At 37.2% G+C, this 68,157-nt stretch overlaps 3 protein-coding genes across 5 annotated transcripts; 2 read left to right on the top strand and 1 right to left on the bottom strand.

Annotated features, from left to right (window-relative positions):
- The first annotated feature begins 3,290 nt into the window (after positions 1-3,290).
- On the top strand, positions 3,291-7,415 carry LOC142640935 (THO complex subunit 3). The gene is made up of 11 exons (XM_075815259.1): positions 3,291-3,445; positions 3,570-3,665; positions 4,303-4,432; positions 4,860-4,951; positions 5,174-5,242; positions 5,800-5,857; positions 5,944-6,043; positions 6,389-6,475; positions 6,563-6,641; positions 6,943-7,075; positions 7,163-7,415. The coding sequence occupies exons 1-11, from the start codon at positions 3,374-3,376 to the stop codon at positions 7,195-7,197; spliced, it is 951 nt and encodes a 316-aa protein (XP_075671374.1). The 5' UTR covers positions 3,291-3,373; the 3' UTR covers positions 7,198-7,415.
- A 1,366-nt stretch (positions 7,416-8,781) lies between these two features.
- On the bottom strand, positions 8,782-10,053 carry LOC142640934 (uncharacterized). 2 transcript variants are annotated; one of them, XM_075815257.1, is made up of 3 exons: positions 9,189-10,053; positions 9,024-9,104; positions 8,782-8,921 (listed from the first exon to the last, which is right to left on the bottom strand). In XM_075815257.1, exon 1 carries the CDS (start codon positions 9,903-9,905, stop codon positions 9,237-9,239), a length of 669 nt encoding a protein of 222 aa, XP_075671372.1. In that variant the 5' UTR covers positions 9,906-10,053; the 3' UTR covers positions 8,782-8,921; positions 9,024-9,104; positions 9,189-9,236. The 2 variants fall into 2 exon arrangements, with proteins under 2 accessions (XP_075671372.1, XP_075671373.1); XM_075815258.1 differs by having other exon boundaries at positions 8,799-8,934.
- Positions 10,054-17,462: 7,409 nt separating this feature from the next.
- Positions 17,463-38,287, top strand: LOC142640470 (proteasome activator subunit 4-like). 2 transcript variants are annotated; one of them, XM_075814586.1, is made up of 35 exons: positions 17,463-17,764; positions 22,322-22,424; positions 22,521-22,633; positions 22,867-22,989; positions 23,539-23,640; positions 23,728-23,893; positions 24,336-24,452; positions 24,561-24,628; positions 24,733-24,834; positions 24,928-25,144; positions 25,265-25,498; positions 25,590-25,714; positions 25,853-25,970; positions 26,070-26,288; positions 26,369-26,524; positions 26,697-26,773; positions 26,875-27,083; positions 27,402-27,618; positions 27,719-27,798; positions 27,939-28,050; positions 28,140-28,310; positions 29,251-29,419; positions 29,496-29,539; positions 29,641-29,683; positions 29,763-29,908; positions 30,131-30,225; positions 30,330-31,231; positions 31,810-32,088; positions 32,177-32,272; positions 33,010-33,188; positions 33,560-33,641; positions 33,924-34,048; positions 35,925-36,017; positions 37,591-37,744; positions 37,827-38,287. In XM_075814586.1, the coding sequence occupies exons 1-35, from the start codon at positions 17,604-17,606 to the stop codon at positions 37,866-37,868; spliced, it is 5,439 nt and encodes a 1,812-aa protein (XP_075670701.1). In that variant the 5' UTR covers positions 17,463-17,603; the 3' UTR covers positions 37,869-38,287. The 2 variants fall into 2 exon arrangements, with proteins under 2 accessions (XP_075670701.1, XP_075670702.1); XM_075814587.1 differs by having other exon boundaries at positions 24,943-25,144.
- The last annotated feature ends 29,870 nt before the right edge of the window (positions 38,288-68,157 follow it).

A 68,157-nucleotide genomic window follows, 5' to 3' on the forward strand; every position in this document is an offset into this window, starting at 1 on the left:
TTTCTCCCCTAGGTTTGTGTTTGTGCTTTTTTAGCGGGTCCAATGGGTATGGTCACGGACCACCAAGAATTGAAAAACGCAATCATAGGTTTTGTTACAGTGTTTTGCTTTTAAAAAAATATTTTGCTATGATATTTTTAAGAATAAGTTTTTAGTTTTCAACAAAATAAATGGTATCAAAAAGTATCCTAATACTCCTTTTTTATGTAAACAATTATTTATTATTTCACTATTTCTGTGACATTATGACCATACTTTTTCTCATTTGTGAATTAATATTTGCATTTTTTGTGGAAACACTCATTAACTTTGGCCAACAAATATGTACTTTCAAGTTTCAACTCTACTGTTAGAGACTTTATCAGTAGTCTCTAACAGTAAGGTTGTGATATTGAGAAGAGATTTATCACTTACTTCGTGACACTAACTGCTGCATATAGTTTTGGTGTTAGCGTGTGAGTATATTCCCTTGTCCTATCCCCCTTCCCCTATGTGTGTGTTTGTGTGTCTTAAAAAAAAAAGTTTCAACTCTACTGCTTCTTTTGGAGACTTTTGTTTTTGTTTTTGTTTTTGTTTTTGTTTTTGTTTTTGTTTTTTTGGATGAAAAGGGATAAACTTAGATTAAGATAAGACTTAGGAGGGTATTTTCAAACTCATATGCTAGATCCTAGGGTCCTAGCTATTAAATTCAGCATCAAACATGTTTTTTAAGCATTATCACATGATACACACACAACCATCATGCTTTAATTTTCCGTTCATCTAATATGATCAAATGCTAAAATTAAGGCTTCCAGTTCGCACACGCAAGCACCTATTTCAAGCAATATAATTTGTTGATTGCTTGGATTATGTGACATGACTATTGAACACCATAGTTTAGAAGACTAGTTTTATCGGGGCAAAGTCACTTCTCACCTTAAAACTTAGGGTCCGTTTAGTTGAGAGGATAGTAAATAGAGAGGGAATAGAAAAATGAATAGATAGAAAAGATTTAATTTTTCCTCCGTGTGCTTGGTTGAGGGAGTGAAAAAGTTGAGAGATGAAAAACTCGTTTTTTAGTTGAGTAGAAAAGTAGGAGGATAGAATTGTTATTTGTATAAATTTACTCTCATGCCACTAGTACATAAAAAAAAACAATTTTTAATAGTTTAATGTTTTTTTTAATTACAAAAGACTAACAAAACTAATAAAATATCTAGCAAAAAAAAAAAAAACTAGTAATACTAAAAAAAATTGTATTTGATATGAAAAAGAGGGCCAAAATGTGTGCACTAGTATGACTGGGAAAAGGACAAACAAGAAGAAAGGAATAATAGAAAAAACAAAAAACAAAGTTACAAAACAAAAATAAAGAGATGGTAGCGTAGCAATAACATTTCCAAAACCAAAAAATGAAAAAGAAAAAAAGAAGCAACAACATTAGTAAATAAAGGGGGAGAGTAGATAGATAATTTCACATCAAACCTACTCCCTCCCCACTTTTTGTCTAGTTTTCTCTCCAATTGGAAAGAAAACCTTTCCCTCTTAAAACGGTGGGTCCATAAAGAAAACTCCCCTACCCCCATTTCACCCTCTCCAATCAAACACCCTCTTCTCGCCCTCTTCATTTTACCCTAGACCAAATGGACCTTTGGAAACTTAATCGATGGTTCGTAAATTAACACCTATACATATACTTTTCAACTTTTAGAATGTACGTAGAACTAAAGCCATATAAATTTTTTCTCAGATTGTATAATGGACCAAATCCTTGTAATGCCCTAGTTATATTCAAATTGACGTAATGAAATAAGTGGAGACTCTATGGTCCCCCCCCCCCCCCCCCAAAAAAAAACACATGCACACACACACTCGTACAAGTTTGATCCAACAAATAAAAAAAGTTGGTGGGCTAGGGCTATGGTCTCTCACACTTATTACCTCTACCACCACTAACAATGGTGGTCTCCACCTCTTTAGCCTCTCTATCAAACTCAAACTCATTTCAACCAAGTTAACTTAAACCAACATCCTCACTTTCTACTATATCAATGCTTTTGGGTGCTGTCTACGGTACATGGACTCAAGATTTAAAGCTTTCACGATGATTTACTTACCATAACTTACGCCATAATGATAATGTTACAAAGTGTATTTTTTAAGTCAAGGAACCATATGAGAAAATTTTAAGTGTTACTAGCCTCATTACACGCGCTTCGCGTGTGCGACGAGGCTTTTTTTTTTAGTGGTGATAACAAAAAAAAAAATCTATGTTTTTTTATTATATATATATATATATAATTTTTATTTTAAGAACCTAATTTATAAATAGATAAAGAAATTTGAACATAAAACTTCACCATGTATTTCTTGAGTTTTGTCCTTCTGACTGCACGAATCTAGAGTCATTTCTCCATAGGCTCCTTTTTAATGATTTCCATCAATTCATCTGTTTCAAAATGGCAAAACTTTTTGTCAGGTAAAACATGTTAAAACGATCACCATAATTCATGATGAAAAATATAGCTTTTGAGAAGAAGAAGAAATAACCGCTGCATGCTCAACAAACACGAATAAAACATATAATTGCAGTAGATACAAACCATTTTGACAGTCACGCTTCTCAGAGATCGTAGGAACAGCAGAGGACTCTTGACATTGCAAATTTTTGTGCAGCGGATCAAGTTGAGAAAAAGTTCAATCGTTTTGAGGGAAAAAAATATTTGGTACCAAATAAATAGTAGTCGGCTATAAAAAAATCTAATGATTGAGAGGTACATGCAAAATAACCCTATCAACATTCCACCACGATGTTAGTGGGTGGTTAAATAAATTTGAAAATCAACTGCAGAGTGATCATATTTTGTAGGTAATATTTTAATGCAAGTTAGACATATATTTTTACCAAACTATCCTTTAGTTTTGTTTCTACTTAAATCTAAGAATGTAGGAGTATTTTAGACAAAAAAAATCATTTATCAAACTATCCTTTAGTTTTGTCTCTACTTAAACCTAGGGGTGTAGGGGTATATTAGAACAAAAAAAAATCCACTCCAAACAGTAGCCGCTTAAATAATAGTATAGATAGATACATAAGCTTTGTTATTTACAATTAATACATACGTGCGTGTAAAATTTTTATTTTCTTTAAAAGTTAAATTATAATTTGACTTAACGTCTTTTTTTTTTTTTTTAATTGTAACTATCGAATTTAATTTAATATTTTTTTAAAAAATAACTGGGTTATAACTTATGACCCGACTCATCGTATCCAGCAATATTAAAGTGACCCGACAATAATAACCCGGTGGAGCTTGAGCTTGAAATTGAAAATTGTGAGTCTCACAGTGAAGAAGAAGAAGTGGCGCAAGAGAAAGAGAAAGAGAAAGAGATGGAGGGAACAAGTACAGCAGTACCATTCAAGAACCTCCATAGCCGAGAGTATCAAGGTCACAAGAAGAAGGTTCACTCTCTCTTCATTAATATTCAATTTCCGATTTTGTATTTTTTTTTTTCACTGGGGCAACCCTAGAGAAGAAGAAGAAGAAGAAGGAATTGATGATTTGATTTGAATGATATTTTATCAGGTGCATTCGGTGGCTTGGAATTGCACCGGCACAAAGCTCGCTTCCGGTTCCGTCGATCAAACCGCTCGACTTTGGCACATTGAGCCACACGGCCATGTATGAACTCCTACTTCCCCTCTTTTAAAATCTTTTTATTTTATTTTGATTTCTTTGAATTTTATTTACCATAAATTTAAAAAAAAACATTTCCGATTGGGCATTTTTTGAAGTGTTTTGTTTTCTTTATTTCATGGTCAAGACTTTGTTTTTTGTTAGATTTATATCTATGTAGCTACTTTGTTTATAATCATATTCCGCCGAATAAGAAATGAAACTGATTTTAATATGTGAGTTACAATTAGTAAAATCTCTTATCGTTGAATAATGTACTTGAGATTGAATTCCGCTTCCATTATGGAATAGATGCTACAGGTTCAATTGTTAAAAGGTGCTACAACTTTTACTACATAAAGCTTATAAATTGACGTGACAATTAATGTGATTGGTGACACATCGGTTTGTAAGCTTAATGTAGTAAAATTTGTAGTACCTATAGGCTATAGCACTACTCCGCATCTATATATTAAAAAGAAAGGGAACAATTTTAAATGTCATGGAACCATATTCATCTTTAGAAATGTGGAAGAGGGTTTTAACTTTGAAATCGGGTTTACCTTTGGCAATACTTGCTTATTATGATTATATTAATGATAACAAAAATAATGATGGGGATGACTCCATATGGTTTTTACAGGGTAAGGTTAAGGATATTGAATTGAAGGGTCACACTGATAGTGTAGATCAGCTGTGTTGGGATCCCAAACACGGCGATCTAATCGCTACTGCATCAGGTGACAAGACTGTTCGTTTGTGGGATGCTCGAAGTAAGTTACTGCTCTATAGCATAAGCATCTCTGTTGAACTTGTCTGAAATTTAACTTCCTAGTCCTTTAAATTCTCATGATTACATTGCTGTTGTCTTCATAATTCTTAAAAGATGTCTTTTTTTTTGGGTTTTGGTTCTTATCATCTAGTCACTAGCTATTTTATCGAAAAGGATGCATTTTGAATTGTGAAAAACGTTTTTGACTTAGCAAATAGCTTATGGTTTTTAAATACTCCTTAGGAAGGATTGAAATTAGAGTTAATTGAATATCATGATATCTGAATTGCCTGAAAAATCGTTATTTTTTTTTTCCTGATGACTTTGATAATCTCGTATGGTTTACTTGAAGGAAGGCTACCTAACTTGAAAACAATGACTGTTATAGTGCTTTCAGAACAAATATTTATTTATGTTGAGTTTTACAGGTGGAAAATGCTCAATGCAGACAGAACTCAGTGGGGAGAACATTAACATCACTTACAAACCTGATGGTACACACATAGCTGTTGGTAATAGGGTATGTTCTACAGTCCTGTTTCAGGTGCTAAGACCTCTGCAGATTTGTGATTGTTCTAACAGTTAAAGTTTCTACTCGGAAAAATTTGAGTATTATTATTCTGTTGCTGTGTAACTATCAGGTCTTAAGCAGGTCTTGGATGGATATGTTAACTGCTTCCTTTAGGCATATTAGGAAAGTATCTAGCTGCTGTTTCTTACTGTATCCTCTCACTGATTGTAGGATGATGAATTAACAATACTGGATGTTCGGAAATTTAAACCAATTCATAAGCGCAAGTTCAGTTATGAGGTAATATTTATTTCAAACTTGATGTTACAATACCTTTTCTGTTGGGGACCAAGGGGGTGGGGTGAATTTTGTCTGGTGCCATGTCTAACTGAAAGCTAGGATTGTCCATATATATATGTTTTCACACTGAAATATGTTTTGCTATAAACATCGCCATCCAGATCTGGTTATGGTCATATCTCTTTTTGGCCTTGCCTCCAGTCCACATAATGCTTCAACTTGATTTATACCACTTTTCACTTTAGCAATCTCATTTCTCAGCCACATAATTAATCTGTTTACCTGACTTTACCTTGTGGAAGCCATAAAAATTATATCATTGCACAACTTTACTTTACAATGTAGAGTATATTAAAAATTAGATCTAATTTTAGGTCGCCAATTTAATATTCTGACTGGTCTATAGTTGTAAATACATTTGTCCTTATCTGGAGAGCTGTTAACTATACCGTGTATATACATGCAACTATCTAATTGCTGGGATGTCTTTGAATTCCATTTATGATAATTTTTCCCATAGATCAATTGCTACTTGAGTAGTCCACTTCTTTTTCCAGGTAAATGAGATTGCGTGGAACATGACAGGGGAGATGTTCTTCTTGACAACTGGAAATGGTAAGCTTGATATCTAAGAGAGTGGTCCCTTTTCTCTGTGCTGCAAAATGTCGAAATATTTGTTGATTATATATTCTTCTGTTCAGGTACTGTTGAAGTACTAGCATACCCATCTCTGCGACCAGTTGACACCCTCGTGGCTCATACAGCTGGTTGCTATTGTATAGCAATTGATCCGGTGGGAAGGTGTGCTTCAAAGCTCACTTATATATATATATTTTTGGGAGTTTCACTTGTTAAAATAGCTGTTTACTACCTATATATGTGGATACCCAATCATGTCCACTTATTAAACTCCTCTGTATACTTTGTTATTTCCTTTTCCTTCCTGCATTGTAGACTTTTTGGATTTGTTCCGTACGTGAGGGATCATGAGTTGATAGTTGAGTATATGGCTGGTATACTACAACTGTCCCTCTGATCCTTTTGTAACATTTGCTTTTTTTTTTTTCTTCATATATGCCTATAAAAATATCACAAAGAACATGATTAATTGCTTCTAACTCCCAATTATTCTTCTAACTGTGACAGATATTTTGCTGTTGGAAGTGCTGATTCCTTAGTAAGCCTGTGGGAGATATCGGAGATGCTGTGTGTGCGAACATTTACAAAACTTGAGTGAGTTTTCCCATGGGTTTATCCAACATTTTGGACTCGGTTGTTGCATCTGTAGGCATGGGATTGACATTTTCATACTTTTCTCAGATGGCCTGTCCGTACAATAAGCTTTAATTACACTGGAGATTATATTGCTTCTGCCAGTGAAGACTTGTTTATTGATATAGTAAGTATTCGAGTGACTTTTCAAGCTTTTCTTTTCTAAGAAGTGTCTTTTCCCTTTGCAATGAAAGAAGAATTGTCTAGTAAGCTTAGCATGGCTAAAAAGCATCTCCTTCTATCTGGCTAATACATAGGCTTTACTTTGCAACATAGACTATCCCACTGACTTTTTTAGCTGAAAAGACAGCTTGGTCATGCATAATAATAATTTCTTAAGTGGGTCATATTTGGATTCTACGTATCCAACTTTTCACCTAAAGTGGGACACACAAAAGGATTAATAATATTGCCTCCCTGTGGCACAGTCAAATGTTCATACTGGACGAACAGTGCATCAGATACCATGTCGGGCCGCTATGAACAGTGTGGAATGGAATCCTAAGTACAATTTACTCGCGTACGCTGGGGATGACAAGAACAAATATCAGGCTGATGAAGGTAATAATTGCAGTTTCTTGTTATATCAGGCTGATGCATTCAGATGCTTTTTGTTGACTTTATTTATTTTTTGTTTCATATCCGCAGGTGTTTTTAGAATATTTGGCTTTGAAAGCCCCTAACGTCTAGGCAGAGAGTTAACTGAGAGAGTTGTGTAACCCATAGATGTTCCTTGTCAAATGTACTTTTTAAGGATCTGAGAGCTGAGTTCGTCATTCAATTTGTGTTCAGTGATTTTTCCTGCATATTCAAGTCAAATGAGACGAATTCAGTTGTAAGCATCTGCAATTGAATGATAAAAACGTTTTTTTTTAATAACCAAAATCTCATCATTCAATTTTGTGCTCAGTGCTATATTTTCCTTGCATGTGTTCAAGTCAAATGAGACGAATTCAGTTGTATGGAAACCAGAGCCATATGGAAAACAAGCCCAAATAGGCGATTCAATGAATAGAGAGAACTAAATTTCATTGCAAAGGAAGAATGGGAGAGATGGCACACGGGCAGTGTGGTGTTGAAACTAAAATTGAAATGCTACAAAATTCTCAAACCCAGTTTCTCAACAAAAAAAAAAAAAAAAAAGGAAAAAAAAAAAGGAATTTTCGAAGCCAACTATAGTGCCATATGGGCTCATTAGAGAGACTGCAAGAGAATAGCGGAGCCATATTCCTACTGCAAGAGAAGAATCCCGGCGCCGAAGTCTGGAATATTATATAATTTTGCTGGCTAAAATGTGCTCAGGTTCAGGGCAAATGATGTATATTTATTTGACGTTGCTTCCCTCTTGTGATTTAGCTATCACCACTCCACTCAATCAGACACCTCTCATTATAATCAGTAGCACAATTCAGAGATGAAAATCTGATCAATATCTATATCTTCAACTTAAATATAAGTTTTCTTCCATCACCTGATTTCAGCCTGATACCATGTCGGGCCGCTATGAACAGTGTGGAATGGAATCCTAAGTACAATTTACTCGCGTATGCTGGGGATGACAAGAACAAATAACATTGCAGTTTCTTGTTATATCAGGCTGTGATGCATTTAGGTGCTGCTTTTTGTTAACTTTATTTATTTTTTGTTTCTTATCGCAGGTAACTGTATTTTTTAAGGATCTGAGAGAGTTCATCATTCAATTTGTGTTCAGTGATTTTTCATACATTTTTCATACATCTTGCAATTGAATGATTAAAACCTTTTTTTTTTTTTAATATCCAAAATCTGGCACACTAGAGCCATGTGGAAAACAAGCCCAAATAGGCAATTCAATGAATAGAGAGAGCTATTATAAAAAAAAAATTGATTGAATAGAGAACTAAATTTCATTGCAGAGGAAGATGGCACACGGGCAGTGTGGTGTTGAAACTAAAATTGAAATGCTACAAAATTCTCAAACCCAGTTTCCCAACAAAAAAAAAAGGAATTTTCAAAGCCAACTATAGTGCCTTTTCTAATGCATATGGGCTCATTAGAAAGACTGCAAGAGAATAGATGAGCCATATTCCTACTGCAAGAGAAGAATCCTGGCGCTGAAGTCTGGAATATTATATAATTTTGAAGTTGATTCTTGCACTTGCAAATCCTCTTGTGATTTAGCTATCACCACTCCACTCAATCAGGCACCTCTCATTATAATCAGTAGCACAATTCAGAGATGAAAATCTGATCAATTTCTTCAACTTTCAGCCTAAATTTAATCAGAACTTCAAACGGTTATATAGTTTGCTTGTTCTGGTGATCGGACCAAACACGCTTCATCCCCTTGAACAGATTGAGCAGAAGTAATGGAATAAGAATTCTTCCATTACCAGCCTTCAATTTCTGCCGGAATATTTCATAATTCCTGCATGAGAGGTCTGACAAATCTAAGTTAAAAAAGCATATAAAAAACCAAGCAATCTGCATTTCTAAAAGCTAAAATCTTTATCTTACACGTTTTTATTACCTTAACACGGGTAGATTAATCAGACAGCTCAAGTACAATTCTATTCTGGGTTGCATTCACCCATAACACAGTCTGCAGAAACTACACCATATGAAACCAGAAAACATCAGGACAAAGAAGAAACTACAGCTTGGGATTTAACTTTTAGCCAATGTTATTAGTTACCTTTTTCTGCTCTAATAGATATATTACCCATCTAAACAATTCCCATGATTAGAAGCCACAGATGATGAACTCGCTAGCTGGAAACACCAAACCTGTAAAGCAAACAAGAGCAATGGTTATCAGATACTGAGAACACCATGTAAGTGGCTTCCATTTGATCTCGACGCTGGAGCTTTTCATCTTCTTCCCACATTGGGGCTCCTTAGACAAATCAAAGCTAGCCCCTTTCATCCTCAGTTCCTGAATACACCTCGCAAGCGCTCGGTTATCATTCCTCTCCCTTTGCAACTGCTTCCACACCTTCCAGAACCTGAAAAGCTTCACCTGAACCAATAACACAACAACAGACGAGGTGGACAGCAATAAAAGAGCCGGTATCCACCATTTCTTGCAAGTATCATGTGTATGCTGGTCCTGATCTTGGGACTTAATGGAAGAGGTAAACAATATAGTCAAGAAAAGTCCATGAAAGATGAAAAGGAAACAGCAAAGTTGGAAAATTTCTCTCTTGAGAGAGTCCATTCTAGTTTCTTTGAGAGCAATGCGCCGGCCATAAAGATCCTCTTCTCTTTGCCAGAGCTTGAGAAGCAAGAGATGGCCGGGGCTTTGTGAGATTTCCATTAATGGGTGGTGTTGGATTGCAGATAAGAGTTGCTTTTGTTGGTGCTCTTCATCTACCGGGATTTCTACGACGTGGGTATCTTTGATCTGGGCCATTGATGATAACTCGAAAGCCAAAAAGATTCAATGCAAAAATGGAAACACAAACACAATATAGGATGAAAAATGCAGAAAATGAAATGCTATATTATATATAATAGGAAAAACAGAAAACAGAAGCAAATAGATCGCGTTGGCTAAGAAATGAGAGAGAGAGTGAGAGAGAGCTTTGAGAATTTTCAGATAGAGCGAAGTTTGATTATGATTTAGTGTGGGTTGGTCTTTGTTCTATTTAAATTGTTGCTGAACGCCTGGGATTCCCAACGGATATATTTTTTTCTGTTCGCAACGGTCAGATTATTAGTTAGTATTATTTTTTTTCTTTCCAATTTCAACGGTTACGTTTCTCTCTCTCACGGGGTGGGCCTATATGTTTTGGATCGAACTGATGATTGGCCCATTTGTCATGTAATGACCCAAATAGCCCACTCACCTAATTGATAAAGTATTAGTTGAATTATAAATTTTTTGACAAAGTAATCATGAACCTAATAATTTTGAATATCTTTTGGCGTACTTTCTTTTTCAACAATAGGGTTATGAATATTGAATACCATTTGTTAAGATAAATTATATGGTCTTCAATACTTAAAAGTCTCCTTTATGAATTGATTTTAGGTGGAAATTACTCTAATTTTCCTCTTTGACCTTTATTATATATTTTTTGTTTCTTTCCGTTGATATATACTTTCATTCCTTATATTTGGTTCGAGTTTGATTTTGGTTCCTAGAATATTAAGAAAATTTCAAACTCGTCCTATCCATATGTTGTTATAGTACATTAAACAATTTTCCGTTTACTTGCTTTGGTAACAGGGAAATTTGATACATCAACAACAAGTGTTACATTGCCATAAATGTCGTTACAGTACATAAACGATTAGAGCATTCATAGTCCGGCTTGTATATCCTATATGTTAATATATTTTATCATCACAGCCTTAAAATGATGCTCCAGTCTAACTTGCAAATTGTGCCAATTGTAAAAAATTTTACAACGTTGCTACAGTACCATCCTATAGCAAAATTGTATAATTAAAAATTATTATTATATTATCTCTGATTCTTCTTTCTTTTCCTTTTTCATTGGGTTTTGGGTTTTTGTTTTTATTTGGGTTTTAGGATATATAATTTTATTGTGTAGAAATATTATTTTAATGTGTTGTATTGTAAAATAAAAATTGAGATGTTAGAGTATTGTAAAATGGTATTGTATAATTGATAAAATAACTTTTTGAGATAGTAAAGTAAAATATGATAACGTTTTGAGATGTGGATGCTCTTACAGATTAAACCAGTAAGGTCATATAACGAAAGTAAAGACACTTCCATAAAAGGAGTGTCTAGAATAACAAATTCTTGTTGAAAGTGGACTACCATTTTGGCAAGCATATCGACACCTGCATTGGCTTTCCTAAAGCAACGGTTTAGCTTCCACTTGGGAATTTGGTTCTTTAAGTTCCCGCAATCATGAACCACCGGTGCATAGTTAGCAAGTGAGACATCATTACTGTGTAGTAATCCAACAACAGACTTAGTATCTAATTCGATTTCAACTGCCTGGATTTGGAGGTGTGTATACAAAGTTCATCTTCCAAACTATTGGATCAACCTATAGCTCTAGTGAATCCTGTACCAACCTAGAATATTTTTTTTTGTAGAAAAGTTTCTAAGAATTAAAATTTAATGGATAAAAAAAAAATATAAAATTGTAAAATTTTAAATTTAATGGACAGAAATCAACATTTGACCAAATTTTAAGGACCACAGATATATTTTATTTTATTTTTTTAAGTCTTACCATAGAATTGTGTTTAGATATTCTTAATTTATTACTTAGCAGAGAAGTGTTATGATTGATTACCTTCTCCGCGTGGAATTGGAAAATCTTTCTTTTTCAATCGGGGCATTATTTTCTTCCAATTGCAATTTGCAATTTGCAATGTCATGTCATTGTGGGGTTGTAAATATCTGCTGCAAATATTCTTTCTTGTTGGGAAAGCTCAAATCGCACTAGCATGGTTTTCACATTCATCAATTTTTTTCTTGCTTTTGGCCTTCACTACTTGCAGAAAAAGTAGCTCTTTTGGTTGCACTCACTCACTCACTTCGATTGTGACAAAAAATTAGAGAAAAGGTCTTCAATTTCGTCACATCAATTCTCAATAATTCCAGTGATACAAATGGGCAAGTCTATGTTCATAACTTTTTTTTTACAATTTATTGAAATTATAAATTGTGATCAGAAGATTAAAAAAGTAAAAATTGCAATTTGGCACATAAAAAAATTGTAAAATTTCTTGTATCTCTAGCATTGTTCATATAAAAATCTTAATAAGATTTTCGTAATCAGATGAGATGACATGCTAAGATTTTAAATTGCATGATTACTGCACCTCTTAACAAGTAAGTTGTCTTTAACATAACTCCTTTTTTTTTTTAGGTGAACACAAATCAATCTTAAATTTTAATACTCTATAAAAAAGGGTTAAAACTATTACTAATTTTTCTATAAAATAATAAAATTTGATATAACAATATATACAATTGATATCACATTAATAACATAATAATAAATTTAATGTTTTGTGTCTAAAAGCTTATACATTGATCGTTGCAGGAGTTATGTTTTGTGTTTTGATTTCATTTATGTGTGAAAAATTTTACTTTTTACTTTTGAGAAAGTCTAGAAACACAAAATATTTGACACCCACTAATAAGATAAATTGTTAATAATAAGTAATATAGTAATGTTAATGGTCAGAATAATCAAAGCTTGTCCATATAACTAGTATAAAAAAAGGTAAAAATTCAAAATTGACCCTCTTACTTTCATTCTTTGTCATTTTAATCTTCTAACTTTCAGTTTTGTTGTTTCAGTATTATAAATTTCAATTTTTGTTAATGTAGTATTCCGTTAGAAATCAGTTAAATAGTATTATTAATTGAGTCAAAACGACTTTGTTTGATTCTTTTTAAAAAAAAATTTTTTCATAATTAAAAGGAAAAAAAAAAAAAACTGTTATTAAAACAGCTAACTGAGAATGGAACCTCGGTATCACGTTGATCCTGTCTCATCTTCTGCACTAGCCCTAACTGTTCTACTTCCCATACATCACCATCTTCATTAACTCTTAGTCCACCCCTTTCAGACAAAGAAGAAAACCCCAAAACCACCGGGATCGAGTTAACACCAACACAAAGAACACAGTTAACCAACAATTACAGAAACACTCTTAAGATCTCTTGCATAGGTCAGTGGTCACCAACTATCACCAAACCAACAGCCCAACACAGAAGATACCCATTTGGGGTCTCAAGAACACCAAATTTAAAGAAAACACAACAATACCCAGAAACCAAACTTAACAAACTTTAAACAGAAAAATCGCTAATTTGAAGTCACAAAAACACAATCTTTGGCACTTACCCAACAATACCCAGAAGCCCAAACTCACCAAAATCCACAATCTTCTATCTTTATAACATTTTTTTCTTCTTCTTACAATTACGAAGTTTATAAAATAAAAAAATTAGAGTTTAAATGGAGTTTTGACTCACTTAACAGCATCACTTGACAAATATTATATTAACAAAAATTAAAACTTAGAGAATTAAAATAACAAAATTAAAAGTTAAAGAACTGAAATAACAATAGTTGGAAGTTACCGTTTTAAATTTTTGCATATAAATAAAGTTTAGATTTTTTTTAAAATTTTATTTTATTTTATTACGTTGCATTCCTCTTTACTTCTAGTTGCAGCATTCTTCTATGTCAATTTGCATGTCATTTCATTGTGGGGTTGTTCTACGTGGCAAATATACTTTCTTGTTGGGCAAGCTCAAATCACACTAGCATGGTTTTCACACTACGCGGCAAATATTTCTTGTTTGGCCTTGACTTTCATGGTCCAGTTTCTGTTTCTGAAAGCACCTTTTTTTTTTTTTTTTTTTTGAAAAGCGATGAAAGCTTATTTGTGTATTTTGTTGAAAATTTATAGAAGTATAATTGTACTAAAAAAGAGATAAGAATCTTATGAATATTCTCAATTTCACACTTTCGTGAGTTTTCAACTTATGATGAGAGTAGCATTACTTTGACAACGTGAGTACATTATTAACACTCAATTTATCATGGAACAATCACAACTTGACATATTATAGTTGATCGTGTCCCTATACTTATTGTAAAAAGCAAATATAGCAATAATTCTAATAACACACCCAAACTCACAATACATTAATGTGATTGATTGTGAGTGGTGGATACTTTTTATCTAGACTTGTTTATATAGATTCACAACTTTTTGTCGAACATTCACAATCGATCATATCAATATGTTGTAAAATTGTGTGTGAAATTATGTGTTTGTAATTAGGACCGACTTAGCACATTTAGAGACCTAAGACGATAACTTTGAATGAACCTTTTTATATTTAAATATCATTTAAATAATATTTAGTTTATGTTTTATATTACAATTTTTCTTATACTTAAAATCATTACTTTTTAATATAACTAAATCACTTGAGGCTAGTAATTGAGTTAAATTTATATTAATACATAATTTTTTTTTACAAACTAACTTTTATATATATATAAATTAACAAACTGATGTGAAAATATATGTGATTAATTTCACTTTAAGAAAGTAACAAATTAGTATGTGAATAAGTGATAAGAATAATACTACAAATTTTAGAGCTTGAGACTTACAAAGATGTGTGACCAAACACAAAAAAGTGATTCAAACAGACATATATTAGGTTGTTGAAGACATGAATAATATTTATTGTCACATTAATTTGAAAATGCTATATTGTAAAACTTATAGTATTTCTAAGATTTTTCTATTAAATTATTTATTGTGATTAGTGACACATCTATTTATAAAATATATGCACTAAAATTTGTATTATATCTAACATTACTCAAATTTCTTGGCATTCTTATAAATGAAAGAAAATAAGTACAACTAAAATATTTTGGGTAAATTCCTATTAACATGCCTTGAGGTTTGGATTAATGACAACTAGGTTCAAAATTTTTCAAAATTGAGTAATTTGATCCCTAAAACCAATTTAGCATCCAAGATACTTGAAAAAGATGACTGTGGGGGGTAAAAAGATCCTGATGGGAATGTGGGCCTTTTGGGCCGTGCTAAGGAAGACCGACCTGCTCCTGGGTTTAGAATTTGTTAGTACTATGGGTCAGCCCATACGCCGAGGATCCGAGGATCCAGCCGAGGGTGAACTTACCCTCGGATGGACACCGAAGACTCGGGATTTCATAGTAGAGATTAGGGGATGACACGGTTAAGGCCAATGGTTAAAAGGGGTGAACCCTTGAATGCTCTAGAAGCACCGATGTTGGAGAAATGTCAAAGATAAAGGCTGCTACCTCCACATTAAAGACCCTGCACCTACCACTCTGGCCGCATTAATGGGGAAGTGACACCTGAACAGTGGAAGGGAAACTTCTGGTTACTATTCAAAGGCACTGAGAAAAGAACTATCTAGGCTAAGGGAGAGATTGGACAACACGTGTACAAAGTATCAAAAAGATGAGTATTTAAGGGGCAACCTAGAACAGGAAAGGGGGGACTTTGTAATCTAAAAGGAAAAGAAAAAAGAGAAAGAGAGAATATAAGAACAACTCTTGGCTTACGTCCGAGGAGATTGATTTACAATATTCTCCATTATTTTTCGAGTGTTTGCAATCTTTGGCTTGTCATTTAATCCTCACACACTTCTAACCTGGGTTTCAAGCCCACACTTTACAAATTCATATTGTTTAAGGCTCATTGGGCCTGAGCCCGTCACTGTTCTTGGGGCCAGGTGCAATTGTGCGCTTACAATGACTAACTAGCCTAACAATGTTTAGGGATTAAATTTATTAAAAAATTAAGGCATTGTTTGGTGAGTAAGTTTTAATTCACAATGTCATATTTTAAACAACTTTACATACATTTTTACATGTTTTTCACTCACACGTATATTAAAAACACTCAAATAACATAACTCAAACTTTTCTTCAAAACACTTCCTAAATTTTATAGTTTAAAAAAGTTCTTAAATTATTATTAGCTAAAACTTCATTTTATATATATATATATATATATATATATATTTTTTTTTTTTATATTAAAAAGAATCACTTATTGTCCCCCATTTAGGGCCTTTCTCTTGTAGGTGGGGCTAGGCTATGGCCTAGCCTTAGGCCCGGCCTGTTTGCTGCAAACAAAAAAAAAAAAAACCTAAAAGATCAAAAAGCTAACAGAAACTCACACGGGGCTCACAACTAACAACTTGTTGGAAAAGCAACTTTTGATTACACTCACTTTATAGTTTGTGACAAAAAAAAGAAAAGAAAAAAGTCGCATCTTTTTCAATGGTCCCTATTAACTCAGACTCAATCAAGTACAACGAGATGTGTACAACTTTATTTTTTACTCACCCAGACTATCAGTTACGCACCAAACTGTCAAGTCACGTTTTCAATTAAAAACACAAAATAAGAATTGTTCTATTTTACATCAGAGATTTACTAACGTGTGCGGCATACATTAGTAAATTATTTTGAAAATTTTTTTATGAAAAAAGAAAAAGTAATTAACTGTTTTGATAATTTTTTTAATTTTTCATAAAATTATTTTTAAAATAGATGGTTAATGTGTGCTCTTACCTTTTACAATATGCCACAAAAAAACAAAATATGAAAAGATTGTGAAATTTCTTGTCATTATTGCCTGTCAAATGATAACTTTATGTAAAATTAATGTTACACAATTTACAACTTTTTCTTAAAAGGTTTTTAACGGAGTTTCTAGGCCAGTTTACACGCACCTTAACTAATTTGTACTCGCGGTGGAAGCCTGCTACTAGCCACAAAGTGTTGCAGTTGCTGGACTTGAACTAGGGAGCAAACCTAGTCAAATCCTAGAGCCTTACTTGGTGATGGACAAGCCACTAGGCCACATTTAGTGGTTGCACAATTTACAACTTAGCATCTTAATTAATAAATCAAAAAATTGTGTCTCTAACATAGTTCAGAGTCAGACTATGAAAAATTAATGATATATAATAAATAAATAATTTTCAATTCTCAAAAAAATATTTTTTAAAAATAATTAATTATTGTGTACCGCGCACATTAGCCAAATCTTTTATTTTATACGGTAAATTTACAACTACTTCCACGTTAGATGTAAAAAAATGCAGTAAAATTTGTTAAAAAACAAGCAAAATATACTAAGCAAATTGCAAAATTTTTGAGCCATCCAATGTAAGAGCATCCTTTTATTACAATCATTAGACTTTTATACCAATTTAAGAATATTTTTGTCTATGGGGTATATTTATTTTACCCTTAATTCCTTGTTTTGGACAGAGTTGTTAGCAGCCGCGTGAATGTGAATGTGAATGTGATTCCTCAGAAAGTGACAAAGTGGCAGGTACAAATACAATTGCGCGTAGTTGTAAGCTGACAAACATGTTTTTATCAATGTGTCAGTGTCAGTGTCAGTGTCTGTAACAAAGCCTGTTTCATCCTTCAGCACCACACATAACAACAATAAACGAACAAAGAAAGAATAATAGTCAACTCTATAGTTCCTTTACTGCAGACTCTTGCTGCTCTTGCTCTTGGCTCTTGGCTCTGGTTTTTCTCTTCTGGGGTTTTGTTTCTTTGTTCCAATGCATCTCTATAATGCTTGGCTTCCACCACATGTGGCTGAGGAAACTAAGAAAGAGAAGGAATCGTTTGCAAGGGTAGTGAGGACTGTCAACGAGTTGTATCGACCTGATGATCCTGATTCTGTTTATGCAACTCTCACATGGATACCTGTCATCAAACTGTTAGTTTTCAATTTCTCACTTCTGGGCTTCTTTTTTTTTTGTTTTTGTTTTGGGGTTTCAAGTTTCTTCCTTTCTATGTGGTGTCCATTTTGCATGTCGTCTTTTGAGTTCAACTGTTGGTTTCTGATAAATGCATTTGAGTTTCAGTTTTTATTTTGGGTTCTGAATTTAGTGTTATCTTTGTTCGTCTGGAGTTTAATTTTTAAGCTATGGATTGTTTGTGCAAACAACAACAGTCTTAACCATTGCTGCAATAAATAATTGAATGACATTTCCCCATTAGAGTGGTACTATTTGTTTGTGTGTTTTAGTATTAGAGGAGGTTAAACTTTTAATTTTTAATTTGTAATTTCTAGTTGTTGCTTTGTTGAGTAAGTGGTGTGATGTGATCAGTATTATTTGAGAATTAAGTTATTGGGAGGAAGTATTTTTAAAAGAGAAAGGGAAAGAGATAGAGCGGAATATAATTCTATTTCTATATATTTGTTTGTAATGCCGTACTAGTAGAGACATATATTTATGAGCGGTGATAGTTACACACTATGTTTATGGAACACACAATGCCATATCAATTGTGTTTTCAAAACACGATTTCAGAGGGAGTGTGTAACAAGATGTAGCCTATATTTATCGGCGCACATATGATTGATTGGCAAGAAATAGGAGTGCTATACAGGCCATAATAATGGGTGCAGGCCTCTGATGTACAGGCCTACAAACAAACAAATTAAACCAATATTCTAACATGCTCCCTCAAACCCAAGGTGGTAGTCTGGAGACCAATCTTGAGTTTGGTAACAAGAGTATGAAAACGTTTTGGAGGATGAGGCTTGGTAAATATCTCTGCCAGTTGATCAGTAGAAGTAATAGGACAAAGATGGAGCATGACCTGTTGCAAGTGATGTTGCACAAAATGGAAATCGATCTCGATGTCTGGTGTGCTCATGAAACACATCATTGTGGGCTATTTTAATAGTACTCTGTTTGTCACAATAGATGAGAGAGTAGCATGCTGAGATGCACTAAGGTCTTGTATCAACCTACATAACTAAAGAAGCTCAAAGGTGGTAATAGTAAGAGCATAGTAGTCAGCCTCAGTACTAGAGTGAGCTACAATAGACTGTTTCTTATTATGCCCAGAAGTGTGGGTTTTGTTACGAGTATTAAGTTCTTTAGATATTTCTTGCTGCTGAAGAGGGTGAGTATGAGCCTCTCAAAAGGAGTGAGGCAAATGAAGTGTAGCAAGGGTAGTATAATAATGAGAGTCACTTAGGTGTGAAGGAGATGATCTTACCAGGGTGAAAAGAAGAACCTAAGGATAGTAGGGGGAGAAAGATTAGGAGGGGGGGTGGACAGATCAATAGCCGTGTTAGCTTCAAGGGGAACAATCATTGTGGAGTCGCTTGTAGAGCTTGGAGTACCTGTCTCAACAGAAGAATCAGGATATAGGTGAAGGAAGTGTGAGTGAAAAGAGGGGTGTAGCCTAAAATGGAAGAGTGAAAACTAGACATGCTAGTAAACATTTTATGCTCCCAAAAATCAATTGGACATGAGATGCGAAGTTGCCTAGAACTAGGATCATAACATTGATAGCCTTTGTGTCCAGGGAACAAAAGAAATGAGAGCGAGGTTCTAGGTTTCTAGCTTAGTCTACTCATGGGGTTAGAGAAGGACAAAGCAGGCACACCCTAACGTTCTATTGGAGGCATAACCAGGAGGGGTCCCATAAATTAATTTGAAAGGGGACGTGTTGAGTTTAGTGGGAGAGAGTACCCACTTTATGGTGTAGATGGTAGGATGTGTTGTTTCACCCTAAAGATTGTCAAGGGCTGATGCAAACATGAAGAAAGCTCTAATTGTACTGATAATGTGTCTATGCTTGTTCACCTAGATCATTTTTGAGAGATACTAGGATAGGAACGGTGACAAAGGGTACCATTTTGTTGTAAAATTTCAAGAAAGGTGGACTCTTTGTATTCCATTGCGTTATTAGATTGGAAAGTCTTGTACAAGAGAGTTGGGCATGAACCATTTGACGAAAGTCTTGATAAATTTTGTGAAGATTCACCTTATTTTGTAATAGACCAATCCATGTGTTACAAGAAAAATTGCCAACAATTATAATGAAGTAGCGAGCACTGCCTATAGTGGGAATTTGTGCAATCTCCCAAATATCAGTGTACATGATCAAAAGGTGCACTAGAAATAGAATCAGTGTAATTAACCGATAGAGCAGTTTGTTTTCCAAGTTGGAAATGAATACGATCAAAGGACTTTAACTACACAGCCCTAACCAACCCTTAGAAAACTTAGTGACAGACTCGTGAAAGAGAAGCTTGACCCAAACACAAGTGCTAGAGGCTCTAGAAGGACGATGATACAGAGGTAGAAGCAACTAGGCTAGCTGGAATATGAAGAGAGGAGAGCTTGAATAGGCATCCACATTTACAGCCTGTCCCAAGAAGCTGGCCTATTTGTGGATCCTACACAACACAACCTTTGTTAGAAAATATGACCTCTAATCCTAATTTATAATGTTTTCCAACAGACATGCATGTTGGACAATGTGAGGCTTGTGGTAGCTTCTTTGGGTAGTGTGTTGGAACAAATGATAGTTGGGTTGGCTGAGCCAAGCGATGGTTGGTGATGGGCAAATGGCTTTGATACCATGTTAAAAGAGAGAGCGAAAGAGAATTCTATATATAAAACTGTACAAGTAGAGGCTTATACTTATAGGTGATCTACAAGAAATAGGAGTGTTGTACAAGTAATAATAATGGGGCCAAAGTCTCTGATGTACTGGCCTACAAACAGACTAAACCAATATTCTAACAGGTATTATTATGGATAAGATGGGTTAATTGATGTGGGTCTTCAAGCAATTGCTATGACTATTGAAGACAAGGCCTGCCTGAAGGCCTTATCGACGATATAAACCCTCAACCTTGGTTCCCTTGAAGCTGGTGGGGTCAATAAAGACTTCAAAATGACAGTGTGTGGTGGCTAAAATATAACCCCAAGTGGTAGCGCAATTCTCTGGGGACCATACCTCATGAAGTGTAGGTCACTATTTTGAATCTCTACTTCCTCCTCCCTTTGGAGCCAAAACTTATCAAAAAAAGCATGATGGCTAGAATATGAATTAGAGGCAATAAGTGCCTTTCCTATCTCAGGATGAATTGAGTAATGGGCTCTGCCCTTAAAAAACTAGGAGCTTACATGCGCATTTAACTTATTTCTGGGCACTGTGGCTATGACTAATGAGATGACTGCTTGGCATTGCTTCTTTATAACTAAGCATTAGAGCATTATGGTGTGCTCTGTCTTCATAGGATAGCATGAAGGTGGGACACCTAGCATTTGGTTAAGAGCAGGACCTTGCATAGTGATCAGACAGGGAATTTTGTGGCCTTCATATTTCTGGGACTCCCTACTTGATATGGTTTACTCCAAGACATCTGAGGAAATGCCATGCAGCTGATTTGAAGTTGACTCTTCATTGTCACAATTCTCACAAACTGAATTACCAAATTGACAAAATTTTAGACTTTCAATGACAAACATGTCATTTTTGTGTGTAAAACATAAGTTCTTGCTGGTTTTATGGTAAAGGATCTATCATTTCCCAAGGGTCATGACTAGTAGACTATATTGAATCATATTATCAACTGATGTATGCTTACAAAGATGGGGTATAGTTACCCACTAGGACGAAAAAGGAGTGAGAGTTGAGAAGTTTGTTAGCAGAAATTTGGATAATAAAATATCAAAGTGGCATGTCTAGGAGTAATACAATAGGTTATTAGATGACCCTTTTGTGAATTCCTGTCCTTGGGGGCAACCTGAACTGAAAGAATAAAGACTAGTATAATCTTATGATCACAGCATCAATATATCATCACGAAAGAAGCTTCCGTGTAAAACTTTAAACTCCATGTTGAAGCTCTACCCACTGACCTACTTAGAAAACTTATCATGTTAAAACAATCTGTATATTGTTAGTATTTCATTGTGAACATTTGGAACTAGGAGGTTTTTGTTAATGAGTGTAAGATCTCATGCATGAACACATCTGGATGTGGCATTGTTCCTATATTTATCTATCACTTAATATAGCTCTTAAAACTTTTATTCAGTTCTAGTCATAGCTAGCCTTTTATTTTGTTAGTGTGTTTGAATATATTAGCCTTCCAAGGAGGGAATGGGTTTTCGGATGATGCTTGAGTGATACAATTTATGGTAATATAAACCCACTTATAGGCATACATAGCATGTCATGGTTTGTCATAGTCCATATCTGCTGAAGGATGTAACACAAATGGATATATCTTACCTTTCAATTGAACAAGCCAATTTCAGAAATAGTTGTAAAGTTCTGTTTATGGTTTTTACATGGTCATACTTGGTCCTCATCTATTTATGTTGGGCTTCTATCACTAATAGCTATTAATGATAGAACACTTTGATGAAGTGGATGCTCTGTAGGTTCAGACCTTATCACAACCATATGGGGCTGATGACAGGAATGCAATCTAACTTATTTCTTTGTGATGCAGTTTCATAGATGCTGAAAGTGAAGTGGCTTTAGAAGATGTTGACACACTAGTCAAAATTGGGTTAGAATTGTTTCATGTATCACAAAACAACCTTCATGCCCAGGTAATACATTGTATTAAAAAAACAAACAGAAGTTCTTGTATATGTTTGCAGTTGTTTTTTATCTGTTTTTGATTGTGGTTTAATTTGTTTTGATAGGTCAAATGGGGAAATATATTAGTCAAATTACTTAATAAGTATCACAAGAAATTGTCATTGAAAGTTCAGTGGCGGCCTTTCTATGATACTCTGATTAGTACACATTTCACAAGGTGACTTATGTAAATACCTTTTGAATGTATTGCCTATGTGGACATAGATTGATAGAATTACTGTTTAATGCTTCCTTTTTTGCTCTTGAAATGTGCACTGGTTTTAAATTTGTAACCAATGATTCATGGTAATGAAGGTAATAGTAATTATAAACATAACATGATACTGTCTTATACTTCTTGCATTTGAAAACTTTGTATACTATTGACTTAGAGTTACATACATGTAATAGAAATCCAGGTCCAGAAGGGCTGAGATTAAAACTTCGACATTTTGAGACTATTACTTCTCTTGTTCAATCCTGCCGAAGATTCTTCCCACCAGGTTCTGCCTTTGACATATGGTCTGAGTTTAGGTAACTGCTATGAGGCTCCCTCAAATTTGGACATCCATCTGAGATCCTTACTGCTTTTATTAAAAAATTTGCTCCATCCATCTGTATGCTCCTTTTGTTGTTCTGATTTGTCAGTCATTCCAGCTTTTTGCTTTACATCAGGCATATATGTATAGCTGTCAAATTTGTTGGTTGACCTTTTAATTTTGTATTGGGTTATTAGCCACACACATGGAATATGTTGTTTTACATATCCTTCATGAAAATTTTAAAAAACTAATAGGTTAAAAATTATCTTTTGCAAAAACAAATAGGTCAAAATTCAGTCATTTCAGGTTTGACCTTTATTTGACATCCATACTCTCCACTGATGTGGTTCTTTTGACATTTAAAGAACCAAAAACAATATAGCCTGAAAAGACTTTGAAGGGGCAGGCTTGAGCTTGTTCAATCCTCCTACCCTCTTAGTGAATTTTAGTTTTCATTAGAATGATAAGATGTGGAATGTCAGATATCCCAGTTTCTTAAGTTGCTCTATTTTGCTTTCCATCTAACCAAACAACCTTGCAGATCTTTAGTCGAAAATCCATGGAATAATTCATCCTTTGAAGGATCTGGATTTGTAAGACTATTTCTTCCTACAAATTTGGACAACCAAGATTTCTATTCATGGTAAGAAGCAAAAATATAACTTCTATTATTTATAGTTTCAGATGTGACCAATTCTGTCAAATTAACTTCCAATTCTTTACATGGCAGTGAATGGATTAAAGAATGTATAAACCTATGGGACTCAATACCAAATTGCCAGTTTTGGAATTGCCAATGGGCTGGTGTTATAGCTCGTACTGTAAAGAATTGCAACTTTATTGACTGGGAGTGTTTCTTACCTACACTTTTCAGTAGATTCTTAAATATGTTTGAGGTGAGAATATAAATTTTCAAGTATTGTGGAACCTGTGTTGGTAAATAGATTATATGATTGGTGACTGGTTTTTGAGTTCTATAGTTGAGCATGATTCACTTCTACCTGAAGCTTTATCGGAATGGAAGTAGAATGTTTTGGATGTGGATCTATATATTGATATGGCTTGTGATTATACCAATGTACTTAACCAATTTTACTAAATTTCTTTGATCCTTTCATTATAAGTTTTTTGCATCAGAGGGTTAAATGCAATTTAGTTTTCAGCAGCTGCATATATAGTAAACATGAGCTTTCAAGTTTCAACTCACCATGCATTCACAACATCAAGATACCATTCATTGAATTTTGTCTGTTTGATCTTGGGCTTATTATCCTTTTTTATTTTTTATTGCCATCTGGATTTCCATAACAGATTTCATGCTCTAATTGGAAATCACAGGTTCCAGTAGCAAATGGATGTGAATCATATCCTTTTCCTCTTGGTGTTCCCAAAAACACAAGTTTCTTGTTCTCCAATAAAATAGTTACCCGAATGAAGGCCATTGCGAAATCAATTGTAAGGCTGACATAATATGGCCTAGAATTTACCGTGTTCATTAAGAGATACCCACAAGGGTGGTTCCTTAGAGATTATTATGCAATATAACTATAATTGCAATTGCAGGTGTATCTACTAAAACCTCATGGTTCAGCGCAAGAGCAACTTGAGACATTCATCAATCTTTTGGAACAGTTTGTTTACTAACATATTTCTGCTTTTATTATTGTCTTTTCGTAGCATATAAACTATTCATAAATTCTATTCATCAGTTGTTACTGGTGTCTGTTTGTCATAGATATTATCATCCTTCTAATGGTGGTCAGTGGACTTATTCATTGGAGCGTTTTTTGTTTCATTTGGTAACTCAATTCAAGAAGCGCCTAAAATACGAACAACAGTAAGAATTTGTCTGCCTAATTATACTAGACATATTCTCCTCAGTGTTGTGCATATTGTTTTGCTATTTCTACCAAATTTGCTGTTATAATAGGAATCCAAATAACAGTAGACGTGCCGAACTGTATCTGGGAAGATCAGAGAGGACTAAATTTGTGAATGTGGTTCTCAAGTTAATTGATCGTGGTCAATATAGCAAGGACAAAGATCTTTCTGAGACAGTTGCTGTTGCAACTTCTATTTTGTCCTTTGTGGAGCCCTCCTTGGTTCTTCCATTTGTGGCATCTCGATATTATATAGCACTGGAAACGGTTAGTGTTGTTTGCGTTTGAAAGCAATAAGAGCTAATTGGATTTGCTCCTTTTGAGTTTTTCTTTCCCCTTTTTTTCATCCAATTAACTTCGGGTTTACCATATTTTATGTCTAGTCAGATGACTGCCACCCACCAGTTGGAAGTTGCCGTGATGTCCATAGCATATGTTGGGCGTTCACTACTACAAACGTCCATATCATCTTCCTCAATAAACTCTGTTCATCTTGGTGGCGGGAATGTGTTCATTAATCTTCTGATGGTTTCATTGTCCAATGCATTACTTGGTATGGATGCCAATGATCCTCCAAAAACCTTGGCAACTATGCAATTAATTGGTTCTATATTTTCCAATGTAAGCACATCAGCCCTCAACATTTAAGCAGATGTGGTTCATGCCCCTACTTTTTAAATAAACAGTATCATTAATCGGCTTTTAACTGCAGTTGGCTTCTTTGGATGAAAATATAGATGGGTTGTTATTCAAGCAAATCAGCCTTTCTCAGTGGCTGGACAAGTTCTTATCTCGCCTATTTTCCTTACTTTTATACTTGGAGCCGAGCAGTGTTCTGTAAGTAATGGACTTCAGTTTCCATATCTTCATGTCTTGCATGTTTCCTGGATAATCATCAATCTAATTAAATTGGATTAACAATATCATCAGTTTCCCTATGTGAAATGTTGGAATAACTGGTTACTGGTGCTGCAGGAATGAAGGCCTACATTCACCAGCAACTTCAGGAACTTTTCTGATCGAGTACAGTTCTTACTACTATTGCATGCTTGAAATATTGCTTGGGAGACTTTCAAAATCACTGTATGATCAGGTCTCAGTTCTTGGCTTTAAGTACTCAGGTGTGATGGTTTTATATCCTTAGAATGCTGGGCTAAGATATTGGTCTAATTTTTCCCCAAAAAACCTACAGGCTTTGAGAAAAATTTCCAAGTTTGTCAAAACCAATACCCTTCCTGGGGCAATTGAGGAGGTTGGACTGCTTTGCAGTGCATGCATCCATTCTAACAGAGAAGAAGCGGTTATTCACCTAATTGAGCCACTTTTGTTGTCTGTCATAAACTCCTTAGAAGATACACCAGTTATGGGATTTAAAGAAGGAGAAATTTCCAAATCCTCAATATCAATCAAGGTACTTCTGTTGTGGTTTATTATGTAGTTCTATGTTGCAGCTAGATTCTTCTTGTTAAAGTTTAGTTATTTTGTTTTCAGGAAAAACCCAGACTTTCTCCAGCTCTTGAAACAACAATTAATTATCGACTGAAAGTATTATCAATTGCCATCAGTTATGGAGGTCCTGCACTTCTACGTTACAAGGATCAATTTAAAGAAGCTATCACTTCTTCTTTTGACTCACCATCTTGGAAGGTCTTGTAATGGCCTGTGGTTAACTGATTTATGTGCATATTGAGAATTGTTTGTACTAATGAATAATTGTGTCTTAATGGGATTCTTACTGAAAATATTGCACAATAGTCTGATAATTCTTTGCATACATTAAATTTTACTTTCCTTTGTAAAGTTTCTGGTAATATGACAGGTCAATAGTGCTGGTGACTCTCTTCTTCGATCACTTCTGAAAAGCCTGACACGCTATTATCCTACGGATCAGTACAAGTATGTTAATCTTTTCATTGAAATTCATAATTGTATTTATTCTTCTTGCCTTTTCAGTCTTTACCTGCAGATGAAAAAAATATAAAGTTCTGGCTTGCTAGGACCATTTTGTCTCACCCTGATGCTGCTGCACTAGAGGATTGGATCAGCACAAAAGATTATACCAATGGTGAACCAGTGATGCCCCCCAAGTGGCATATTCCAAGTGATGATGAAGTCAAGTTTGCAAATGAACTTTTGGACCTCCATCTCCAATCAGCTTTGGATGATCTTTATAGAATATGCCAAGCTAGAATCCGTTCTGGCCCAGGTGATTGATATATTCATCCCCTTGCATAGTTTTTCTGTTATCCTGGACAGATTTAGTAGTGAAAGAATCTCTTTCTTTGAGGAGGTTATGTTCTTTTTGAGTTAGAAGCCTGGTTTTATGACTTGCTTTCATTTTATTGAGTCTAATCCAAATATTTTATGGAGTGTTTTCTGCTACAAATGCTAGTTACCTATATAATTATGCATACATTTCTTCACAGTAGTGACATACATGAATACTGAATAAGTTCCCTTTTATGTTTATGTGTGTGTGCGCATAAAATCAGTCTCTGACAGTTGCATGCAATTTTTCACCCAGGAGACAGGAATGAGCACTTAAAAGTGACTCTTTTACGCATTGATTCTTCATTGCAAGGTGTTTTGTCTTGCTTGCCTGATTTCAATCCATCCTCCAGGAATGGCACAGTTGAAGATCCAGATCATTCTCCTTTCTTAATAGCTGGAGCAACAGGTTCAAGTGTTGGCAGCACTGAATTACGGGAAAAAGCTACAGAGGTCATACATGCTGCCTGCAAGTAATGTTTAAATTTCAGTTTTTCATATCACTCCTTCAATTTGGGTGGTTATGAATTTTATTGATCTCTCCTTCCCTCTTCATTTTTTTTAATCGAGCAGATACTTATTAGAGGAAAAATCAGATGACAGCATCCTATTGATACTTGTTATTCGTATTATGGATGCTTTAGGAAACCATGGTAATGGACACTGCATCTGGATGAATTAAATATATTGAAATTTTTTAGAAATGAAAAGTATCATCCCCCTCCTTTCTGCCTCTAATTCCTGTCTCACCTTTTTTTTTTTTTTAATTTTTAATTTTTTATATGTGTCACAGGAAGATGTTGGTATGATGATTGGTCTGGGGAGGCTTGGAATTTGGAGTCTGCTGCCATTAAAGAACCTCCGATAAATTTTATTGTGTCATCCAATTATAAAGGAAAGAGAAGGTGAATTATCCAACCATTTGGTCAGCTTGTCACATGAACTATGCATCTATTTCTAAGCAAATAATCCCTGAATTTCTGTGTCTGTTTAGACCAAGGTGGTTCCTTATTGATAAGGCATACTTGCACAGTATGTGGAGAGCATTAAAGTCATCCTATAATAAATTTTGTGCAAGTGGGAATTTCTATCCATCAAACCATGTGATTCTTTTAATTGATGATCTTCTTAAGCTCAGTTTGCATAACTACGGAACTGTTCGCAAGTAAGTCCACTAAACTATTATGACCCTACTGCATGATCAATCTTTTACAGAAATCTGTCATTCAATTTGAGTTCTATAACGTGACATTTATTCAAGTCCAATGCATCATTTATATAGACTCGAACTTTTCCCCATTCTGCTGAGACAGAAGCTGAAAACTACCTAATAGAATCATCTAATAGATTAGCTTAAAACTTAAGGAACACTTCTGTGACTTTCTGAAGCTTAAAAATGTCCTACACCAAGCTTTACTACAAAATCTGAATTGAATAAAAAGGTTAATTTGCCCAGAATCTGCAGAAAATTAAACCATTGACTAAATTGAATCTGATTATAATCTCACATGTGGTAGCATTTCAAATATATTTCTATGGCTGCATCACTCCAATATGGTGGCATCCATAAAAGTTCTACTCTATCGTTGGAAGCCTAAAACTCTTGATAGAATGAAGAACTGAGAAGGCTCAGAAATATCTCTAATATTGGGTCCGTTTGGATAGAACTTATTGCTGAAAACTGATAACTGAAAACTGAAAATACTGTACAAAAATAATTTTTTAATGTGTAAAAATTACTGTTCATCCCAAAAATTACTGTTCATTGGCCTAAAATCACTGTTCATGGCCAATGAACAGTGACACATGCGCGTGGAAAAAAAAAAAAAAAAAAAAAACTGGCCAGACGTGGACGCAGCCTCCTATCCAAACGCATTCATTATGTGGCAGAGCAGCAAAGAATAATCCTGTCAAGTGCTCAACTTGTTTATCATGTCATTGCCTTTGTCAAATGTATCATATGGACATTACTCTTGAACTAATAATATATCTCTTTTTGGATTTTAGTTCTATGGCATTGGTTTCTTATCAAGTCATGCTTAATGTTTTCTGTGATTACAGTAGTGTTTCATAATAGCTAATTTAAATTTCGATATGGTGCTCAGACTAGCTGGAAAAACTCTGTTGAAGATGATCGAGAGATGGCCATCTATGATTTCAAAGTGTGTTCTCTCTCTTACAGAGAACCTACAGGATTCCAAGTCATCTGAACATGTGGTGCTAGGTTCTTGTGCAGTCCTTGCCTCAAAAACAGTTTTCAAGCATTTGGCAATGGTAGTCACTCAGGACAATGCGCTTAAGAAAGCTATTGAAAAGTAATTTTTATCTTATTTATTTTCTTTCGTTCCAGGATCCAAAATCATTTTGTTCGTTCATCCGTGGGATTCTTTTGAGGTAACCTCTTTTTTTGGACCAAAAACTTCAAAAAACCTTGTTTTCTCATTGATTGAGTTTATTAAGATTTTCATATTGTGATTGTCTGTTTCTAATTGAAGCTCCCATCATGAGTCACTAGAAGCCCAGAAAGCAATCAATGAGGTAAAATATCAATTGGATGATTTAAACTCTGCAGCTGTGATTTTCTTGTTGTTTAATGCTAATATCTGAGTGCCAACAGCTTTTTGTCACATACAATATCCACTTCTCTGGGATATCTAGAAGCATTTTCAGGACATCAGATTATCATATAGATGGAACAGATTTTGCTAATTTGGTTTCACAGATTGTTTCCTTGGGTTCTGATTCGAGCAGTTTGCATTGGCGGTAAATATCTTATAATTTGCTTCTTCTTTTTTGTTAAATTATGTTTTCTCTCTTGAGCCGAAGCTGTTTGAATCTCCTATTATTTGTTTTAATCATTTTTGTGTGTGATACAAACACCAATCAATTAGTGGACACATTGCATTTGTACATATTATAGTCTCCTACATGCTAAATTTGTACAGATTTTTAGATATGGCTTAATTTTTTCTTTGCTATTGTCAGATATAATCTGATGGCTAATAGAGTTCTGCTCCTCTTGGCTATGACATCTAGGAATTACCTGAATTCCTCTTCAGCAATCCTGAGTGATACTGCTGGTCAGCACAAATTCTTCTTCTTCTTCAGAGCACTAGCACAGTTGATTAACTAAACTGTCTTAGTCTAACTCTTTAAATGTGTTTTCATGTTCACGCCTTCTCAGGTCATTTCTTGAAGAGTTTAAAATGTCAACTTCCTCAAACAAGAATACTTGCAATCTCAGCTCTAAATACACTGTTAAAAGAATCTCCTTACAAATTCTCAGCTGAGGAAAAGCCTTTCTTTTCTGATGATTTATGGGGAAACACTAAATCATCCCTTGAAGGAGCTCTGACTCGAATTTTTCAAGAAGACGGTTTTTTTAATGAGACATTGAATAGTCTCTCTCTTGTTCATATAATCACTGATACTGAAAGCACATCTTCGGGAGGAAATAATGCAAATTCTATTTTTCAGAGCCTAACAGACAAATCCATTACTCGTTTTTACTTTGACTTTTCAGCTTCATGGCCACGTACTCCTAGTTGGATCTCTTTAATAGATAGTAATTCCTTTTATTCAAAATTTGCACGAATTTTTAAACGGTTAGTGCAGGAATGTGGCATGTCTGTTTTATTGGCACTTAGAAGTACATTGGAGGAGTTTGCAAATGCTGAGGAGAGGTCTAAGCAGTGTGTTGCGGCTGAGGCATTTGCAGGAATATTACATTCTGATGTCAATGGTATTTTAGGAGCATGGGACAGCTGGATGATGGTCCAGTTGCAGAATATCATTTTAGCACAATCAGTTGAGTCTATACCTGAGTGGGCATCTTGTATACGTTATGCTGTTAGTGGAAAGGGAAGATATGGAACAAGAGTTCCTCTTTTGAGGCAAAAAATTCTAGATTGTTTAGCAACACCTTTACCTCCAAAAGTAACTACCACCATAGTTTCCAAGCGCTACGCTTTTCTATCAGCTTCCCTTATAGAAATATCCCCACAGAAAATGGCTGCAGGTGAACTACAACTCCACAATAAACTGCTAGAGGAGCTTCTTGGTAATATGTGCCATTCCTCTGCCCAAGTAAGAATTCATATTTTTATATAAATGTCACCAGTTTTTCTGATTAAAAATTGCTTCCATATATCCCTTTCTTTATTTTTAATTTCTAAAATTAATTAAACTTCTATTAGAAAAATCTCAAACACAGCAATTCCAATGTTAAATCTAGATTTGTCAGTGCAAACGCACCACATTCTTGGAATAATACCATCTATCTGTTTCTCTTTTCGTAATCTTCTAGTCAGAGCAGAAACAAATATAAACCAGAATTGAAATTGAGGTAATGGTCAATAGACAAAAAAGAGATCAAGTGGAGATTACTCAAATAAGTACTGTGTTTGATCCTCCTATGTTTTTTAAAATGTTATCTTAGCCTTTTTCTGTGTCTTCATTGTACTTATATTCTAGCAAGTGGTAAAACATTTCATCTCAATTGTCTTTTATCTAGTTACATAAAAGAAAGAGAGGGAACAATTTCTGTAGGTAGTAGTAAATTTTTTTATATTTCCAAATCCTTCTTTAGCAAATAATAGAAGGGCTTATATTTCTGGTCATGTTTTGATGCATGGCTTTTGAATTTACCTTTTTGTGTGGGACAGGTAAGGGAAACTATAGGTGTCACTCTTTCTGTATTGTGCTCCAACATTCGGCTTTATGCATTGTCTGATAATCATCGTTCACATGAAGGGGGAAACAATGATGTCAATAATCAACTTATGGAAAGTTGGATTGAGCTTTTAACAGAACGAGCTTCTCAAGTGTTAATGAATATTCAAAATGCAAGCCACAGTGTCACTTTGGAGACTTCAAGAGATATAAGTGCTCCAGACATGCAGTTGAATGGTCATTCACAAGATGATGTCAAATGGATGGAAACAGTATGTATGCTAAGAATGAGTCCTAGTGGAATGTCTTTAAATTTTAGAATCTTTAATTGATCAATATTTACTTTCTTAATGTTTGTAGCTATTCCATTTTATCATCTCATCTTTGAAGTCTGGAAGATCTTCATGTTTACTAGATGTAATTGTGGGACTTCTTCATCCCGTAATTTCTTTGCAGGTAAGTAGAAATTTGATTCCTCATATTACTTGACTAACCTGCATTTGAGGTTTCTTGTTGGTTCTGAAGTTCACTAGTGTCTACTGCTTTCATATGTGTCCCTATCAATTTATTCTTGAGCAGCTAATAGGGGTAGTTGACCATTATGCAAGTTATAACAGTTCGAAATTAATTATTGTTTGATTATGGGCAGGAGTTTCATGGTATTGATATATTTGTTTCCTGAATCATGAAGAATTTCCATTTGCAAATGAGTGCACTTAGAATAACAGATTTGTGTGCTATAAGCTGCTCTAGTCATCTTTTCAATTCCCTGTCTCTCTCACAATCTCTATGCAGTCAGTAAACTTGTGAAGTTATTAATAAATGTTATGGAAGCAAAAGTTGAATTTTTTTGCTGTAATTTATAATTTTTGGTCTTATAGCTCTTAATCCTCATGGATATCCTTATATACAGATTTCTCAGGGGGTAATTATCTACACTAACCAGTTTCAAGCATTTCATTTGTGATGATCACAAAAGGCATATCAGAATATAATTTTATGGAACTTTCTGATGTTTAACGTGTATGACTTAACATGCTCTTAAATCACATTTCAATAGTTAGGAGAAATTTGATAGAGAAAAAACCCGATCAAGATGTTCTTTGTTCTTTTCAATATTTTGTTTGCATTATGATGCCAATTTGGTTGGGCATCACAATACCAAATCTGAGAATGTTATTTGCTTTTTGAAGGAAACATTAAATAAAGATTTGTCAGCATTGGCCAAGTCAGCTTTTGAATTGCTACTATGGAGGATTTTCTGGGAACCCCATCTCCAGGAAGCTGTATCTGTGATTCTTTCTTCAGCTAATGATTCTAACTGGCGAACGAGATCTGCTACGCTGACATATCTGCAAACTTTCATGCATAGGTATGGTACATACAGGGTTTTCTTTCACATCTTGCATTCCTAATTATATGAGCCTTCTAATTCTAGAGAACTAGTCCATTTTTTTTCCTTCTTTTTTTCTTGTGTGTTCATAATTACATTAGGGTTAAAATTAAATTTAATTCAGTCCTAGTATGTCCTAATTTTTATCACGTGCATTTGTACATACATAATTATTATAAATGAAGGTTTAACATTACTTATTTATTTTAAATTAGCTCTTCCTATTGTGGTTCATGTGATCTCTTATCTTGACAAGATGATAACTTGTATTAGGTGAATTCTAGCAATATGTAGTTGGCATATTTGTTATAACAAAAATGCAAATAAAGTTGTACATTCTTTTCTGACAGGCACACTTTCATTCTCTCACGTAAAGAGAAACAAAAAATCTGGAGAACTGTTGAGAAGCTACTTAAAGACATCCAAGTGGAGGCAAGTTCCAGGCTGAATAATTAGTTGAAAAATAAAGTGAAATATGGTGATATAATCCTTGTTTTGTCTGAATTAGTATTTGATATTTCACAAAAGATCGAGGTGGTATTTATTAAGAATGCTGATCTCATGGACCTAAATTTGTGATCGGAAGAACGCAAGACTGGAAGTCTTTTAGTTCTTAAGAAGACCTCATGACTTTTGTTACAGACCAGGGTCCTTGATAAAGGGATAGGATTTTGAAAGTTTCAACTTATATGTTGTTTTTTAATTCTGGCTTAGGTAAGAGAGCATGCCGCAGCAGTTCTAGCAGGCTTAATGAAGGATGGGGATGAAGACCTGGTAAGAGATTTCCGTGATAGAGCTTACAAGGATGCAATTGCTCTTCAAGAGAAGAGAAACCAAAGGTACCTTTTGGGCTTCTGAATTTCTTTAGTTTATAATTAATGTGATGTACCTTTCTAATAAGGGGACAATCATTGTGCTTGCAGCCTTCATGTGTTCAGTCTTAGGACCTGCATATCTTGCATGCATTTAGTATACCTTAAATTCCAATCCGCCTGCTTTCATATACAGTTTCTCTGTGTTGATAAAGTTCTTGTTTCATGGGAATTGAAACATGGGAACATTAAAAAAAATGACTTTAGTAGAATTATGAATGCTCCATGGAGCATGTGTTATCATGATAGGTTTTATTAGTGCCTTCAAATCTTCAACTTTATCATTGAAAAACCCTGATTTAGACCTCAATAACCTATGCAGTGGATTATGAATTGACTAATTTTTGGTTAAGTCCAAAGTTAACAATTTGATAGATTGCACAACCACGGTAACACCAAAATCCAAAAGCAATAAAGGTAATAAACTACTGGTTGTCCAAAATTTAAGCTATTAGGAAATGGTGAATTTAATCATTTGACCATTATTTTAACAAAAGGCACACATGGATTTGGTGGTGAAATGAAAAACTTTGAAGAACTTTTCAAAAGAAAAACCACTCCATGGCAACCTACCTGTAAGAAATTTCCCTATAAAGAAATATTTATAATAAGTCTAAATTCACAAAACCTTTGTAGTCCTAGACTTTTATGTAAACTCAACAAACAACCTGTTCGCCTCGTACTATAGTAGCCCCAGAACTTTGGGATTCTTCTACAGAAATCTCCACATTGAATGAACTCAGCCGGCCGCAACCATTGGAACTCCAGTAATCCAAAGGACTCTTTGGATGGATACAGTAGTGAACTCACTGGTAAGGGTTAACAACTTGTGTGGTTTGAATGAGAAACTCGCTAAGAGAAACTCTGCAAGGAGCTCACAAAGAGAATACTCAAGGGAGATGGTTTCTAACTGTTTAAGCTCAAGAGGGTTTGCTCTTAGAATGACAGTCTCTCTCCTCTTAATTGTGCAACAAGGGTATGTTTCATATAGGAAATCATTAGGTTATATCGTTAGACCTTCAAAGTTCAAAGTCAGTTTACTATTTGTGGCAATTTCAGTCTAGCGAGGGTCGTGCAAAATCTTGGGGACAATGTAGTTGTGTCAACTTCAAATGGCCATATCTCACTCATTTCAAATCTAAATTGGGTCAAATTTGTGTTTGTTTTGAAGCCCAAATGTCTACTTTCCAATAAAATAAGTTTCACCCAAAGATTCATTATGGTGTAAAATATACAGGCAAAATATCATAAATTCACTATCTTTGAGTATATCATCACCTCAAGAAGCTTCTTACACAGACTCAATCCTAACACAATTCTATTGATGCAATCTAATTGGTATGTTTTGGCACTAGGATTTGCCAACTCATCTATGAACCCTAATAATCATGATGCAATGCGGTATAGATTCTTCTCTTATTAAAATGATTCCTCTTTTGGATAACCACATAATGAAAATTATTTTGTGTATTTAATTTATCAGATCTTATCTTTAAGTGTATAGGACCTAAATTTTCCCTTGATAGTTAATTTCACCACCCGTTGGAATCAGTATGAATGATGTGTGCAATCTTTTTGGCATATAAATTTTGTATGCAGCATGAAATATGACATTCCTATATCTTGCATGGGATTTAAATTCTCATTCTTATGCCTTACGACATTTATGAATATTTATAACACATATTTGCCCATGTGATTAATAATTGAGTACACATATGAATCCGTGTATTTAAGAGCGTGCATCGTACCTTTTTTACTACTTATGTATTAAGTTCTAAAACTAGGTATTCCATGTGTGATTTTATGTTCTGATCTTTGGTTTGGTATTTAAAAAATGCAGGAATATGAGTGGTGGTCAATCTGTGGCCTCTATTCATGGTCCTGTACTTGCTTTGACAGCTTGTGTATTATCATCCCCTTATGATATGCCCAGGTGCGTTATGATGTTAAAGAAAAAAATTGATCTTAACAATTTGTTTGCAGAACTGTGTTACGAGTTTCATTATGCATGATTGATGAAGCTGCTATTGTGTTGGACTTAGGTAGCATCATGTGTTAAGATCCATTGGTATTAAAAATTCTATTAGAAAGGTTAAAAATTTACGTAAATAAAAAGCACTATGATCAACCAATATGGGCCTGTTTGTGCCTTTAAATTCAAACTTGAATCCTGAGAATCCATGACTGTGTAAACTTCGATTGTTAATTGGACAAGTATCCAAGGAATCAGGACAATGATGGATGCCCTCATCCTTCTGAAATGCTGGAAGCTTTTTTCACTTAGTGGATCGCTGTCTCTCATAAGTTGTCTCTGTGAGAAACAAAAGTGTGACTTTTGACTAAAGAAGGTGTTGGTCAACATTAGGGCATTTAATAAACTAAGTGTTACTTTCTGACCTTGAGATGTTATCTACAATGGTGCAAAATGTAAAATGGTTTGAAGAAAATGTTATAGAAATGAGTTCCTCAAATATTTATGTGTTAGACTCAGCCTTTTTCTTTGGTCCTTTTCAACACCAGAAAGGATAATGTTGAACCACCTTTTACCAATGGGTGCATACAATGTGTATTTCCGGCCAAATAAATGTTTCTATACATGCATTTATGAATATAGCATGGCCAGTTGCACACAGTATTTCTTTGGGCCTTTTCAACTCCAGAAAGGATAAATTTGAACCACATTTTACCAATGGGTGCATACATTGGTGTATTTTCGGCCAAATAGAAGTTTATATACATGCACTCAGACGTGCACTTATGCATATATGCATGGCTTGATGCACACATAGTATGCTCTATTTGTTTAAACGTAGAAAAAACAACTATAGTATTATCAATCAGAAGTGGAGTTATTATATATTACTGGAAACATACACTTGAAGTTCCACTATATCTGTCATTATTTTAATTCTTCAGCAATTTGAAATGTTAAATGACGAGAGCACAAATATGGACATAATTAGATGCTTCTATTTTAAATGTGAAAGGCATGCTTAAATCTGATGGTGTCTCAACTAATTTTGCTGTATGGGCATTTTAAGATTTTCATAGTGCCTACTTAAAGTAGTTACAACACCACCCCCCCCCCCCCCCTAAAAAAAAAGAACGAACTAAAAGAAATGTTGAACATGTTAATAAGTCAGCACCTGCTTTTGCCTGAAGAATTTGACTATTTGATAAATGAGACACCTGCACCAGACTGTAGTGACATGTTCTACACCAGACTTAAATTTAGCAGATTGAAGAGGAGCTGAACTGCTCTTGGGTTGGCCAAGGTCTAATGTTTAAACTGATTGCCGGTTCACTGTCCAATGTGAGGCACTTGATTAGATTGTAGGAATCATCTCATGACTTTCAATTTTGTGTGATGTGGTCTGCTTGAGGGATGGGACACTGGTTGAGGATTTTAAAAGATTTTGATTTTTGATATTATTCGACCCACACCCAGAATGATGTATTACTTTTTTTACCTTGTAAAATTAAAAATATTCACTGTTTTGTTTCAGTTGGTTGCCTGAGCATGTTATATTACTGGCTGGTTTTGGGGGAGAGCCATCACCTGTGAAATCCACAGTTACAAAAGCAGTGGCAGAGTTCCGGAGAACACATGCAGATACATGGGACATTCAGAAAAATTCGTTTTCTGAAGATCAACTTGAGGTAGCTTTGATGGGATATACTTTTCCCAAAAACTCTTACCTTATATTGGAATGTTTGATCATTAGTTCTGCTGTACTTGCAGGTTCTGGTTGATACATCCTCTTCGTCATCGTATTTTGCTTGATCTACAGTGTATGCCTAGTAAGATAAAAGAGATTGGTTGTTCAAGGTTCGTGTTCACAAAAGTAGTCTCATTTTTTATGCTATCCCACTATGTGTAGCATTGGATTTGGTGAAAAAGAAACAATCAGATTGACAGGAGCTTTCTACAAACACATTGAAATATTTGCTCTTAAAATCTTTATATAAATGGATTACTGCTTAGGAGTTTGGGCAGTCTCCTGTGTTGTTGAGACTGACCTCATTTATTAGAATGTAATTTGTAGGGAGACCTCTTGTATGTGACAAACTACTCTTGATTTTTTAGACTGTAATTTGTAGCAGCAAGCCTTTTTGTATACAATATTCAGTTTACTTGGGACACACTTCATATTAATTTTTTTAGGTACTTGCAAGAAAAAGAAGATGCAGTTGAAACAGAAATGATTGGAAATCTCAACAAGAGATAGTGCATTTATTGATAGAAATCTATTATGATATAGAAATCAGTTTGATTAGCATTGGCATGTTGTTTCTTTATGCCATGACACCATGAACTAGGACTACTTGCCTTCTTCTTGTGTTTTTTACCCTTCCTTGAATATACTTTATTCATTAGGTGAGCTGATGGTAATTTGATGCCATGAGATCCATGTCATATTTGTTATGACATGGTTTGGTATGATGATAATTTCCCTATCAACACCATTTGTAAATGTACCAAATACCCCGTTGGACTTGGAGGTTGGCTGTTGCAACTTGCAAGGGCACATGTATATCATCAATGTCACATGTACGTGATTCATATAGACATCGCCATGCATGTTGCAACCAATATATATATATATATATATATATATATATATATATATATATATATATATATATCTTACCCCCCTTTTGGTATCAGAGCCAAGTTTGGCCCGGTCGGAGTTGTAAGTTACTGTTTATCAATCAATCAAGTTGGTCGGCACTGCCGCCATAGTTATCCAGATTATTTTGGCATTATAATTATTTTGAATTATTTTATGGATATATCTCCCATACCCCATATTTTGTTTTACATCTATTTCATGATAACTCTTCCATTCCCTTTTATTTATTTCTTCGTCTGCTATTATTTCATTATCTTCTATTACATCTGCAAATGGTAGGCTGAGCCTCCTTCTAACCATTCTATTTGTTATTCTGTGATTATTTGTTCAGATTAACCTTTGCTCCTTTGTTATCCCAATTCTTCCTATTTTTGTGTTTAGCCCTAAAGTTTGTTTCAGATTTATATACCTGTGAGATTTGTTATCGAAGTCTGTGGTGTGCTCTGTTCTGTAAAGAGGCCGAAAATCTTCCTAGGTTTGGTTTGGTCAGCCCGTTGAAGCCGAGAGAAGGTGTGTTAGGGTGGTCCCCATTATTGGAGGAGAGTCCGGCGGAAAGGAGTTCACAGATCAGGTGTCTATCCCATAGTTGTATATTTTTGCTTCAGATCTAAAGGTTAGATCCAGAAGTCTGAGGATAAAGGTGACTAGGTTGTAATCGTTGGTTTAAACTTGTAACCCCAGAATCATGAATAGGTTGTTTAGAAGTTACTCTTCTACCAGCAGTAGGTGTTCCCAACCCACATCCATTCCAGATATCCCGGCAGACGTAGGAGTACTTAATTCGGAGTCTTATGAGCTATCCGATCTAGATCTAGACATAGGAGATTGGAATATCCCAAAAGTAGCCACCAGCCAATTCTATAAGTCTTCATGGTCTTTGAGCAGAGCGTTCAAAACTGACTACCATGTTAAGACCATAGAACAAGTCTATGGAATAAACAAAGAGTACGAAACGTGCTGTTTGTTATCCCCTTCAGCTATCCAGAAGCATAAAGACAAAGGACATAACTTCCTACACATAGGATTAGTCCAAGTTGGAGTGAAACCACTCACCAGAAGAGGTTTGAACAGCTCAATCCTCATGGCCCTTAGAGATGCTCGTCACATCAGATTCGACGACAGCCTCCCAGGAACCATAGAAACCAGTCTTAGCGACGGACCCATCCATTTTAACTGTTTCCCAGATTTTACTATCCATATCCATGATAGCACAGTTATCAAAGCCCTCACACTCAATATCAAGACCCATGGAACCCTCATGACACAGGGAACCAGTCAGATCGCCTTGATATATAGAGTTTACTACAAGTGCATGAGAACGAACATGAATGTTGGAGCACTTGATAGGAGACAGAAAGGTGAGACAACCCTCATCCAGACCACTGACCCTAGCGCTAAAATTAAGGTTCCAAGAACCCTTAAATGGTCTGAAATCACTTTCCCAGCCAATTGGACTTTAAAGAATGAGAACCATACTCTACAGATCCAAAACCCAGCCCGGAATCCAGATCTAGAATTTGTCCAACAACTAGTCGACGGCATGGTTAGGTTAAGTTTCGACAGATCTAGGCTTAGCACTCCTCTAGACTATGAGTGTAGGCAACCTCTGGACATATCCCGGTTTAGATCTCCAACCGATCTACATCAGTCCCATAGGCAGTTACCTATCTACCTTAGAGATAGATCTGCATCCCAGTGTAGCTCAACCAGACCTCTAGGATCACCATTCCCAAGGTCTAGAAGAGACTTAGGTGTTCAGCTTCAGGGAGTTAGAACCAATTCCCAACTCACCACACCTTGCTACACAGCCAAACATGATTCGATTGTCAATGAGGAAGACGATCGTGAGCAATCCCCCCCATCCCCATCTGGAACTGATATGGAACAGCCTCCAGATCAGCAAGAAGAATCTCTGAATATCTTAGTGTTAAACAGAGAATTCGTTCCTGACCTAGAAGAATTAGGTAAGGAGTTTAGTTCTGAGGAAAACAAGACTAAAAGAGAAGCCTACAAAGCCAATTATACCAGAGATCAAAAAGAAAAAGTATTTGAAGCATGGACGGCATTCATGAGGGAAATATCTCGTAATGTCCCCTTTTTCATATACTTCGAAAGGTATTTTAGCCAGCACAAGCAGTTTTGTGTTCTCACCAGAGCATGGACCATAGGAGGACCCAATGCAACCAAAGATGTTGTAAGGTCTAGCCATCCACCCCTAGAAGCCATAACCTTCAACCATCGTAAGACGGAGATTATAGCCTCTCCCTTCAAAGCCACCACTGATAGACATCAACCAGTTGACAAGGTTATTGAGCAGAACAACTATACCAACCAGTGTCTAAATGTCATAGGAAAACAGCTTGACAGGATAGAAGATAGGATCGAAAACAAAGTTATCCTCCAGCCAGGAAACTCTAGCAAACCGATCCAAGCCCTAGAAAAGCCTTTAGTCAAGTTACCCACAACCAGATACACCAGCCTCAGTTATCCTAAGGATAAGACAGCCTTAGAGATAGTCACCCAGAAGCTTGATGAACTAGTGAAGAAGGAACCTTCATCAGTTAACGTTCTAGACATCCAGACAGCCTTTTGCAGTTCTAGCCAAGCCTCTGACCAGGATTTCGAGCAATTAGAAAACCAGTTTCAGGATTTAGAAGTTAAACGGCTTTACCATCCTGATCCAACCAGCTCAGCCAAGAATTGGTACCCTAGACCATCACCCCCTGACCTCCGGTATGAGGATAGGAATGTTAGTAACCAATTCTCAGTATCATCTGGTAGACTCTATGAATGGAACATAGATGGTTTATCAGAACAGGAAATCCTAAACAAAATCCAGCATATGACTATGGTAGCCAACAACTACCTGGACGAAGGCCGTCCCCATAGAGAAGTCATTGAAATGATGGCATTAGGATTCACAGGTAAACTCCAGCAATGGTGGAACAATTGCCTTACTGAAGTGTCTAAAGAAGACATCAAGTACGCCATCCAGAAAGATGAGGAAGGAAACCCCATCATCAATGAAATAGAACAAGGAATTCCTGATGGAGTCAATACCCTGATTTATACTATCATGAAACACTTCATAGGAAAACCCAGCAATATCACAACCAGGATTTATAAGTAGCTGAGTAACCTTAAGTGTAAAACCCTAGGAGATTACAAGTGGTATGAAGATATCTTTACCACTAGGGTCATGCACAGAAGAGATTGTAATTCTCCATTTTGGAAGGAGAAATTTATTAATGGTTTACCAACCCTCTTCAGCCAGAAGGTCAAGGAAACCCTTTGCAGCCCTTCAGGTGTCATAGATTATGATAACCTATCCTATGGAGACATCTCTAGCACCATTCGGAGTGAAGGAATGAAGATGTGCAGAGATCTCAAAATCCAAAGCCATATCAACAAGAACAAAGCCAAGTACGAAATAGGACATTTCTGTACACAGTATGGCTTACCCTCAGTCAAACCTTCCAAGAGGAAATCCAAGCACAAAGGAAAGGAATCCTTGAGAAATCCTATAGGAAGAAAACAACCAAGTATTATAGAAAACAGAAGTACAAGACTGATGATTTCTATAAGAAAGGAAAATCCAAGGAACCCATTCCACAAGCATCAGGCAAATGCTACAACTGCGGAAAGAAATGTCATTTCAAGAACAAGTGTAGAGCTAAGGCCAAATCCCTTATCAATACCCTCATTAGTGACCAACCCAGAAAAAATGAGATCTTCAAGTTACTAGAACTTGACCGCTCAGACAGCGAGTCATTCAGCAGTGCCAGTGACAGTGAGCTTAGGCAGATTTATAGGTCATCCTCTGATTCCTCTAGAACTAGTACCTCTAGTGGCCCGGATGAACCCACACCATGCAAAGATGGTTGTTGTAGGAACAAAACCATCAGTGTTCTCAACAGGCAAGAAGAACTTCTTTTAGTATAGAAGATCCTATCATCAAAGCTCAGAAGCTTACCCTTTTCCATCAGACCTTAGTAAAGGAAACTAGCAAACCTGCACTAAGGATCCAGCAACCCAAGGTAGATTTAGAGCAAATCTACAATAGGTTTACCCAGTCCAAGAAGGAAGTTACAGTCAACGACCTTCAAAGGGAAATTAAGGAAACCAAATCAGAAGTTAGAACCCTGAAGCAAGAATTAACCATTCTTAGGGTTGATTATGATCTTCTCAACCGAAGAATCCAACTCTTGGAAAACACTTCTCATCAAAGCAATGAGGAAGGTCCCTCAGATGATGAAGTTGATCAAACAGTTAACCCTACAGCCGATCTTATCCAAGAACCCAGCAAAGATTTGTTCTTAGATACCATCAGTAGGATTAACTTCCATAAATGGCATTCCAAAGTCAGGATTGTCATCAGCAAAGATTTTGAATTTGAGGTCATAGCCTTAATTGATTCAGGTGCTGATCTTAATTGCATTCAAGAAGGAATCATTCCCTCCAAGTATTTTAAGAAGTCCAAGGAGAGATTGACATCCGCAAGTGGCAGAAGAATGCAAATTGATTTCAATATCCCACAAGCTGAGGTTTGCCAAGGCGGCATATCCTTTATGACAAAATTTGTCCTTGTTAAAAACATGACAGATAGAGTCATCCTAGGAAACCCTTTCTTGTGTTTGTTATATCCTTTCATCACAGATAATGAAGGAATCACAGCCCATCCCTTTGGTCAGTTAGTCAAATTTGAGTTCATGAGAAGCCCCGAACCTTGGGAAGTCAGCTCCCTCCAGAAAACTTCTATATCAAAAACTCTCAGTACTGTCACCATCCTTCCATCCTATAATCAAGACCAGCATCTTGATTCAGCCAAAACAATTGATGATTCTTTTGACTCCAATCAATTGTCATCATGCATTCATCATGAAAATATTTGCATCTCTGCATCCATCAGTTTTAAAAGCAAAAGGTTTTTTAACAATTATTTGAAAATCTCAAATAACCCAAACCTTTCTTGGCAGGATAAAGAAAGAGCAATATTTAATACCACTAGTAAGTGGACGATGACTTCTTCAGCAGAGGAGAAGGGCAAGGGGAAAGTACCCGCAATGGACTATCCTCAAGACAAAAGACTACTAGTGGGACAGTCTTTTGTAAAGCATGAAGGCGCATCCTCTACCAGCCATGGAGGATCGATATCCCTTCAGGAATTTGTCCCTGCAAAGGTGACATATTCCAATGGTAATATGGCTATTATCCTACAGGAAGTTTTATCCAGGAAATACCATTTCAAAAATGGAGCCTATACCAATTTGCCAGCCTCCATTAAATTTATCCTTGATAACCTACAAATGGCCTTTACCCAAAACAGTAATAAACTTTTCCAAAAAACCCTCAAAGCAATTGAAATCCACTTAGTAAACCTTGAGGCGGAAAAACTATCCATCCCTAGTTAACTCTTTGGCAAAGAGGATATCCATTCCATGGATAAAAAGACTACCATGGGCACCGACTATGCTAGGCTCAGTCTTAAGACTCAGTCTATCTTAAGAAGTGCTGTTGCCAACTTGCTTCTTGAGATACAAACTAGTATTTTAGGATCCAAGGCAATGTTCGAATCATCTGATGAATGGTTTGAGCATTTCAAAGTGTTGATCACCACTCCTTATCCATATGCAAATTTAGGAGATACAGGTGATAATCCAATTCCGAATGAATGGGAGAAGTATTTTGGGAACAGCCTCAGAGTATATGAGCAACATCATCCTTTTCCAAGACTCCTCATAAACTTTGAAGTAGAACCTGACAAAGATCCCAGCTGGTTATCAAAAATGTTCGAATATGGCTTCATAAAAATGATCAAACTATCAAGTCATGACCAGATCAGCTAGTTTCCCCAAATCATTCAACAGGTTGTGAAAAAGGTCAAAAGTCCTTTTGTTTCTATCAGATGCTGGAGCACAATCCCACAATGGGAAAGAAACAACTGGATGACAGTCCAACCATCCACTCATCTTATCCTCATTAATGGCCATACCCATCAAGGGCCCTGGTATGAAGGAGATTCCTACTTATCCTACAGGTATCCATACACTCTTGCAGACTGTTGGAAAAAGCATTCTACCAATGAAATCCTTGATAAAATGCAAGATTTATGGAGAGACTACCACCATGTTGGTAACACAGGAAGAATTACTGTTTTCACCAACAAACCCTACTCTACCGCTATTCCAGATCTCCACAGGGTTGATTACATGAATCTCAACCGGTTCATCACAAAGGAACCAGTTTATGAGCCATTGATATACTGTGGACTTTGCAACCATTATGCCAGATATCACGAGCACAATTTCGATGACAGTTCCCCATGGGATCCCTATAATGGTTATCCATCAGATGCTCCTGATACTGACTAAAGCATCCTGACCCAGCAGCTCAGGATAAGATCACAATCCGGTTACTATTCAGAATCAGCACCAGCCACTGATATGAACGGTACCCGCATCATCAGCAGTACCAGCACCCAGCAGATTCCCCGACAGGTTACTATTTCAACAGTGACCAAATCCAGAAAAGCAAGGGGACAAAGCACTATTCATGAACAGTGAAAGTTTTTACTGTTCACCGACACAATCATCCAGAGTTCCTATTGCTTTGGGTGGAAACAACTTTCACCTCAGTAAAAGCAATTTACTCTCCGTAATTTCAGCAGTCTCCAGCCAGCATCCAAGGCTCCTTCCAGCCTATATAAGGAAGCCAAGACTCCAGTCTTCAGCAGGTCCAATTTTAGGAGCACAGCAACTCCAAAATTCCCTCATCTTCCAGCCAAGAGTTTAATATTCAGCTTTGCCAAATATTTTCATATTTGTAATATCATGGCCTCAGCCGGCCTTTATCTGTATTTTCCGCACATGGCCACATCCGGCCTTAACCTGTAACTTACCTGAAATTAGCACCATCCAAGCTGACACGGTCTCCAAAACCTTAAACCTGATTAGTGCCAAGTCCATACATCTTAAGTATCTTCAGGAGGAAATTAGATACAAGAGAGTTGAGGACCAACTAGCTTGTAAAACCCTCCAAGAAGAGATCAGAAAGTTTGAGGAAAAACTTAAGCAGGAAGTCTGCTCTGATCTACCCACAGCTTTTTGGCATAGAAAGAGACACGAGGTAGCTCTCCCATATGTCAAAGATTTCAATGAAAAGGATATCCCTACCAAAGCTCGACCAATCCAAATGAACCAAGAACTTATGGATACCTGTAGAGCAGAGATAGAGGACCTCCTTAAGAAATGAATCATCAGGAAATCCAGATCACCATGGTCTTGTCCAGCCTTTTATGTCTAGAAAAATGCTGAGATTGAGAGAGGTGTCCCTAGATTAGTCATCAATTACAAACCCCTCAACAAAGTCTTAGAATGGGTAAGGTACCCAATTCCCAACAAAAAAGACTTAGTCAACTGGCTTAGCAAAGCAGTTGTCTTCAGCAAGTTTGATATGAAGAGTCGATTTTGGCAAATACAAATCAGAGAGCCTGATAGGTATAAAACAGCCTTCACCACACCCTTTGGTCATTACGAATGGAATGTGATGCCCTTCGGCCTAAAAAATGCACCTTCTGAATTCCAAAATATCATGAATGAGATTTTCAATCCATTCTCCGGACATGCCATTGTGTACATCGATGATGTACTCATTTTCTCAGAATCTTTGGAAAAACATCAGAAGCACTTAAGAGCATTCGTCAATACCATCAACCTCAATGGTCTTGTTGTTTCAGCCCCCTAGATCAAACTTTTCCAAACTAAAGTTCGTTTCTTAGGATTTGATATTCATCATGGTGTCATCAAACCCATAGACAGAGCTATCCAGTTTGCGGATAAATTTCCAGATGAAATCCTAAATAAAACCCAGCTTCAGAGATTTCTAGGTTCTCTCAATTACATCTCAGATTTCTATCAAAATCTCAGGCAACAATGCAAACTCCTTTTTGATAGACTTCGAACCAATCCATCTCCCTGGACTCCAGCCCATACTACAGTGGTCCAGCATATCAAACAATATGTCAAAACCCTTTCTTGTTTGGGAATTCCTGCTGACAATTCCTTCAAGATTGTCCAGACCGATGCCTCAAACATAGGTTATGGTGGCATCCTCCTCCAGCGTGCTAGTACAAATTCCCCTGAACAGATAGTCTGTTTCCATTCGGGAATATGGACTCCCACTCAGATTAATTACAGTACTATTAAAAAAGAAATACTATCAATAGTACTATGCATTTCAAAGTTTCAAAGCGATCTTTTGAATTAAAAGTTTTTGGTCCGGATTGATTGCAAATCAGCAAAGCATGTTTTAGAAAAAGATGTTCAAAACATTGCATCAAAACAAATTTTTGCACGATGGCAAGCCATCCTTTCAGTTTTTGACTTTGATTTAGAATTCATTGAAGGAAGCCAAAACAGCATCCCTGATTTCCTAACCCGTGAATTTTTGCAGAGTCACAGCCAAGATGTCCGGGAAGAAACCTGTACAACAGCCCCAACCCCCTAAATTGTCTAAACAGCAAAACCCTGGTGATTCTAGCCAATCACAAACCCCAGGAAAGCTTGTACCAATCACCCCCAGCCAAATTGTCCCAATATCACATGCACGAAGCCCTAGACGGGATAACCCTGCTTCACCATCAAGCATTGCCAATCGTTATTTGGTTTCATCAATTCCAAAACCAAATTATGAAAGGCCCAGTTACAGTTCAGCCTTAGCCTCTCCAGTACCTAATGCAATCAACCCTTATCAGGTAGGATAGCCCTATCCGAACTCAAAGGCCTTCTTCCTATCCAACCCAAAGAGGACAGTCCTCTTATGTCAAGAAGACCTTTACCCAACATATCTCTTATATTGAACCCCACTTGGTTCACATAACAGATCCCTTAGCCCTAGCCATGGAAGTCTTGCCACCAAACTGGCATTTCTTACCCAAACATCCGGAGAAAAACATCCAGTTCTATAAGAGCATCCTCTCCCAGGAAAAGTCTGCTCAAATAGAAAATATCTACAGCAAAGGGGACCCCCCAACAGTCCTCTATCACAAGTTCATCATCACCAGTTTTATCAGTAGTAAAGAATGGGGACAACATCCTTCTTTGTTAAGGATCCTCAAAAACTACAGATCTCCATCAGGCTCAGTACTTCATTACAGTTATTATGACTACATGGATGCCTTTGAAAAGGTGCTCTTCTTCCAGAATCAGAAATTTAATCATTCATGGTTCTTAATGTTCAGTAAAGATTTTGAGAGCCAAACCCCCTCCTGGTTCCTTAAGTGGTGGGAAATGTTTGGATCCATCCCTCAGATCTTCCCAGAACCATTACAGGATGCTTTAAGGTACTTTGATTCAAGATGCAGCTCTTCCAGGCGCAGATCCCAGTTCCCAGTAATCTTGATCTTCACCCAGAGGTACAGGATCCATTGGATCATTATGTGGAAATACACAATTAACAGCAACCTCCTAGATCGAGAATTCTCAGTAAAATGGTGGGACAGCCTTAAGATTAATCCAATTATTAATCAGGTTTATAGGGATTATCCTCCCCCAATTCAGAAACCCATTGCCCACAGGACAAGATCTCAGTCCAGCCTAGACTCTGTCCAGATTACCGGCAAATCTAGCAAAGAGTTAAAAGAATTAGCCCAGCAGCTAATAGCTCACTCATAACAGCTAGAATCAGAAGAACAGGTCTTTCCCACTGCTTCTGAGGGATCAGTCAACCACGATCCACTGGATCCGTTCCAAGATTCCCAAGATCCTTACAGCGGGTATAACTTGGACAGCGATTAGAAAATATCCTGACAAAGCAAATCAGGATAAGATCACAATCCGGTTACTATTCAAAATCAGCTCCAGCCACTGATATGAACAGTACCAGCACCCAGCAGATTCCCCGACAGGTTACTATTTCAACAATGACCAAATCCGGAAAAGCAAGGGGACAAAGCACTATTCATGAACAGTGAAAGTTTTTACTGTTCACCGACACAATCATCCAGAGTTCCTATTGCTTTCGGTGGAAACAGCTTTCACCTCAGTAAAAGCAATTTACTCTCCGTAATTTCAGCAGTCTCCAGCCAGCATCCAATGCTCCCTCCAGCCTATATAAGGAAGCCAAGACTCCAGTCTTCAGCAGGTCCAATTTTAGGAGCACCAGGAACTCCAAAATTCCCTCCTCTTCCAGCCAAGAGTTTAATATTCAGCTTTGCCAAATATTTTCATATTTGTAATATCATGGCCTCAGCCGGCCTTTATCTGTATTTTCCGCACATTTCCTCCTCTTCCGCATATACATACACATATATATATATATATATATATATATATATATATATATATATATATATATATATATATATATATATCACCGATTCACCATGCATGTCTTGAAGGTCTCTGGAAGGTTTTCAAGGGGTAGATAACTTTTGGGTTTGGGTTTATATCTACAAGCTATGCTTCTTCAATAGACATGGAAATTCCTGGCCACTTGTCAAAATCATATCTAGATTGTGAATATTGGATAGAATGTTGTGACACTAAAAGAAAATGCTACAATAGACAAATCGTAGTTTGTCTGTCAATTTTCTTTATATAGGCTTAACAGAACCAAATAATATATCTTTATGCTTTAATATTTGATGCATATTTAATGGTTACCCTTTTTTCATTGTTGAAGTGAAAACCTTTTCCTTTAATTCTCTATCGTTTATGTCATAAAGCTGGGTGAAAAAGAATCATTCCAATTCATACCCCACTATTAGCTATTGTGTCCACTTTGCCTAGTAGTAAAGGAAATTGGAGTCCAAAATGCATTAATAAAGCAACAATTGACTGCATCAAGACTGTTGAGAGCTCCATAAAATTTATTTTAGTGAGATTGAGATAATGTGATATAGTGAATTAATTGAAGCTTTACCTTATGAAGTGGAGATCAATCTATTAGTATTATTTATTTTAATGGCAAGTTAATTATTAATCTAATTATGCTTCAAGCCTTAATTGGTAAACATATAGGGTAAAGACCACAAAGACAACCACCATAGTGATTCGAGAAAACTAATGGAACAATTGTCCCAAATTATGGTCACAGTTTGCCAACATAATCCTATGGGCTCAACCGTTTGTATAAAGACAATTCTTTTAGAGTGTATATAAATGCAACAACTAAGTTTATACCTTCTCACCCTTTTAGTTTCCTTAGGAAATATTCCTCTCTCTTTTTTTTTTTTTTAATAAAAAAAATCCTACTGTGGCGGGCAGAAAGTTGCACAAAGGATTGGTTCTGATTTTATTTTTAATTTTTGTCTTGATCCTGTGACTATTTGCTCACACAATTAAATGATAGAGATGGAATGCAAAGTCAACTTCTAAGTACCCATTATAGGATCAAAGATAAAAATTCTGGTCAAATACTACTGAAGTGGGGATTAATATTCAAAGTGAAAATTGCTTAGAAAAAACTAAGTGTTCGACCTCGGGTTTAATCCGATGATGATTTTACAGATGGTAGACCTCTCTCTCTCTCTCTCTCTTTTTCAATTCGCCTCCCCCTTTGATCCAGGTGCTTCTTTGCTTTATATAACATTGAAAAGATGCATTTGGACCTTAATTTTGGAAGGTCATGATCAAACTATCCTGATACTTGTCCCATCAAGATTTTGCTAGAAGGTTTTTTACACTGGGGTCTTAGCTATGGAAACACTATTTAGAGTCAATTCCCCATTAATACAGCCAGCTAAGTGGTTGTAGTGCATTTAATGTGAAGGAAATGACTACTCTGTTCTCACTTTTTCTTCTCTTCCTTGTTAAATACCAAGTTACCTTTATTCCCCCTCGGATTGCACTACGCCCCTTCTGACTTTGCCCCTTGGCCTTCCGAGGTTGGGCAAATGTCCTCGGCACCCTTGTCCATTATGGTTGTGCAACCCAAGCATGAGTTAAGTGTATACTTTCCAAGGACAATTCGCTTGTGTTTTCTCGAAGTTTATCTCCACATAAACTTTGTTAGCCACTTGGATCCTCGTTCTCCCACACCTACTATTTTATAAAAACCTCATGGGAGAGTGTTAATGGGGGGTGTCATTTCCTTCATAGTTTAACTAACTTTGCAATTTTAAACACGTGAGAGTCTTTTAGTAGAATGCTGGATAAGTGACTTAGTCCATCATGAGTAAAGTATAATTTCTTCTATATTAGATTTAGATATTTTAAAAAATTAGAATATTTTATTAAGATAGAATTATGTGTCACATTTTTTTGTCTATAATTCAATAGTTACAATAATAAAAGAGAGAGAATTTAAATTGTGGTTTTCCCTGTAAAGGAGAACAATAATGCCACGAGTTACCATTTACAAAACTATTGGTTATCTATGACATTTATATATATTTTTTAGAGATAATTACAACATGCTGCTAACCCCGTAGCTCAAACCTTTTCCCCTAGATCCCCAAGCACTTTGTGCATGGGAAGGTGCCAATTCAACTACAAGGTCTTTGGCATCTATGACATTTATATAAACATTAATGGAAAGTGTCATTTGTCCCTAGTTTGGGGAGGAGTATCATTTCATGAAGTTTACCCAATTATTTAAATTGTGGTTTTCCTTGTAAAGGAGAACAAATAATGCAACGGGTTACAATTTACAAAACTATTGGTTATCTATGACATTTATATAAACCTTAATGGAAAGTGTCATTTATCCCTAGTTTGAGGAGGAGTATCATTTCTTGAAGTTTACCCAAATATAAAAGATGAAGATGATGGGATGGCACAACAATAAGAGAGGAATTTTCTTACCACTTTTTTTTTTTTTTTTTTCAAAATTAAAAGATTAGTACAAAAATCTAATGAAAAAGAAAGAAATCACTAAATCGTACTATGAAATTCCATTAGAGCATTTGTGTGGGGCAAAAAGATCCTGGTGGGAACGTGGGCCTTTTGGGCCGTGTTAAGGAAGGCCGACCTAACCCTGGAGTTAGAAATTGTTAGTACTTTAAGCCGGCCCATACGCCGAGAATCCGAGGATCTAGCCGAGGATGGTTTTCCCCTCGGACTGACATCAGAGAACCCAAGACTTTATGGTAAAGGTTGGGGAATGACACGGTCGAGACCAATGGTTAAAAGGGGTGAACCCTTGAATGTCCTAAAAGCGTTAATGTTGGAAGAGTATCAAAGGTAAAGGCTGCTACCTCCACATTAAAGACCCTGCACCTACCACCCTGGCCGCATTAATGGGGAAGTGACACTTGAATAGTGGAAGGGAAACTTCTAGTTACTGTTCAAAGGCACTAAGAATAGAAATATCTAGGCTAAGGGAGGAGTTGGGGACAACACGTGTATAAAGTATTAAAAAGGGGAGTATTTAAGGAGGGACCTAGAACAGAAACGAGATGGAACTTTTTGTAACCTAAAAAGAAAAAAGACAAAGGGAAAGATATAATATAAGAACAGCTCTCGGCTTACGTCCGAGGAGGCCCAGTTACAATATTCCTTGTTGTTTTCAATTACTTGCAATCTTTAGTTTGTCATTTAATCCTCATATACTTCTAACCTGGGTTTCAAGCCCACACTCTACAAATTCTTATTGTTTAAGGCTCATTGGGCCTGAGCCCATAACTGTTCTTGGGTCCAGGTGCAATTGTGCACTTACAATTGGCGCCGTCTGTGGGAATCTAGTCTAGAAGTAGTAGGGATATTATGGCAGGGTTAGGCTCTCACCATGCAGAGTCACAAGGATCACAACCGGAAGATCATTTCGAACGTCTTGAACATCGTAGGGATCGTGAGGGAAGCGTCCATACAGAATATCCAGGGGCTAGCCATACTCATGGAGGGGGTAGCACTACCCACGATGAGGGCTCTAAATCCATGCAGAAGGAAATCAATCGTTTGAAGAGGAAGTTACGCCGTGCTAAACGTAAGGTTTCCCCGTCCTCATCTAGTTCTTCCTCAGAGAAGGATAGGGGACATGGCTACAGTTCAAGGTCATATTCCCCCCCCAGTGCAACATCCTCTGGTGAGGAGAACGACCAGCCAATCCGCAGACGTAAGAAGCTTCGTCCTAGGGGCTTAGGCAACGATACCATGAGTAGGGCGTTGCACCAACTCTCTAAATCTCCGTTTTCAAGTAGGATTGAGAGGGGGAGGCTTCCCAGGAGGTTCACCCAGCCCACGTTTACCATCTATAATGGCCGGACTGATCCGGTGGAGCACGTGAGTCACTTCAACCAAAGGATGGCAGTGCACTCACACAACGAGACTTTGATGTGTAAAGTCTTCCCCTCCAGCTTGGGACCTGTGGCTATGAGATGGTTCAACGGTCTCAAATCGGGGTCTGTAGGCTCGTTTGGGGAACTAACTAGAGTATTTGCTTCGCGGTTCATCACGTGTAGCAGAGTCCCTCGGCCATTGGACTCGTTGCTATCCATGGTTATGAAGGAAGGGGAGACACTGAAAGCATACTCCGACAGATACTGGGAGATGTTTAATGAAATAGACGGCGACTTTGATGAGGTGGCGCTTAATACCTTTAAGGTGGGCCTCCCTACTGATCACGACCTACGAAAATCTTTGACGAAAAAGCCCGTCCGCAGCGTACGCCGTCTTATGGATCGTATCGATGAATATAAAAGGGTAGAGGAAGACCAGCAGCAGGGAAAAGGAAAGGAGAAGGTTATCCCGCAGGAGAGAAGGGATTTCAGGTTGGACAGATACCACAACAACAAGCCGAGGAGGGATTACTTCGGACAATCCGGCTCGGCAGCACCCCAGTTGTAAATGCGTGTTCCGAGAACCAGTGCATCAGTTATTAGAAAAAGTTCGTAAAGAGCCCTTCTTCAGATGGCCCGGCAAAATGGCAGGTGACCCTGCGAGAAGAAATCAAAACCTTTTCTGTCAGTACCATCAGGATGTGGGCCACACTACCGAGAAATGTCGGACCCTGTGGAACCATTTAGAGCAGCTCGTCGGTGAGGGAAAGTTGAAGCAGCATTTGTGTCAGCCCACTGGGCAGGTCAGTCAAGTTGGTTCAAACAACCAAAGGAACAGTTCATCTCGGCCAGCATTGGGAACAATTAACGTTATCTTCGCCGCATCTGGCAGGACCGGCTCAGGTCCCACTCGGGTCATGGCGGTTTCCCATCCGCAAGCCGAGGATGTGGGTGGTAGGCCGAAGAGATTAAAGAGCACTTTACCTGTCTTGGGTTTCTCCGAGGAGGATAAAATAGGGACTATCCAGCCCCATGACGATGCTCTTGTGGTTACCCTCAGAATAGGGAATTATGACGTGAAGAGGGTGATGATAGATCAGGGCAGCGGTGCAGATATCATGTACCCTGATCTATTTAAGGGGTTAAGGTTGGAGTCGGAAGATTTAACTCCTTATGACTCACCTCTTATTAGCTTCGAAGGGAGAGCCGTTGTGCCAAAAGGACAGATCCGTTTACCCGTACAATCCGGCACAGAAACGGTTGAAGTAGATTTCATTGTGGTAGACGCGTACTCTCCATATACAGCCATCCTCGCCAGGCCATGGCTGCACGCTCTGGGAGCCGTCTCCTCTACCTTGCACGTTAAGGTTAAGTTCCCCTCGGGGGAACATGTTGAGGAAATTCTCGGCAGCCAGGTAGTGGCCAGGCAATGCATATCGGCTGCAGTACTTCGTCAGTCAGAAGTCGAGTTATCAACCTTGCCCATCCAGGAGTCATAGCAATTAACAGCTCCGGAGGCACCTGGAGCGATGACAGAAGATGAGGCTGTTTGCGAGGAGTTAGAGAAGTTTGTGATAGCAGATGATCCAGAGAGGTTCTTCCAAGTTGGCATACTTTTGCCATACCAAGAGAAGATGGAGTTGTTGGAATTCCTGAAGGACAATGTAGATGTCTTTGCGTGGGACCCTTATGAGGCTCCAGGCGTAGATCCGAGCTTTATTTGTCATCGTTTAAACGTCAATCCGGCCATCGTTCCGAGGAGGCAGCCACCTCGGCGATCTTCCCGAGAGCATTCTGAGGCTGTGAAGGAAGAGGTTCTTAAACTCAAAAGGGCGGGGGCTATCAAAGAAGTTTTCTACCCTGAATGGTTGGCTCATACTGTTGTCGTTAAGAAGAAAAACGGCAAGTGGAGAGTATGTGTGGACTTTACTGATCTGAACAAGGCCTGTCCTAAAGATTCTTTCCCAATGCCACGGATTGATCAACTGGTAGATGCTACTGTCGGACATCCTCGGATGAGTTTCTTGGACGCCTTTCAGGGTTACCACCAAATTCCCTTGGCGTTAGAGGATCAGGAGAAGACTGCTTTCATTACTCCAACGGGGAACTATCATTATAAAGTCATGCCATTTGGGTTAAAAAATGCTGGGGCTACTTATCAAAGAATGATGACCCGAATGTTTGAACAGCAACTGGGGAAAAACATAGAAGTATACGTGGATGATATGGTGGTAAAGAGTAAGACGGTACCTTCGCACATGACAGATTTGGCCGACACCTTCCAGATGCTGAGGAAGTATAAGTTGCGCCTTAACGCCTCCAAGTGTTCTTTTGGCGTGGGATCTGGAAAGTTCTTAGGGTATATGATCACTCATAGGGGCATAGAGGTGAACCCAGTGCAGGTTAAGGCTATTCAGAATTTGCAGCCCCCACGGAACCCAAAGGAGATTCAGAAATTGACCGGAATGATTGCTGCGCTGAATAGATTTATTTCTCGGTCAGCTGACCGGTGCCGTCCTTTCTTTCAGTTGTTGAACAAGTGGAAAGGGTTTCAGTGGACCGAGGACTGCGAGGTGGCTTTCCAACAGCTTAAGCAATATCTTTCTCGGCCACCCATTTTATCTCGCCCTGAGGTGGACGAGGTTTTATTCGCTTATCTGGCCGTGGCTATTCACGCGGTGAGCCTAGTCCTTATAAGGAATGAAAATGGAGTGCAGAGGCCGATCTACTATGTTAGTAAGTCCTTGAATGAAGCCGAGGTGCGCTATTTGCCCTTGGAAAAAGCACTTCTGGCTGTAGTCCACGCCACGCGCAAACTTCCTCATTATTTTCAATCTCATACTGTGGTTGTTTTGACCCAGTTGCCGCTCAAGGCTGTGTTGCGTAGTGCTGATTATTCTGGCAGAGTGGCAAAATGGGGAACCATTTTGGGAGCCTTTGATGTTAAGTACAAGCCTCGCACCTCGGTGAAAGGTCAGGTCCTCGCTGATTTGGTGGCAGAGTTTGCTGAACCATTGTTAGAAGATACTTCAAAGGAAGCACACATGGGTGAAAAATCAGTTGGTGTGATCACAGCCGTATCGCCCTCGGCTTGGAAAGTTTATGTGGATGGGGCTGCTAATCATAAAGGGTCTGGCGTTGGACTTGTTCTAATGTCCCCTGAAGGAATTGTCTTTGAAAAATCTTTGCGATTGGCTTTCTCGGCTACTAATAATGAGGCCGAGTATGAAGCAGTCTTGGTAGGCATGCAAATGGTACATAAGATGGGTGGCAAGGAAATCCATGTGTTCTCGGACTCTCAATTAGTGGTCGGCCAAGTCATGGGGACCATGGAGGCTAGAGACCCCAGAATGCAAGAATATTTGGCCCAGGTTAAACGTCAGCGAGCTGAATTCGACTCATTTGCCTTAGCTCATGTCTCTAGGAGTGGAAACACTCATGCAGATTCTTTGGCTACATTGGCCACATCCTCGGCTCAAGGTCTACCAAGGGTGATTCTCGTTGAGGATCTGGTAGAACCTTCTCTTATAGCTGCTAACGCACCTTGCATCCATCTAATAAGGCCTGGTCCTAGTTGGATGGATTCGATCATATCTTTTCTCAAAAATGACATCCTTCCCGAAGACAAAGTTGAAGCAGAAAAGGTACGTCGAAAGGCGCCGCGTTTCGGTTGTCCGAGGACCGGAAGCTATACAAACGATCCTTTTCGGGACCGTATTTGTTGTGTGTACACCCCGAATCAACAGAATCATTACTTGGAGGAATTGCATGAGGGAATTTGTGGAAGCCACACCGGAGGAAGGTCCTTAGCCCATAGAGCCACGACTCGGGGTTATTGGTGGCCCAATATGCGAGAGGGAGGCTCGGGACTATGCCGAAAATGTGATCGGTGTCGAGGTTCGCCCCTAATATCCACCAACCCGGAGGGGTTCTTAACCCTCTCTCCGGCCCTTGGCCTTTCGCGCAATGGGGCTTGGACATTGTAGGGCCCTTTCCGAGAGCTGCTGGAAACAAAAGATGGTTGCTCGTGGGAACAGACTACTTTACTAAGTGGGTCGAGGCTGAGCCTTTGGCCAATATCCGAGATGTTGATTCCAAGAAATTTATCTGGAAAAATATTGTTACTAGATTCGGTATACCACATACACTCGTCTCGGACAATGGCGTTCAATTTGACAGCAAGGCCTTCAGGCAATATTGTGGTGAGATGGGTATTATAAATAGATACTCTACTCCAGCTTATCCTCGAGGAAATGGGCAGGCCGAGGCCGTTAACAAGGTCATAGTCAACGGCCTTAAGAAGAGGTTAGACGATGCGAAAGGCAGGTGGGTAGAAGAGCTCCCTCATGTCCTGTGGACGTATCGGACCACAACGCGTAGGTCCACTGGAGAAACTCCATTCTCTATGACTTATGGAGCCGAGGCGGTGATACCACTGGAATCCGGTTTTCCTACTCTAAAGACAAGTTCTTTTAGTCCAGAGAAAAACGAGGGACTTCTAGAGAAAGATCTTGATTTACTTGAGGAACGGCGTGAGGCAGCTATGGTCCAATTGGCTTATTATCAGCAGAAGCTAAAACGAGGGTATGATGCCCACGTGAAGCTAAGGCCACTTGCACCTGGTGATCTTGTATTAAGGAAAGTTGTAGGCACTTCTAAGAACCCAGCATGGGGTAAGCTAGGACCTAACTGGGAAGGCCCCTATCGCATTGATTCAATAGCAGGCATAGGGTCGTATAGGCTAGCTGACCTAGATGAACGAGTTGTACCACGTCCATGGAATGTAAATAATCTTAAAAGGTATTATTATTAATCAAATAAGCTTTTGTCAATTAATATTTCAAAGTTATGGCCAGCTCTCGTATTTGAAGTTACAATTTTTAAGAATCAAACAGAAACTTGCTTAAGTGTAGTCCTCGGACCACAAACCTTGCGGAAATTGATGTCTTATCATTTGTTAAACAGAACCTTAGTTATGCCGGGTCTTCGGACCTCCTACTTTGGGAAAATTAACATTTGAAGTTACAATTTTTAAGAATCAAACAGAAACTTGGTTAAGTGTAGTCCTCGGACCACAAACCTTGTGGAAATTGATGTCTTATCATTTGTTAAACAGAACCTTAGTTATGCCGGGTCTTCGGACCTCCTACTTTGGGAAAATTAACATTTGAAGTTACAATTTTTAAGAATCAAACAGAAACTTGGTTGAGTGTAGTCCTCGGACCACAAACCTTGTGGAAATTGATGTCTTATCATTTGTTAAACAGAACCTTAGTTATGCCGGGTCTTCGGACCTCCTACTTTGGGAAAATTAACATTTGAAGTTACAATTTTTAAGAATCAAACAGAAACTTGGTTGAGTGTAGTCCTCGGACCACAAACCTTGTGGAAATTGATGTCTTATCATTTGTTAAACAGAACCTTAGTTATGCCGGGTCTTCGGACCTCCTACTTTGGGAAAATTAACATTTGAAGTTACAATTTTTAAGAATCAAACAGAAACTTGGTTAAGTGTAGTCCTCGGACCACAAACCTTGTGGAAATTGATGTCTTATCATTTGTTAAACAGAACCTTAGTTATGCCGGGTCCTCGGACCTCCTACTTTGGGAAAATTAACATTTGAAGTTACTGTTTAAAAGAATCAAACAGAAACTTGGTTAAGTGTAGTCCTCGGACCACAAACCTTGTGGAAATTGATGTCTTATCATTTACAGTTACAATTTTGAATAATTAAACGAAAGATTGCTTAAGATTTATCTTCGGACTATGACTTTGGTTAAACTTAACTTCTGATTGTGTCTGGATGTTAATACCTTACTGTTTATTAACTCGGATCTTAAGTTTTATATCTTTAAGGATTGAGTAAACTTGTGTAAGGAATGGTCCTCGGATCTTACATCCTACTAGAAACAGTGTTATGCATTATGAGGGCTTAATTGTTATATGAAGTCCTCTTTCCTTTTTTAATCAAGGCATTATTCAAACGTATTAACTATGTCACCTTGTATTAAATCTTTAGTAATTTAAGCATGATTATGTGGAAGTTATGATTGTGCAATCCTTGGAGTTAGATTTTGATGCTCTGAGAAATTTCTGATATGACTTAATGGGAAAACTTTTGTAATAAGTACATAAAGAATAAAGAAAAAGTAGACACAATCCAAGTGAAAAGCAAACGAAATTGTTCTTCATTAATCAAGTTGAATATACATTACAATATATGATTCAAAAACAAAAAAAAAAAGAATGGAAAAAGAGAAGCCGTAAGCTAAGTCCTAAGCTGTTGGAGGAGGATCTTGCTGAGAGGTACTAGTGCCCTCGGTCTTTCTCAACTCCAGCTCAAAAGAAGTCATAATCTGCTTTCCTTTATCCACTGTCGTTGTTGAAAGGACGATGGGTTCCACTGTCTGGCTCAAGTCCTTCTCTCCATCCACTCCTCCTTCCTTCTCTTTATTGGAACCAGAAGGTTCTGTAGGATCAGGAATTTGCTGTGGGACCATCAGAGGTAGGGCAGGAAGAGTTGTCTCGGGGGTAGGAGTAGCAGCAGGAGCCTCTTCAATCTCCTGTATTTCTAGGGGAAGCCATACGTTCTCGGACTTCCTCAAATCCGAAGACTGGGGAACTCCTGCTACGTTTAAAGCTTCCCCCCATACTTTTTGACAGTATTCGCGGCATAAAGCCGCGAATTCCTCTGTCAGCTGTTCCTCGGTGGTCGCTACCCCTTCGTCAAAACTTGCCTGCTTGGCAGCTTGAAGAGAGAGTTGGAAGGAGCTGGCTTCTTCCTTCATCAGAGCCAGTTGTTTCTTCAGATCCGAGCACTCCCTTTGAGCTTGGGAGAGCTCTTCATTTCTTTCCTTAAGGAGTTTGCGCTGTCCTTCTATCTGGGTCTTCATGGTCTTCAAGTTTGACTCGACCCCATTCTTCTCTCTCCTCGGCTGCTACCTCCAAGGTCGGCTTCTCGTTCTCGGCAAGGGCTGTACCTAAGGTCTTCTCGGTCTCCACCCTAGTTTCGAGCTCAGCCACGGCTACTTTCCGAGCGTCTTCAATAAACTTTTCAGCTACAAAGACCTCCTGAATAGCCTGTAAAAAAGCATGATGGAGTTAGGAATAACAAAAACTAATTTACTTATAAATATTGTTAAAAGGAGAAGCACTTACCAGCGCTAAGTCTCTTTTTAGAGAGAGAAATAGTTGTGGTTGGCCCATCTTTTCCAAGGTCTCCATGTCCTTGGGCAGCAGAAGAGGGCGTTCTAGGACCTCGGCCAGGTGGTGGGCGTGGCCTTGTTGAACTGCCCTTATACCGGGCGGGGAGATAGGAGCGCCGTCCAGCCTTAGATCGGGGGACCAGGTGGCCGGTGCTCGGTGCACTACAGCCTCATCTCTGATTTCCCCAAGTTCAGCTGAACGTGCTCTACCCTTGCACTTGTCCAGCTTCTGCTGCTGGGCCGGTGGGAGTTGTTGGCGTGGTTTCTTGGGGTCTTTAGTGATCGCCCCGTCATTATCCCCCTTCCTCTTCTTCTTGGGATCCTCGGCTGGCAGTTTTGGCTCAGCTAGAGGAGGAGGAGGAGGTAAGGCTGGGGGAACTTGGGACGTCCCCGTTTTCTTCTTCTCTGTAACTTTGGCAGCCCTGTTAGTGAGAAGACCCTCCATTCGTCCCATGTCGTCTATAGATTCGTCCTCGGGAAGGGCAACTATAAACCCTGCAATTCCAGAGGCCTCGGTGCCTTCTTCCTCCTCGTCGGAAAGTACCACAAACTGGTTTCCGCGAGGTCTCTCGGTGTCTTCGAGATGGAATTGATCTATCTCGTCGTCAAGGGTGTGTGAAGAAGACACCTGCTCTTCTGGAATGACAGCTGTTTGTGCGTGCACGGCAAGGGGAACTGCTGCTATCGCCCGGTTGTACAGAACGGTGTTAGGAGCGTCCGGGAGGTCACGGTCGTCCAAAAAGTGGGGCCGAGCTACGTTTATCCTCTTTCTTCTTCGGTCGCCTGCAATAATGGCGTCCTCTATCTCCTGGAAGTCTTTGGAAAGGGGAATGTATCCGAGAATGAGGTGAGCCGCCCGGAGTTGTAAGTCTTCGCTAACGAACACCTCGGAGCGAAGTACTCGGTTTAGATCGGCAACGTTACAGTGACTCAGACGAGGACGCACGTGCTGCTTATCTGCAGAAAAGACGTCAAAACAAACAAACCTGGTCAGATTCACACAAATAGTTAACAAATATAAGTAAATACAAATACGCATTTCTGTGTGAGTGTTAGGAGAAGTTGTGTTGTGGGGAGATTAATCCTACGGCGTCGCACCTGGATCCCCCCACTGAACTGGGCAGTGGAGGCCGTCGTGCCAGTTCCCAGACACGATCAAGTAGTCGTCCTTCATGCCTTTGTTTGATTTGGGCAGACAGGAGATTAACCTAACGGTGCTGGACCGAGATTTCATATAATAACCTACCTTAGAAAGTTTGTGGGACTCATACAGGAACACGACATCGTGCCATGTGAGGTTTAAACCCATCTGTTCGTTTAGAGCATCTACACTTCCTAGAACTCTAAAAACGTTTGGAAGGCATTGGTCGGGGCACAACCGGTGGTTGCGAATATACTCCCTCATTACGGGTTTCATTGGAAGGGTCATCCCACCCTCTATGAAGGCTATCATAGGGATGATAACCTCTTCCTCTTTCCTAGAACCGGCCACGGCTGTTGCCGGGCAGTATTCTAGCCCTACGTCGCTGGGAATATGGTATTTAGCTCTAAAGCCTTCCATCCCAGCGGCGGTATCAACTAGACACTTAAACTTACCCATTAAAAAAGAACGAAAGGTTAAACTCTAGAGGGGAGGGTGTTTACGAAGACAGCCGAGGACTGTATCCGAGGAGAAAAGGTCAAGAATAGAGAGAGTAAAAACTTACAAAGTTGAAGGTACGGGTTTCCACGGTTTTCTGCTGGTGAAGAATGATTGTTGTTGTTTTGATGGGATTGATCCCTGATGACTTAAATGAAGGCGCGGGTTCCCGAAGCGTCACGATGTGCGAAAAGGCGGCCTCGAAATTGTGTCTGTCCCGCCTAAAATTTCGTGGAGTAATGAGAACCGTTGGATGCCCATCTCACCGTTGAACGTGGGAGACAAAGAGTAACTTACAGTAATAAATGCGCGCATTTTTGAAAATAAAACCGCCAAGTGTCATCTTCTGGGACGCGAAACGATTTCCGCACGTGCCATTACTTGCAAAGTGAGTAGAGTAGGTTCTCGTCGGATCAAAACCCTATTTTTCTCCTCGGACGTTGAAAATTAGAGTTTTGAGGGGCTATTGTGTGGGGCAAAAAGATCCTGGTGGGAACGTGGGCCTTTTGGGCCGTGTTAAGGAAGGCCGACCTGACCCTGGAGTTAGAAATTGTTAGTACTTTAAGCCGGCCCATACGCCGAGAATCCGAGGATCTAGCCGAGGATGGTTTTCCCCTCGGACTGACATCAGAGAACCCAAGACTTTATGGTAAAGGTTGGGGAATGACACGGTCGAGACCAATGGTTAAAAGGGGTGAACCCTTGAATGTCCTAAAAGCGTTAATGTTGGAAGAGTATCAAAGGTAAAGGCTGCTACCTCCACATTAAAGACCCTGCACCTACCACCCTGGCCGCATTAATGGGGAAGTGACACTTGAATAGTGAAAGGGAAACTTCTAGTTACTGTTCAAAGGCACTAAGAATAGAAATATCTAGGCTAAGGGAGGAGTTGGGGACAACACGTGTATAAAGTATTAAAAAGGGGAGTATTTAAGGAGGGACCTAGAACAGAAACGAGATGGAACTTTTTGTAACCTAAAAAGAAAAAAGACAAAGGGAAAGATATAATATAAGAACAGCTCTCGGCTTACGTCCGAGGAGGCCCAGTTACAATATTCCTTGTTGTTTTCAATTACTTGCAATCTTTAGTTTGTCATTTAATCCTCATATACTTCTAACCTGGGTTTCAAGCCCACACTCTACAAATTCTTATTGTTTAAGGCTCATTGGGCCTGAGCCCATAACTGTTCTTGGGTCCAGGTGCAATTGTGCACTTACAGCATTCACATCCGGTATTTTTAGATTATTCTATTTTACCATCTTAAAAAACTATTTTATTAATTATCTCATACCATTTTACAATATACTCAACATCCTAACTTTTATTTTCTTATTCTACTTATTAAAGCAATATATTTACACATTAAAATAATATAATGTTGCTACAGCACCATCATGTATTTTTAAAAAGTAGCTACAGTACCATTAAAATAATAATTTGTGATATAGAAAAGTTGCTACAATGCCATCCTATATTTGCGATGGTATTGTAGCACTATGCCAAAAAAATTTGGCGTATCCCATGTTTACTAATTCGGCTGTGGGCTGCTTTTGGGTTGAATTGTAAATTAGAGCTTACATTTGACATATCCAAGTGTCAGTGCGCATGCTCTTAGCATATTGTTATTCTTTGATGTCAATAACATTAATGTAATGGATTCTCATGGAGTCATGGTCTTAATCTTTATGAACAGCCCGTTGTACAAGGGATCTATAGTAAAAAGTTTGCAACCTCTCTCACTTTCAATATATTCACTTTTTCAAAAGTTTGCATCCAATTGTTTGCTACCAAATAGCCAATTATGAGTGGAATCTCAATTACTCACGTTTTTACAAAAGGCAAAAGGCACAAAGGCCCAATCAATTTACAAAGAATCTCTTATATACTCCTAATGTTCAATCTGAGGAGCCGACTTTAATGTGAACCAACTCTCACCTCTGCATACAATACCTGACATTACTTTTTTGACAGACATTTACCAGATTTTTTTTTTTTGATGGGAACATTTGCCAGATTTTAATAAGAAAATAATATCACTTTTGTATGGTCTATCAAATATTCCGCTTTGAGAGAAGTTAGGTATATACTAGCCTCATCACATGCGCTTCGCGCGTGCGATGAGACTTTTTTTTTGTTAGTGGTCCTATTTTGTAGAAAAAAAAACTGTGTTTTTTATTTTATTTTATCTTCTCTACATATTGAGAGGATTCAAAAAGTTAGTTATTATGTTTTCAACTTACAAAAATACTCATAATTTAATTAACTTATTCTTATTCCTAAAAAATAAAAAATAAGGTTAAAACTGTAAATCAACAAAAACTAATAACAAAAAAGTGAAAAAATAAAAATTGTCCACAATCCCCACTTTCTCCTAAAAAAAACCATCCCACCTTCTAAAAAAAACTACCCTACGGTTTATATTAAAAAACGCCTATCCCAAGTTTTGTAAAAAAATAAAACTACTCCACCTTCTTTAAAAAAACCCACCCATGGTTTCCTTAAAAATTTAAAAAAAAATAAAAAAGACTGCCACATATCACATAAAAAAACAAAATAAATAATAAATAAATAAAAACTAATATATATCATTTTTATTTTGAAAAAGTAATTTAAAAGTAGGTAAAATAATTTAAAACTTAACAGGAGAGTGGTCATGTTTTTTAGACAATGTTTTAGTGAGAGTTAGAATTGTAGTTTTATCGGATTGTCCTTTAGTTTTGTCTCTACTTAATCATAGGGGTGTATGAGCATTTTCGAACTAAAAATGTGGAATCCAAACAGGAAAAGCCCCTTAAATAATAGTATAGATACTTAAAAACTGAAAACATGTGTGAAAATATGTGTGAATGAAAAAATATAAAAATACGTGTAATGTTGTTTAAAACTTGAAAACATATATTTGAGTGCGTGTAGCAAACAATGCCTAATTTTTATTAGAAATCTCAAAGATTATAGAAAGATTTTTTTTTAAGAATCATAACTTTTATAATACAAATTTTTGTTACGAGGTGTATTCTAATGGCCACTTCTGAGCCACTTGTAACGCAATAAACTGCCTTCCCCTAAAAAGCTCCACACTTTTCACACAAACCACTTTCATGGGTGTAGTATTATTTATTTAAGAAAATGTTACATACAGCCGCCTTTAACTATCTCCCTCATCATAAAGTTTTGAACTTTTTGATGACGTCAGCAGGTTAATTGGATTAATTCAACCACTTAATAATTCAATAAGTAATCAACCAGCAAAAGAAAAGCAATAACAGTAAAAAGTAATAAAAAGTACATAGATTTTGATGATGAAGTAGAAAATAAATGAAGAAACTTTTCAATGAAAAAAACCTCCCCTAGAACGAACTTGTAAAAAAAGTAGTCAACCATAGTAATCAATCTTGTAGAAAAAGTCACTAAGCAAAATATTTACAATGGTCTACTTACAAACCCTTTGATGTGAGTCTCTATGAACGAACTTGTTTACAATCTAAAACCTTGAAAGCTAGCAAAAATGACCCATTGTTGTAGGGCAAGCTTTGAGGTTTCAAGAACATTGGTTGAAGCACAAATGATTTTATTTGTTTAGCAATCAATGAACAAAGAGAGATTTTTTTTTTTTTTTTGGCTCAAGGATATTGCTTTTCAGATTTGCTTTTGGTGGGCTGCTCTCTCTTTACTTGAGAAACATGCTTAAGAATGTTTATATATAGGCAGGTTTAGGTCAATGCAGAAATTAGGTTTCTAATAGAACTCATAAACAAATATCCTTCACTCTTGTTTTTATTAATTCAAAATTTCCTGAATTTTCTAGAATGTAACAAGTGGCACAATAGGGTAATTACACTTTTAAATCCATGGGATCATGGATAGTGACGTAGGAGCAGATATGACAATTACTAACCCATGTAAAAGTGTACACAGTAGTGATAAGCGGTATCGAAGTAGTTTTAAGAAGTTACAAAGCACAATAAAAAATTGTGATGTGTGTTAGTGAAGCTCAAAGAGAGAGAAACACATAAAAGGAACAACTGTTTGTAACTGCCAAGTTTCAAGTATAATATAGAAGGCTCATTTTCAAGGGAAACACACCACTCTCTTGTAATATTTAGTTTCTTATGAGATTTTCTTGCAATTCATAGGGTTCTAGAAGGTGTTTATGCTCGTTAGTGCTTCCTTGTAATCTTGTTGCTTATTTTAATCTTGTTTATACAAGTTTGTTTCAATTTGATTCAAGTTCTTAGTTATTAGTCTCGTTTGATCCACAATGCATTATTTTCAATCTAATTTGATGTTTAAAATGCTTACTTAGGTTATGTTTTGTTCATTGCTTTGCCCTTTTTATCTTCAAACTATTATAATTATTTAGATTGATTAGGCTTAAAACTGCTTTTCTTATAATCAAACTTACTGTGAATATGTATAACTTAGTTGCTTATAATTCAATGGCATTTGCTCTTACTTGGAACTTTAGTCCTCATACTTGGTTAACTTATAATTTAATTTACTCACTTTTCGAAGTTTGTAATTCTTTGCATTTTCCTTGTTTGAGTATAAAAAGCTCTCTTAATTGAGACAATACCAAATCATAAGCAATTATTTCTCTCATGCCGATAACCCTATAGTGAAGTATTGTGAAATTTTAAAATACTCGCAAGTGTACAAACCGTACCGAAGTATAGTTTGACAAGAACGAGATCGAACCCACAGGGACTTGAATGAATGTAGGAAAATTAATTAAATCTTTAACCAAATTAATCCTAATCTAGTTTAATAAAAATTGGTTGTTTTGAAATTAAATAAACTAAGTAAATAGTTAAACTAAGCAAAAGATATAAAGCAATAAAAAGATGTAAACAATCAAAGGAAATGAATTAAGGTTTTGGAATCCGCCTTGTAAGTCATATCAGCATATATTTATGATCATTAATTTTTCCCAACTACTACATGATAATCTAGAAATCAATCTTGCTATCATGAAAAATATTCTCATTAAAATCCTTATTTTAAAAATCAAAAGCATGTTCTTCTTCGCTTCTTAAGTATAAAATCAAATCATTAATTGTATCTATAGCCAAACAAATCACAAGATATATTCAATTCTAAAAATCAAATCATAAATTGTATCCATTGACAAATAAATCACAAGCGATATCCAATTTTATAATCAAGAATTAATAAACCAAGCATTCAATTAATTAAGACAAATCCTAAATCATGAGAAAAACATGATTGAATTCATATCTAGAATCTCATCTTAGTCAATTGATATGAAGCAAGAACAATTTAAATCATTAAAGAACAACTATTGTGGGAAAAATCAAATCACATAAATATTACTAATAATCTTTAACAAGGTTTCATCCTCAACCCTAATTATAAATTTAGCTACTCATAGTAATTAAAATAAAACACAAGAATAAAATACTAAACATTAAACTAGACAAATAAAATAAAACTAACTGTCATGGAAGAAAACCAAAGAAGTAGCTGCACTTTCTATGTTCAGCCCCCAGCCCTAGCACTGGCCTCCCTTGAATTTTGCCCTAAAAAGCCTTTAAATAGGTCAAGGAATCCTATTACAAGTTGAATTCCCGTTTGGAGAAAATTCCAAATTTTAAAGCTTCACTTATCCGACAATTTTGGCCCATTTAACGTCAGAATTCAGACTTTTGGTAAACTACAAAGTTGTAGCCCTTTAAGTTAAATTTTCAGCCCAACTTGAATCATCTCGATTGGACATCTGAACCGAAAGTTATGCCAAAAATACTAATTGATGTGCAGGCTGGAATCCTAATCCGAATTGAATTTGGATTTGATGCAAATTTCCTTTGATTGCCTGCTCTAATTGGACTTAAATTTAATTGAGTTGACCTTATTTAACTTCATCATGGCCCTTGTAAAAGTAAAGTCCATTAGTTTTCTTCTTTGCACAAATCCACTTATTTAATTCCATTCTCCTACAAAAGATAAATTCACGCAATAAGATTCAATTAAGCACAAAATTGATTATTCACCATTATTCCAAAACCAAATATAAAATGCATGAATTACCTCAAAATAAGTATGATAATGCTTTCTAACAATGATATAAATATGCAAAATTAAGCTATTATCAATGCACATCATGAAGCTTACACCCACATTGTCTTCCCTATACTACTTGGCCAAGCCCAAAGCCACATAGTTACCCATTTTAATCCACATTACAAAAGGGGGGGGGGGGATTGAGAGAACCAATTGCTAGCTAGAGGTCCACAAAGTTGAGGGACGCTATGACGAAGGCTATCTCACCATGGTGGGCTAGGATGAGAAGCATACAATGACATTCGAAAAATAGTTTGGTGGGCGTGGACCATGGACTATTTCTACAAATCCAACTCCATC

This window comes from Castanea sativa, chromosome 6 (assembly GCF_040712315.1).
Source record: "Castanea sativa cultivar Marrone di Chiusa Pesio chromosome 6, ASM4071231v1".
NCBI classification, from domain to species: Eukaryota; Viridiplantae; Streptophyta; class Magnoliopsida; order Fagales; family Fagaceae; genus Castanea; species Castanea sativa.

Bases quoted from the DNA above. Each gene is read 5' to 3' on its own strand.
- LOC142640934 (XM_075815257.1), bottom strand. From the start codon at position 9,905: ATGGCCCAGATCAAAGATACCCACGTCGTAGAAATCCCGGTAGATGAA.
- LOC142640470 (XM_075814586.1), top strand. From the start codon at position 17,604: ATGCATCTCTATAATGCTTGGCTTCCACCACATGTGGCTGAGGAAACT. The intron at 22,634-22,866 runs GTGACTTATGTA...TACATGTAATAG, and splicing joins ATTAGTACACATTTCACAAG to AAATCCAGGTCCAGAAGGGC. The intron at 23,894-24,335 runs GTGAGAATATAA...TGGAAATCACAG, and splicing joins GATTCTTAAATATGTTTGAG to GTTCCAGTAGCAAATGGATG.
- LOC142640935 (XM_075815259.1), top strand. From the start codon at position 3,374: ATGGAGGGAACAAGTACAGCAGTACCATTCAAGAACCTCCATAGCCGA. The intron at 3,446-3,569 runs GTTCACTCTCTC...ATATTTTATCAG, and splicing joins ATCAAGGTCACAAGAAGAAG to GTGCATTCGGTGGCTTGGAA. The intron at 6,642-6,942 runs GTAAGTATTCGA...CCTGTGGCACAG, and splicing joins AAGACTTGTTTATTGATATA to TCAAATGTTCATACTGGACG.